Raw genomic sequence first — 72,089 nt, 5'->3', positions numbered from 1 at the left:
AAGATTAGTTAACATCCACTGTGTACCCATGGTATAGTCGGTACAGGGTAGACTTCCTGTCTGAACATGGTGGCAAGAGTCAGGCTTTCTCTCTTCTCATCATATGCCCACAACACCCTGAGGACTTCACTGTCATAATGAAAATGTGGTGCTTTAGTTCTGAATCATTTTGCTGGTTGAGAGGAAAAACAGTAGAGTAGAAAAAGCAGCATGGACTATGTTATCAAACAGACCTGAATGTCCACATCCTGTGTTCCTCCGGCAAGTTACTTCACCTCTCTAAGACATGCATTCCTCACCCTTAAGATGAAAACCATAACAAGAGTCTTATAGCCATTTTTGAGGTTGTGGTAAGAATGGAGCTTAGTACTCAGCATGAGCTCTGTAAGTAAACCTCATTATTATTTCTTCCTTCTCTGCTGGAAGGTCATTGAGGGCAGGGCAGTTCATATCTTAGCAAGAACCCCCAGTGTCTAATGCCACACTGGATGCCTAGGCAAGACTCATTTCAGCAAATACAAGGTCATCTGGCGGGCCTCCTCAGAGAGATCTAAAGACACCAGTGTGCAGGCCAGCTTTCACCTGTGCCCTGAAGATCGTTGGTCCACCTTATTACCCAGAGCCAGACGGGGAACAATAGGAACTAAAACTTTCTGGGGACAGTAAGTGCCATTGCAGAATTTTTCTTGTGGGACATTTGAAATTCTGAGACCCTAGACATCAAAGGAGTCCTGGTGGTAAAACGGCTTAGCTATTAACTGAAATGTTGGAGGTTTGAACCCGCCCAGCCGCTGTGCAGAGAAAGACTTGATGGTGTGCTCCCATAAAGATTAAAAAAAAATAGGAAACCTTATGGGGCAGTTCTACACTATCACATGGGGTTGCTATGAGCCAGAATGAACTTGATAGCGCCCAACAACAACTACAGGCACCTACCAACGGTTGTTTTTTTTTTTCTTTTTTCATGCTTTATAGTCAAATAAATACGTTTTACATTTTACAAGCTTCCTTTAGGTACACTGTGGCCAGAGTGCTTGTTTTAGATTGTTTCCTGGTATAGTCCCTTCCAGGACTGGATGTGGAGGTGCATTTACATAACTGGGCCTGCCTGGTCCCATTGTGTGCCCCCTCCTCCAGGGAGTCCACCTGGATCTAGTCACACTGCTCAGTGTCTTCCATGGGTGGTTGTGGTGTAAGAAGCACAAAGGCTGCTACAAAATCTCCTCAGACCATTTGATAATTCGCCCAAGTCAAATTTCTAAAGCCCAGGGCTTTCTGCTCTAATCTCTTTGGTTGCAAGGCTCTTCTGTTGCTCCTGCTCTTTTACTTTTCTCCTACCCTCGTCTCTTGACGTTTGCACATCGAAGCATCAAATTGCAGGGTGGAAAGGGAGATGATTCCTTTAGTGTGCTCCAGAAAACCGTGCGGTAGAAAACCGTGCACGCATCTGTGCTAAATGCACTCTCCTGTCCAGTTTTTATCTCAGGGTTACACAGAGCCAGTGGTGCTCCTCAGGCCAGGGGCCCAGGCAGACAAATCCGTCACCTAGGAGCCTTTTTTCATGGCTCATGCCTGAGCCTCACTCCTGGTATTATTGTTCCTGCACCATCCTGGACAGACACGGGCATTCTGAAAATGCTCTGCAGGTTATTATGTCCGGCTCCTCCCGGACACTCTCCTTGGGAAACACCCGTGTAACTTGTGCTCCCTTGTGGAGTGGCACTAGGCAATGGCTTCTAGAGAGCCTCTTTCTCATTGGCCATAGGCACCCAATCCTGGACGGAATTGCACTGTGATCACAGGCTCTGAATCATAATAATAGCAGCTAATATGTATGCTTAACGTATACCAGGCACTCTTCTAAGCTCTTTACTTGCATTACCCATTTAATCGTCATAATAGCTCTATGAGAAATGAGTGGTGTCTCCCTTTTACCAAAGAGGAAACTAATAAGTGGTAAGGCCCAGATTTAAACCCAGCCCACACGCCATATGGCCTCATGCAGTGAATTTCAGGAGACTTCAGGAGTCACATATTTTGTTACAGTCAAACTGACACCAGTCACCATGTAATCACCCCTACCATGATCCATTTGGTTTCACCACCAATCCCAACCCTCTTATCTCTTTGATCTGCTCAGTCATATAAATCCTGAAAATGATATTACAAATCTCAAATTTTTCTATGATCCCCTAAGCCTCAGCTCAGGTTCTAGTTCCGGAAAATTCCCCATCACACCCACCCTCCACATCAAGCTGGGTTAGGTGCCTTTATCTACACTTCCTTCCTACTTTGTGCATTTCTTGATCACCACACGTACCATGGGCATTTTGATGGCCTGCTTCTGCCTTTGTCACCCTCAACTGAGTGTTCTCTAAGGTCAAGACTATGTTTCAGTCATCTTTGATACATTGTGCCTCGTCTAAGAACTGGGGGAAGTGGTGGTTACCTGGTAGAATTTTCACCTTGCCTATAGGAGACTTGGAGCCCTGATGGCACAGTGGTTAAGAGCTGAGCTGCTAAACAAAAGGTTGGCTGTTCGAATCCACCAGCCGCTCCTTGGAAACCTCATAGGGCAGTTCTACTCTATTCTATAGGGCCACTATGAGTAGGAATTGTCTGAGTAGCAATAGGTCTGGTTTATGCAGGAGACTCGGGTTCAATGCCTGGCCAAGGCACCACACGTGCATGCACCACCTGACTGTCAGTGGAGGCTTGATTGCTGGTATGAGGCTGAACAGCTTTCAGCAGAAAATCAGCCAATGAAAACCCTAAGGATCACAATGGTCAGATCTGCAACTCATTATGGGGATGGTGCAAAACTGGGCAGCATTTCAGCTTGGTTGTGCATAGGGTTTCCATGAGTCAGGAGTTGACTCAACTGCAGCCAACAACAGTACAAGGGTTGGAGGAAAGGACACAGCAACTATTTGTTGGGTGGACAACATCAGCCTGAGGAAAGAACTCAATAACTGTTGAATGAGCAACATCAGCTTCAATGTTACCTCCACCACAAGAAGGACTTGTTTATCCAGCTCCTGGGATCTGGCTCAAAAGGTAACGTCTTCCAACAGCCCCTATTAAGGCTTTATCTCTAGAAACTACAGACCAACATTCTTTGCATCTTTTCCTATTTTTCTTTCCAAACCCCCATCCCAATATACTCATACTCTTTTCCCACAGCTGAGGAGTCAGCTCTGTGTTTAATATGCAAAAGATATGCTCAAATCCAAATTTTCTAGCAGGAAAGTCCTCTTTATAATCCTTAAATTCCCTCTTTCCCACCCTACCTTGTGTGGGCTAAAGGAGCCCTGGTGGCACAGTGGTTAAGCATTCGGCTGCTAACCGAAAGTTTGGCGGTTGAAACCCACTAGCAGATCCAAGAGAGAAAAGACCTGGCAATCTGCTTCTGTAAGGATTACAGCCTAGGAAACCCCATGGGGCAGCTCTACTCTGTCATATGGGGGTTGCTATGAGTCGGAGTTGACTCTACAGCACACAACAACAAGAAAAACATGTGCTGGCTGGGCTTATTAGTGGGCGACCTGCTACAAGCAGATGGGGTTGATCTGTGAAACAGGGTCCCTGGGGGCTCTGAATGGAGCACACCTCAAAAAAAAAAAGACATATGACATATTGAAATACTTCATAACCATATTTAATGCAAAGGTCACAGATAGAAACTCCCTTGCCTTTGCATTTTTATATTTGAAGTCTTTGGAAAAAGTTGCACCTTGTGAAGTGCAAGTAAATACAGAAAAAGGCGGTGAGCAGGAACTCTCAATGAAATCACAAATAAACCAAGATGCTCAGAATGGCATTTGCCTTTCATGATTTCTCCATAAGTCTTTATATTTTGCTTTATTAAAAAAAAACTAAACCCATTGCCGTCAAGATACCAAATATTCTCTTATAATTTCCATCAATAACTTTATTGATAATTTCTATTAATCCCCTAGACACTCATTATATTCTTCAAGATTAATAAATATATTATGAGCAAATCTCATTTGTCTTCACTCTCCCATTGCACACTCCCCCCACCCCAACCCACCCCATGTATGTAGCACAGTATCTATTTGTTTTCCCAGTCATTTTGGCACTGCTAAAATGTGTCACCATAAAGATTTAGATGACAAATATGAGATAAGGTCTTAAAAATATTCCCTAGTATAAAGCATTGCATTCTTTCACACAATATAAGCTGCATTGAGAAATAGATTTAAAGTGTTTAAGAGGAGAATGGAAATAGAATTCTGTAAAGCCTTTAACATACTAGCATACTTCAGTTTGACTTTCACCTTTGATACTGACTGCATAACACATTGTATAAACCGTAATGATTAAACATCACCCAGCAAGATCAAAGCCCCAAGTGAGAAAGTATCATTAATCATACCAAACACATATTTGCTTTTCTGTTGGCATCAAAATGTAATTGTTTCTCTATAAGTAAAACATACCAAATGGCACAATGCTGATCTAAATCTGTACACTTGGCAACATAAAAAGGAGACTTATAACCTTTTGTCCATTGTACGGACATGTTTTTCCCCAACCAAAGTGGTCTACTTAAAATTTATTCTGTCCTCCCCTATAAATGCTGCCAAGTCCAGTATTTTAAGTTTGAGTAAAAAGAATGATCTATGTTTGTCCACTAGGTTCCATTAAAGCATTAAAGCTTTTTTTTTTTTTTTTCTTCTCTCTTGAGGGAGATGGGGGAGGGGGTAAATGAGGGGACAATCACAAACCCATTTGGCAATCTAAAAACAAACAAAAAAAACCTCAGGCCTTTATCTCAAAATAATATAATGCACATTCACATGTCCTCAACAAATTGTGTATTTATTTTTCAGGGGGTTCTCGGCCACCCCAAAGTCCATTCATGGTTCACAGGTTAAGAATTCACACATTCAAATGTTCCATGCTCATAGATTGGAAGACTTAACATTTTGAAAATGTCAATACTTCCCAAAATGATCTATAGATATAACGCAATCCTGATTCAAATTTCAACATTTCATTTACTGAAGTGGAAAAACTAATCACCAACTTTATGTGCAAAGGAGAGAGGCCCAGAATAGCCAAAGCAATATTAAAGAAGAAGAACAAAGTAGGAGACCTCACACTCCCCAATCTCAAAACTTACTGTACAGCCACAGTACTCAAAACAGACAAGAAGACCAATGGAATAGAATTGAGAACTCAGAAATAAATCTATTCATCTATGGGCAGCTAATTTTTGATAAGGACTCAAGGTCCATTCAATGGGGAAGAAATAGTCTCTTTAATAGATGGTGCTGGCAAAACTGGATATCCATTTGCAGAAAAATGAAACAGGATCCATACCTCACACCATATACACAGACTAACCCAAAATGGATCAAAGACCTAAATGTAAAGGCAAAAACTGTACCGGTCCTAGAAGATAACATAGGGATAAAACTATAGGACCTAATTAAAAAAATAATAATAATAATCAAACACAAATGCACAAACAACAAAAGACAAATTGGATAACTGGGACCTCCTAAAAATTAAATACTCATCAAAAGACTATCCAAAGAGTAAAAAGACGTCCTACAGACTGGGAAAAAAAATCTTTGAAAATGACATATCTCATAAAGGTCTAATCTCTAAAATATACAGAAAACTTCAACAACTCAACAAAAAAGACAGACAATTCAATTCAAAAATGGGCAAAGGACATTCAAGCAGCCATCAAACACATGAAAAGGTGCTCTCAATCATTAGCCATTTCAGAGATGCAAATCAAAACTATAACGAGATACCATCTCACCCCTGCAAAAATGGCACTGATTAAAAATAAATAAATAAATACTGGTGAGGATGTTGGGAGATTGCAACACTTATCCACTGCTGGTAGGATTATCATATGGTACAATCACTATGGAAAATGGTATGGTACTTCCTCAAAAAGTTAAAAATAGAAATACCTTATGATCCAGCAATCCCACTCCTAGGTATACCCTAGAGATTTTGCAACAACAACCAAACAATATGCGTGTGGTTACACAAATATGTAAGTAGACATATATGTGCATGGGCATGAATATACGGGTACATATGTATGCATAAATAGATATATCTATAGGAATATATACATACAGGTATGTGTGTGCATGCATGTACGTTCATATACATAATAAACCACATAGGGGACACAGCTATGGATACTTCTTAGACATAACCAAACACCTCACAAGATTAGTTTTCTGGATTTGAAGGCTTAGGACCATAATCTTACAAACAATTCAGTTAATTGGCATAATATAATTCATAAAGTGTATGTTCTATATTCCAATGTGGTGAGGGGTGTCTGGGGTCTTAAAAGCTAAGATACAGCTATTGGTCTCTACTCATCTGGAACAAAAGAGAAAGAAGGAAATCAAAGATTCAGAGAATAAAGTAGTCCAACAGGACTAATTTTACAGGAATTCCGGCCTCATCTACCCTTAGACCTCAAGAACTAAATGGCACTTGGCTACCACTACCGACCATTGTGAACAGGGCCATGATAGACGGATCCTAATAGACTGGGGGAAAATGTGGACCAGAACTCAAATTCTTAGAAAGTCAAGACTTACTGGACCAGGTGAGATTAGAGGACTCCCTGAGACTATCACCCTGATACTCTGTAAACCTTTTGGCTACCACCACCAAAATTATCCCTTGAGGTCAGTTTTTATCTGAATAACATATTGGCTCATAAAATAAAAAATATCACCCATGAGTAATGTGCTCCTTTAAAAAATCATCTATATGAGACCATATGTTCAAAAATTACTCTAAAGCACACATGAGAAAGTAAAGGGACAGGGAAACTAAAGTACTGGAAATGGTACAACCAGAACAGAATGAATGAGAATGATGACACATTGTGAAAAATGAGACCAATATCACTGAATAATTTGTGCAGAAATTGTTAAATGTGAACCTAATTTGCTATCTAAACTTTCAGTTTAAACACAATAAAATATTATTTTTTTAAAAAAACTCACATATTCAAACAAAAGCTTCATACCTTTTCAATGAAAAAAATCACATCATTTGCATTTCTTAAGAACAGTACTTTAAGTTGATTGGCCCCTTAATTCTCACTTTCAATGGAATAATTTGTCTTCTTTATTACATTAGTATCATATGACCCGAGCAGGACTCAGTAATAAGTCAGTTTTTAGAAAGGAGCTTTGCGGATCCTTCCCTGACTGATCCCTCACAAAAACCTTAGCCGTAGCACTTCCTGTCAGATGTCTCACTCTGTGTACCGCTTGCTGGTTGGACTATGTGTCTTTCGAGGTCTGTTTCTTAACTTCCTAAATAGAGACTTTGACTCAAGCCTGTGTTTGACCATATTAGGTGCTTAAAGTGGCCATTTGTCATGGTTTTGCACTGCCTATGAGTGTGGAAACCCTGGTGGCCTAGTGGTTAAGTGCTACGGCTGCTAACCAAGAGGTTGCCAGTTGAAATCTGCCAGGCGCTCCTTGGAAACTCTAAGGGGCAGTTCTACTCTGTCCTATAGGGTCGCTATGAGTCGGAATCCACTCAATGGCAGTGGGTTTGGTTTTTGGTTATGAGTTGGAATTGACTGGACGGGAACGGTTTTGGTTTGGTTTTTGGTGTAAACTTTTGGAGGAGTTCCTTGGTGGCACAAGGATCCCTGGTGGCACAATGGAAAGGTCGAACCCGCCAGCCACTCCATGGGAGAAGAGACCTGGTGATATGCTCCCATAAAGATTACAGCCTAGGAAACGCTTTGGAGCAGTTCTACTCTGTCACATTGGGTTGATATGAGTCAGAGTCAACTCAACGGGACCTAACAACTGGGTGGCACGAATGGTTAAGCACTCAACTACTAACTGAAAGGTCGGCGGTTTAAACCCACCTGTAGGTACCTTGGAAGAAAGGTCTAGCGATCTGTTCCTGAAAAGCCGCACCCTTAAAAACCCTATGGAGTGCAGGTCTACTCCGCACACATGAGGTGGCCATTAGTCAGAACTGACTTGACGGCAACTGGTTTGGTTTTTTGTTTTATATCCTTTTGGACAAACTTTCTATGTCGGAAAATTTCTCACCGTTGAGTCCCCCTTCCTCAGCAGACATAAAAGTCAAACATTCAAACCAGCCCAGGAACAAGGACAAGAAATCTGGAGGGGAGAGGAAAGCTGGTAATGGGGAACCTAAGGTCGAGAAAGGGAGTAAACCTCACGTGTCGTGAGGTTGGCAACTAATGTCACAAAACAATATGTGTATTAATTGTTGTTTAATGAGAAACTAGTTTGCTTTGTAAAAGTACCATAAAAAAATTAATTAATAGAAAAATTAAAAAATAAAAGCCAAGCATTTACTTTCTCAATCTCCCTTGGGGCTGAACACAAGCTTGTGATCTAATTCTTCCAATCAGATGCACATACTTAAGGATTTAATTCCGAAAAGAATGGGGTAAAGAAGATAATGCCTTTTGGAATCCACTTTGACTAGGGCAATAAAGACACTGTGAGTACTCCCCGAGTTTTCAGGGGTGGCATTGGCAGAGTCCTAGTGCCTAGCATCCATGGTGCAGGCTGCAGGGCCTCTGCTCAGTGCTGGCAGCAGTGGGTCTTCCCCTGTGTGGTCCGGTAGCATAATCTGAGCATTGCTCCTGCTGGTAGCTTCCACGTCTGATTCTGTGGCCCCTCTAGAGTTCCTATGAGCCACTTTAATATCTTTTAAAATAGTCTCTCTTCCGTAATTAACTTACTTAATGTTTATTGAAGTGTTATTATGTGCCCAATATTAATTAATTAATATTAATAATTAATTGAAGATCTATACCTGTCATCTTGTCGTACCATGGTGGCTTGCATGGTGCTGGGATGCTGGAAGCTATGCCAACAGTATTTCAGGTGCCAGCAGGGTCTCAGTTGGTGGATGGGTTTCAGTGGAACTTCCAGACTAAGACAGACCAGGAAGAAAGGCCGAGTGATTGACTTCTGAAAATTAGCTAAAGAAAACCTTCTGGGTCACTACAGAACACTGTATAACTCACTTGCTTTGGACATGTCACTGTTGGAGGAGGACATCGTGTTTGGTGAGGTAGACGACCAATGAGGGTGAGGGAGACTTGCAGTGCGATAGATTGGCACAGTGGCCACGGCAATGGACTTAAAAATTCCAGGGATGAAGATGGCTCAGGGCTGGGAAATACTTCATTCTGCTGTACATAAGGTCTCTGCGAAATGACTCAGGCAGCTATTTATCTACCTACTCTGTGCCAGCACTGTTGTGAGTGCTGCAGATTCAGGAGTAACAGAACAAAATTCCTGTCCTGTTGAGCTTGCATTCTAGTGAAGAAAGACAAATGCTAAACAAATAAGTGAACTATACAGTATTTTACATTAGTAAGGAAAGAGTGGGGAATGCTAAGAGCCCTAGTGGCTCAGTGGTTAAGCGCTCGGCTGCTAACTGAAACTTCAGGGGTTCAAACCCACCAACTGCTCCAGAAAGATGGGACAGCCTGTGGTAGTATGCTTCCATAAAGAATATAGTCTTGGAAACCTATGGAGCAGTTATACTCTGCCATATAGGGTCACTGTAAGTCAGAATCAATTCCGTAGCACACAACAACAAGGGGTGCGATAGAGTTGCAACTTTAAATATGTTGGTCCAAGAAGGGCTCACTCAAATGAAAAGGTGATATTTGTGCTGAGCTGAATGAGGGAGCATGCCTGGTACACACCTGGGGGAACAGTGTTCCAAACAGCAGGAACAGCAAGGGCAAAGGTCATGAAGTAGACGCATGTCCTATAAATGTTTATTGTTTATCAATAAAGATCATCACAGTCATCTTCCAAAAGTCATCCACTTATTCTAAGAGAAACAGTATGTGGGAGAAACATCTCCCTCATCCTAACCTGATAGCTGGAGCTCAATTGATCTGAAAGGAACTTAAACTTCCCTGAAAATATTAAGTCTAATTTAGGCAGTATCAGTGACCTACAATCAAATCTACCCATCTTCTCCAAACACATAAGGCATATCTTTACTTATTAACAAAATACCTATTTAAAAAAAAAAGTAGGTAGAGCTTAAAGAGCTTATTTAATCTTAAATCTTCAAATAGGTTCATTCTCGGATTCTTGCCATATATATATTTGTTTACAGACAACTATGAAAATTGGCACCAGAGGAAGACATTTTCTTGGTCAAACATTCAGAGTTTAAAAAATAAAAACTTTAGGGCTATTAACCCTGGTGGAGGGTTTTTATGTTTAAGCCTCATCATGACTCAAAATCCAGGGGCAAAAAAAGAAAAAAGTCTATGAATTGAATGTATGAGTATAAAAAACTTCATGGCAAACAACACCATAAACAAAGTCAAAAGACAACTGACAAATTAGGAGAAAACATTCATGACGCCTACCACAGAAAAAAGGCTAATATACCTAACACATAAAGAACTCTCAAAATTTGAGGGACAAAAGACAAAAAAAAAAAGCCCTGATAACAAAATGGGAAAGAGACATGAACATATGATTCACAAAAAAGATCTAAAAATGGCCTTCAATCATATAAAACATGATAAGTACGTTTAGAGATATGAACAATGTTATTTAAAATTTCTGCTATAGTACTAATAACCCAGTGGGAATCTCTAACATCCTACTTCTGTGAATGAGTGGTTAATGTCCTATTTGTATGTATTACGAATCATACCATTTACTTTTGAAATGTTTATAAGCAGTCTGTCTCAACTCAGTTATACCCCCCATTATATTATGAAATTAATTTATTTGGAAAACTTTCTTTAAACAGTAATGTAGAAGAAAACTTACCGAAGTGATCCATATCACGTTAGTAATCAGGCTTCTCTCGGCTCCCAACTGGTGCAAAGTATGTAGACTCTCCATACTCACAACCACGTTAAAAGCATAATAAACACGTCAGGTAAGACACTTCATACATCATCACATTTATTCTCACAACAATCCTGCAAGGGAGGCAATATTAGCCCCATTTGACAGAAATGAAAGCTGAGGCCTAGAGCAGCTGGGACCTACCCAAGATCACAGAGCTCATGTTCTTTCCATTATTCTACATTGTTGAAAAGTTTAGTCTTTAACTCAAAAAGGGCCTTTATTAGATTTCATTTCCATATTTCTGGTTAAAACCCATTGTCATGGAAGGATTCCAACTCACACTGGCCCAACAGGACAGAGTAGATCTGGCCCATAGGGCTTCCAAGGCTGTAATCTTTACAGACTGCCACATCTTTCTCCAGAGGGGCCGGCTAGTGGGTTCAAACCATGAACTTTTCAGTTAGCAGCTGAGCACTTAACCACTGTGCCACTAGGGCTCCTGGTTTGTACTTAATAATAAAGGGGCTGTGGTGATGGCACAGTAGTTAAAATGCTTGGCTGCCAACCTAAAGGTCCATTGTTCGAACCAACTAGCTAGCCTCTCTTCCGCAGAAAAATATGGTAGTCTGCTCCTGTAAAGATTTACAGCCTTGGAAACCGTATGGGCAATTCTACTCTGTCCTATAAGGTAGCTATGAGTCGGAAGCCACTGATGGCAGTGTGTTTGGTTTGGGGCTGGGTGGTACAGTGGTTAAGGGCTTGGCTGCAAACCAAAAGGCCAGTGGTTCGAACCCACCAGCAGCTTCTCAGGACAAAGATGCGGCAGTGGGCTTCAGTGAAGGTTGTTGTTAGGTGCTGTCCAGTGGACACTGCCCGTTCCTGCACCATCCTCACAGTTATCACTATGTTTCAGCCCATTGTTGCAGCCATCTCATTGAAGATCCTCCTCTTTTTCACTGATTCTCTACTTAGAAACCTTGTGGGGCAATCCTACTCTATCCTACAGGGTAGCTATGAGTCAGAATGACTGAACAGCAACGGGTTAGGTTTTTGGTTCATAGAAGGCTTTTAAATCTACTTTATCAACGTAGCAATAATCATATAACTTGTTTTTGTTTTTTTGAGAGAGAGCGGTCCCAATACTAGAAATACCAATTTGATTCAGGGAAAGGACTGGACAAAAGCAGGCTTCTCATGGCTTTCAAAATAATACTGCCATCTTGTGGACTAATGGGGAACTAACGTAAATTGTCCTAACGCACGGTTCAGTCTGTTTGAAATTCTCAGTAGGCAGTAAATGCAGGCTCAGAAACATTTTGAGTTGTGTTTCATAGAAAAATGATAATATAACGATTTCATCTTGTACACAGTCTTCAATCAAACTGCTAGTGTCATGTAAATTTCCAAGCTGAATCCAGTAAGCATTCATTGTATTCACTCATTCCATATGTATTTACTAAGTGCCAGCTATATGTTGTGAGTAAAGTCAACAACACATGGTGAATAAGAACACAGTCCATGTTTCTAGGTTATAAGATGCTTTCCTATAGTGACTGAGTGTATGTTTTCTCGAACCAGACTGCCCTAGTTCAAATCCTAGATCTGCCGCTAACCAACTGTGTGACCTTGAACAGGTCCCCTAAACCTTCTGGGCCTCAGCATCACCATGTGTAGTATGGGAACAGCAATGGCACCTGCCTCATACAGTTATTAAGTGCTCTCTGGAACACGTAGGAGAAAGGACCACTTCTGGCTGTGGCGTTAAAGAACTACATCTAGAAAGTGATACTGGTGAGTGGGGCCTTGACTGGAAGGGTGGCACATGAGTTTCCCAGGGCTGCTGTAATAAATTACCACATACTGGATGAGTTTCCCAGGGCTGCTGTAACAAATTACCACATACTGGATGGTTTAAAACAACAGAAATGTATTCTCTCACGGTTCTGGAAGCCAGAAGTCTGAAATCAAGGTGTCAACAGAGTTGGTTCCTTATGGAAGCTCTGAGGAAGAATCTGTTCTAGGCCTCTCTCCTAGCTTCTGGTGGACACCACCAATCCTTGGTGTTCCTTGGTTTGTAACTCTGATCTCTGCCGCCATCTTGACATGACTTTCTCCGTGTCTCTATGACTGTGTATCTTAAATCTCTCTTTTCTCTTATAAGGCCTACCCTAAATCCAGGATGATCTCATCTAGATATCCTTAATTACATCTACAAAGACTCTATTTCCAAATAAGGTCACAGTCACTAGTATCAAGGGTTAGGACTTGGGCATATCTTTGGGGTGAGGGGGGAACAAAATTCAACCCACTACAGACAAATAGCATTCCCTCAAAAGAAGATGAGCAGCAAGGATGAAGCATTACCAAACAATGACTTCGGAGTGGGAAAATACGGCCTTGCTCTCCAGGATCAGAACAACCCATAAGGCTTTATCCTATTATAAAAAAAAACAAAACTAAACTGATAGCTATAGAGTCAATTCCCATAGAGATCCTATAGGACAGAGTAGGGTTTCCAAGGAGGGGCTGGTGGATTCAAACTGCCAACCTTTTCTTTAGCAGCCAAATGCTTAACCACTGACCCACCAGGGCTCCTTATTACACACATCAAATGCACAGAAACCTACCTAAAATCTTGCTCAGTGCAAGAATTGCTCGCCTAAGCGAAAGAGTGAAAACTACCTAAATACCCATCGATAGGGGATTGGTTAAATTGATTATGGTGCATCTGTACACCACAGAGGTTAAGAGTTCTGCTGCAACCAAAAGGTCAGCAGTTCAAATCCACCAGCTGCTCCTTGGAAACCCTACTCTGTCCTGTAGGGTTGCTATGAGTCAGTCAACATGACGGCAATGGTTTTTTTACATGCCATAAAAAAGAATGAAGGGAACTATGCACACTGAGAGGGAGCAATTTCTAATACACTGTAAGCGAAAAAACCAAAATGGAGAACAGCAAGCACAGTGTGTTCCCGTTTGGACTTCAAAGTGCAAATATTACAGTTTGTCCCCATGTGTATAAAAACCACTCCTCAACATAACACAAAAGTATTGGTGACAATAGGAATTGTTTCCTAGCCTTTTTGAAAATCTGTAATTGCTACATATTTCATTTGAGAACTACAGCCCTCGGTGAAGTTTTGTTAGCAGGAATGAGTAGTTTTGGTTGCAGGCAGGCAGTTCTGAGAGCTGGGTTGATGAAGCTCTATGCGCACGTACTTAAGTATGTAGAGAAAATCAAGGTAAAAATACTGTGTGGATTGGCTTGCTTAGCCTCTGTTCCACCCTCCTTCTAAGGTGCCTTCCAGAACTGCAGAGCTGAGAAACTAAAATCACATTTCCCAGACTCCTTTGCAGATAGTGCTGTGGATGCAAAATAAAATCAGTTGCCTCAGAGGTGAGTGTGACTTATGGCGACCCCGTGTATGTCAGGGTAGGATTGTGCTCCACAGGGTTTTCAACGGTTGATTTTTCAGATCGCCGGGGCTTCCTTCTGAGCTGCCTGTGGGTGGACTCAGACCTCCAACCCTTCAGTGAGCAGCCAAGCCTGTTATCTGTACCACCCAGGGACTCCAGGATGCAAAATCAGGCTCCTCCAATTAGATCTATCAAGGCTCCTCCAATTAGGTCTATCACCCATGACTCGGAAGGCAGGAGTTACCACCAAGCAAGTCAAGATGAGAGTTGAGAGGATGTGACCTTGATCTCCAGTGTCTATTCACCAGCTTCATGGTCCAGCAGTAGAGGTGTTTTGCTCTCTGGAGCTCAGTTACGCTGGGAGCTGTGCTCTTGAACTCTGTAGCTCTATTTGCACCCCTGATTCCCTCTTCCAGCCTAACAATGATTCTGAAAGGACCTAATTCCCCTTATTAAATTCTTGTCTGCTTATGCTTCCTAGAATGATTTCTGTTGTTAAACCTTGACTATTACAGATATGTAAGAAAATGATCATAGTGCTTATCTTTGGAGAAAGTGGGCTGAGATCCAGGAAAAAATGAAGATTTCCTTTTCATTATATATTCTTTTGTACTGTTTGAGAAACTTAACAATGTATGTGTATTTTACAGGAGGCAGCTCTATAAGTACTGATCCGGAACAAGAGCTTTTTTTTTTTTTTAAATCTAAAGAGCAGTGCATACAGTACACTTCAATTGTGTTGGGGGCTGGATATACATAAGTATGTTTGTAGATGACTCCAGATAAGTAGTTGGGTGGCTGAGGAATGAGAGACTTAACACGTCTACTTTGTACTTTCGAATTTTATGACCTATATATATTATCTAACAAAAACTATTTTGTTAATTAAAACTAGAATCTAATTAATTTTGAAAAGAATAATCTACCCTGATCAAAGCATAGATATCATGTTGGAGATTGCTAGGAGATAAGACTAAAACAACAATATAGATTGATTCGTAGGCAAGGCAAACCAAAAACCAAACCCGTTGCCTTCCAAATGATTCCGACTCATAGCCAGGCAAACGGCAGCTCCAAAGAGTTTGGTACGCTAGGATTTGCTTCATTCCATCCCTAGAAGCTACTGGAAACAGTCTTTCCACAGGCTCACTAGACCAGTCCCTGCTCAGCCTCCCCAAAGCTAACGTGTCTTTTAAGGAAAACCTCAGGCTTTTCATTCCAATCTCCCTTTTTACCCTCTGTGCCAAGGCTAGGGAAACTATCAAAGCCAGCTTTACATTCAGAGCCGGCCTTTTCTCAGCCACCCGCATTTCCCTAATCAAGAAATTTGATTATAAGTCCCAATTACAAATTGCTGTTTAGAGAAGAGTTGAATCGGGTGTCCCAGCCCTGGTCCAATCAACTATGGCCAGGGGAACAGGCATATAGTCTACCACTTATAAATGACAGAATTTTTAGTGTCCGGGAGGGCATTTTGCTCATAGAAAAGACTGTATTCATTAAAGCTAAACATTGTAAAACTTAACCTTCCTTAAGCTTTTAAATTGGACTTACAAATATTCCATTTAGAAATCTAGAACATTTTAATAATCACTTTCAAAGGGGGTCTTTAAGGTTTGATAAAGTTCATTTAAGTTGAACAGAGTAAATTTTTTTTAAGCAGTACCATTTACAATTCAAATTCCTTTAAACAATTTAACAGCATGTATACATTTAAGGTATTTGATTTTCTTTTAAGCAGCACTTCAAATGATTGACCCAACAAGCAAAACTTTCCCAAGTGCTTAACTCTTATAAATACAATAAATTAAACACACAGAAGACTTTCTAAGTTCTTTGAAACATTCCACTATTTCCGCAGGCTTATTAACATTTTAAAATACCTTTTAACTATAAACCATAAGTCTGAAAATGTCAAGCACTGTAAATTAGAATTTTAAGGCCAATGTTGCATACTGTAATACACCAACTGTTTAAATACTTCAAAGTGCAAATACTACACAGTTTGTCCCCATGTGTAAAAACCACTTCTCAACGTAACACAAAAGTATTGGTGACTATAGGAATTGTTTCCCAGCCTTTTTGAAAATTTGTAGTCATTACATACTTCATTTGACAACTGCCGCACTTGGTGAAGTTTTGTTAGTGGGAATAGGTAGGTTAGGTTGCAGGCAGGCAGTTCTGAGAGCTGGGATGATGTAGGCGCTCAGGCTTGGGGACCTGAAGGGTGAAGAGCTACTTTAGATAATGCAGCGTTAAATGAGAACATAAGAGCAACCTGGGACGGCTGTGGTGAGAATCAGACAAGATATGGTATTGGGAGACCCTCGTCGCATGGTACACAATCGATGGCAGCTAGTTTTAGATAGAATTTCGACTTCTAGGTTCTACTAGTATACAAGTTATCAGCATACCTATGAAGTTAAATGTTTTTTTTTTTTTAAAAAAAAAGCTTTTTAAATAGAAATCTTATTTAAATAAATTAACCTTTTCTTAACCTGAAGATACAGCTTCTGACCCTGACTAATCCCATACTCAGGGTAACAAGCTCCTGATTCCTTACAAACGCCATATGATTGCTTTCCGAGATCCCTCCTTCTGCTTAAATCAGTTCATGAAAGGCAAACCAGGCCCTGTCTTTGAAAATATGTCATTACTAGAACGCATGTATCCCACTTTTTCCCTTCTTAAGAAAAAAAATCTCAATTTACAGAATTTAATTCATGAGGAGATGCCCATTACAAAACCTTCCTCTAACGAAGGACTCTTTTAGCTTGAGACATATTTCCTTACAGATAATTACTTGTTACAGGGAAGAACTGGGGAAAGGTAGGAGCGGTAGCAACTGTGAAATAAACGTGTTAGGAGACACTAGCCTGTGAATATCCACCAGGAACTGATACATCTAAGACAGCCAAAAAGAAAATACAAATCTTTTTATAAAAGATGTGATTTACATTGAAATTTTAAAAAACACAACCATTTTTCAAAGTTACTCTGGTTTGGGGTTTTGAAACACAGGATGATTGCGAAGAATAGAGAAATATCTCAGAGGAGATCAGAGAAAATGGTTTTTAAAGAGGTAGAAGTTAGCTACAAGGTAAGCTCCAAGCGTATGTGTGAAAGGCTCATTACAGTAAAAGCTGCAAAAGCCAGAACCTGTATAAGGGGGAAACCTAACAGAGAAGGAAAACTCAAAATATTTTCCACTAATAGAGAGCAATAGAAAAGTGGTAAGACTGCGCGCTGTCAAAAGCAGAAAACTTTCGAGACCTGGAAAAACAAGGTACTTGCGTCAAGCTCCAGCTCTCTCAGGTTTCAGTGTATTATAAAGTGAAATGGTAAATTTTATTATTCCTCTGGCCTGAAGTTGAAAACCTGACAGAAATGCTGTATATTTAAGGAAAGAAGAAAAAACGTGGTCCAGTAAGTCCACAGAGCAAAAAAGAGTCAAGGTTCAAGAAACATCTGGGATGGAAAGCATCATTTTGAAATCTCAATCTTGCCTCATCACACTCTGCAAACACAGGTCCAGCTAGTGTCAATTATCCAAAGCTGGCCATTGATTTTCCGCACTTGGAAAAGGATACTGCTCTATTACCAGCTCAAAAAGAGCTTGTGACCTAGACAAGTGACTGACACCAAGAGGGGAGGAGAGACAGGCTCAAGGGGCCTGGAAGTTCCCAGTGCACTGATGAGAGTGAATAAAGGGATTTTTGTTGTTGCTGTTTGTTTTTGTTTTGCTTTTTTCCAGGACAGAAGTTAAAAAAAAAAAAAAACAGTAAAGCCCTATTTCTTTGGCAGAATTCCCAGTTGAAGCCTTCTCCAGAAAGCATTCATATTTGAACTCCCATCTGAATGCTTACCCAAATTTTGATACAGAACTTTAACTGTATTAAAATTAGTATCAACTCATCCAAGGTGAACATAAGTGATCAGAACCACTGAGATCTTCCAGCTGAAGATGTTATAAAATAACTCAAAATATTACATGGGACATCATGTCTTAAAACAGGTACTAATCTTCCAATCATAATCATCCCAGTCTCTTCCATAAAATTACTCTGTAAATAGTTTTTTTAATGTACCAAGGAGATCCTCTTTCCAATAGTTAATAGAGTTAAATCTACTTCAAGTCAGTTCTTATGGTATTCAGCAGGCACTATGATTCTATCTTCCTGTTTTCCAGAAATTCATCAGATTTATGTTCCAATGTAAAAGTGCTTTCTTTTGTTGTCGTAGTAGCAAAAAGCATTTCCATCATCCCCAAGGTTTCTAGCAGTTCTCTTTGGTAATCAATCTCTTTTTCTACAAGTCCCTGAAGTAACAAAAACTTTTTATCCACTACAGGTGACTGACCGATCACAGGCAAATATATATCTAGAAAAAGAGAAAATATATTAACTAGAAATATCATTCTATACAATAAGCGAAAAGTATTGTTTAGGAAAAGTATAAAAACCAAACCCACTGCTGTCGAGTCGATTCCAACTCATAGCGACCCTACAGGACAGAGTATAACTGCCTCATAGAGTTTCCAAGGAGCGCCTGGCGGATTCAAACTGCCAACCTGTTGGTTAGCAGCCGTGGCACTTAACCACTACACCACCAGGGTTTCCCGAAAAAGTATACAAATATTATATATAAAGACATTGAAAAGTCTACTCACAATTTATACGAAAGCATAACAATCCATCTGAATGAGTATTTCAAAAAACTAATTACAGAAAGTACAGAGTGGAGATTTTGACTTATTTTTATTTTTTCATTAAGAAAAAAATTGACATGATCATCATAAATGTTTATAAAACTTTAAAAAAATATGTAATATCCCTAGTCCCACTAATTTAAAGTGCCACCACTGGAAATGTTTTATGGTATTTTAAACTGCATCTATTTGTTGCTGTCATTGATTAGATTATTTTACATCTCTACTTTTACAAGCATGTTAGTATTTTCAAGTTTTAACTACTTACCGATAATCATTTCAGCAACATTTATCAAAATAGGAGCAAATCTTGGCTGAGACAGATTCCTACAAAGAAAAAATCCTGTTTATTGAAACTTGCAAATGCTTTTGAAATCCTTAAAATAGATTTATCTATTCCACCAGCTCTCTACAAAGATCAAACTAAAAAGTAAATGTTTCTCACTTGCTAATAAAGGACTTCAGATACAAAACCCAAGTGTTTCCCGGAACTTAAAACATACCTTATCAAAAAATTAAGAAGACGACTGAGTTCCTTTTCATCCCGACCGGCAAGAGCATTCGCAAGAACTCCTCTTCGATTTAGCTCCTTTATGATGGAAACTGTAACCTCAGGTGTCTTCATTGTAACTTCGGGCTACAAATTTTTGCAAAAATGTCAACACGAGCAAACAAGACAGCACGAGATGAAAATCAGCCTTGGAACTCACTACTAAAAATTATCAAGTTTGAAGAGGTTTTTGTCTTCACAGTCCCAAGGCATGGTTATGCATAAGGCAAGGAATAAAACAAGTCTTTTAAGAACATGCTCCTCACCCACCTCAAGGACTCTGTCCAGCGCCTTAGAAATCCGGAAATTTTTTAGATCTCTGTCATACAATTCCAGGTGTTTTTTTGATGGTCTACTGATCAAAACGTCATCCTATATTAAAAAGTAAATTTATAGAAGAGAAAAATCAAAATCTGTATAAAGTTTTATTCAATGGTCGCAGTTTTTTTTTTAATTAGAGTATCCCTGAACTATATCACAAATAATGTTCTTCTGTCCATAATGCAGATTAGATGAAAATGGAAAGAAGCAAACACATCAATGTTCTTACTTACCTATGATTTTAACTTACGACACACACACAGTAACTCAATTCTAGGCAAAAATTCCTCCTTTTAATTCTCTTTACATGGCAGGCAATGGGACTTAGTAAAAACAGAACTAAAGCTAATACAATCTAGTCTCTACAACTCTTGGCTACCGTAATGCAATCCTGGATGCATCTCAATCTTCTCAGATGCCAAATGGGGGCAATCTGGCTCTACTACTTTTCACAGTTGTTTAGAAGATGAAAAGTGTGTGAAAGATATCATTATGACTATGGTAAAGCACTATAACATTATATTACGATTCAGGATATTAATTAAAGGAGCCCTTGTTACTCATTATAATGGGCTCAGGCATAACAACAATTGTGAGGAGGGCGCAGGACCAGGCAGTGTTTCATTCTGCTGTACACAGGGTCACTATCAGTCGGAATCGACTCGATGGCACCTAAAAACAACATATAGCAATCTAGAGATATATCTGAGGTAGAAGAAAGCAAAATAAAGTTAAATACCATCTAAACTACACTTCTCAGTAATGTTCAAAGATGGAGTTGACTACTTTACTACTTTAACAAATTTCACCTCTTAAAAAAAAAAGAGAAATACACAAATACCCGTTGCTTCATGTAGTTTTTCCCTTTAATAAAGGTTCGATATGCAGGCCTTCGTCTCCTGGAAGAAGCATCCTTCTTTGCTTCAGATTTCCGATGTTTAACACTCAGTATTCCATTGGTCATTCCTACAACTATTGTCTCATCTTCATGCTAACAGCAATTAGAAAAATAAGTGAGTCTATCCCGAACTCATAACTTATAGTACTTTTTCTCTAAATAACAGTTATAACGTTTGCTGCTTATCCACACTTTCAGCAACAGTTCCACTCAGAAATAGGTACCCTGCCTAACAATTATCTGTGACAAAAAGTTAAAGCAAAATCATTTTTTTTGGTCACTAGGATACCATATGTTGACAGAACTTATTATACTTGAGGCAAAATATCATTGGCAAAGTTTGTATAATGACAACCCAGTTCATGATATCTCGGGACAGTTTCAAAATCATATTTTTCTGCACTCTCATTAGAAAAGGGATTACAGCATGGCACGACTTTCCACAATCTTGCTAAGTAAATGTTCTGGAAAAAGGTTTTCCTCTCCCAGTAGATTTCTACATAATGTATTCAAACTCCTCCTCCTCAAATACGGCTCCTCGTGAAACTTGCAAGTGGACATTCCAGAAAAAACAGTCAATCAAAAACAGGGGTATTTTATTTGTACTTATTTATTTACTTTTTGCTTATAGAGCCAACTTGCCTTTCTAAAGAATTGTAACACCCTTGATGAAATGTGTTAAAGAGAGATGTATCAATCTCCAAGCCCTTGAATCCAGCGTTAGCACTGTGCTTAGCTGGAAGCTACAGAGAGTGGGACCTACATCTGAATTCATGCTAAGTTATTAGCACAAGTCACAGATTCTAGCAATCGTGTTAATGCAAACATTCAATGCGGCAAGAAGAAAAAGACTTATTAAATTCCAAAAGATAAAACCTAAAATTCCACTTTATTTTTGTTTAATAGGCTAGCTTAGGGAATGTTTTACAAAGGGCTAAAAGTACTTACTGCAAGTGCAAGACTCAAAATTGAAGCTGCATAATCAAAACTGTGGACTACTTTGTAGGAAGCAGTGCTGTATACTTTCACCTTCCTAATAAAAAAGAAAGCTTTGTCACAAATAATCTTGGAAATAAATATAAAATACAAAGTTTCTATTTTTGAAAATTCAACATGTAAATATCAAAATTCACACAACAGTTAAGAACAATTAGTAATATTAGTTACAAACTGAATCCCTTAAAAAATGAACTATCAGCACTAGCCATAATGTTTATATAAAAACTTTTAAAATAATCCCTTATAAACAGAAGGCTAGATCATGAATCACTGCCATCTGAAGATAAAACCTGCAAGTAAAGAAAAAGTATCAGTGAAAGTACACCAGGAGTCAAAAGGGCAGGGTTTCCAAACACTGGCACTATTGACATTTTGGGCTGGGCAATTCCTTGTTGTGGTGGGTTGTTCGCTGTAGGATGGTTAGTAGTATGCTTGTCCTCTACCCACTAGGTGCCAATAGCACCCAGCCCCAAGTCGTGACAACCAAAAATGTCTCTACACATTGCCAAAAGTCCCCTGGGAGGCAAGGTTACTCCAGGCTGAGAACCACTGCCAACAGAGCCAACTTTCTAGGGACACTTCTAGAAATCAAACCCTAAATTGCCTAGTAATACTATTTCAGATAAATTGCCATATATTTATATAATAATTTCCTTTGTATTAAAAATATTCTCTATCCCGAGGTTTACCCTTCAGTCAAAGATTAGACAGGCCCATAAAACAAAATGAGACTAAATGGGTACATCAACCCAGGGGTAAGGACAAGAAGGCAGGAGGGAACAGAAAAGCCGGTAATGGGGAACCCAAGGATGAGAAGGGGAGAGTGCTGACAAGTCATGGGGTTGGCAACCAATGTCACAAAACAATATGTATTAATTGTTTAATGAGAAACTAGTCTGCTCTGTAAACCTTCATCTAAAGTACAAAGAATTTTTACAAAAATTTAAAAAATATATATTTTCTAGCTTTTAAAATACGTAAACATTTTAATAAGCATGCTGAAAACCAAGGCTTTTCCTAATAGTGAAAAAAGGAAATATGAAATAAGATGACCAACAACAGATGAATATAAGTAAATTCTAGAACTGCCTTGTATGATATGGCAGCCACTAGCCACATGTGGCTACTGAGCACTTGAAATGTAGCCAATGAAAATGAGGAACTAAGGTTTTTATTTTAATTAATTTAAATTTAATAACTGAGGCAGTGTAAAATACTGTTCTATTTAAACAGTTTTATTGCTTTGGTAGGACTATATTTCACTTTAATCGTCATATTATTGCATCATAGTGCATGTATTAGATGCTTGTTTGTAGTATCTTGCTAATAATTTTTATATTGATTACATGTTGAAATGATAACATTTAGATATAATGGGCTAAATAAGATGTTATTAAAGTAATTTGGCCTAGTTCTTTTTACCTTTTTTAATGTGGCTACTAAAACATTTAAAATGACATATGAGGGCTTGTATTATATTTCTACTAGACAGGGCTGTCATAGTATGTTAACTAATGGAATATTAAATACCTATTAAAATAGGAATGACTGGACCACATGAATGTACAGAAATTTTCACATAAAGTTTAAGATTTTAAAGACTATATACCAGAATATATGCATATACTCATATTTCAAAATATATGAATATACAATCACGATTTTAAAAGAAACTATATAGAATAATATAAATTAAGAGATTAATACTCATGTGGGCCAATAAAATTGCTTAACTATGTAAATTTAAGCAATAAACTGTCGAGAAAATAAGTTGGCTATAAGCAAATAAAAGATCAAAACTTTTTTTCAACTCAAAGATTTTTTTGTTCATAGACAGCATTTAGCAAAATATTCATCACAAATATTGCTGAGATAACTCATTTCCTCAAATAGTAAACACTTGTACACTAAAATGAACAAAGAAAATTAAAATACTAACCTATCCAGTGAGCCAGAGAGTAACCTCTGTCCAGAGCTGCTCAAACATAAACACGTCACAGTTTTGTGATGATTTTTCAGAGACACTAACAACTGTCCTCCTTTTAACATGTCCCAGACTTTAACATAACGACCACCTATAAGCAGAAGCAATCATTAGTTTGATATTCTGCCTATCGATTCAAATTTTCAATGATCTGAAAAGCCTTCTGCACTAGACACTCCCTAGTGAGGAGGTAAGTGAGGGAATCCAGAGCCTGGTGTAAATCGTGGCTCTACCACTCACTAGGTGTGTGACTGAACAGCACCATCTATCCCACACAGCTGTTAGGGTGATTAAACAATCTCATATTTGTAAAGAAAACCGAAGTGTCTAGCAAAATGGGAAGTATAACCAAAAATATTTTAAGAAAGGTATAATAAAATCATTCTTTAAAAGGAATTTTGTATAACCACGGAAATGAATAAAGTAGGTTTTATTTCCTAAAAATTTTGTGAATTTCAACAAAACTAAAAAAAACTTTCCTATAACTTTTAACCTAAGAGTTGGAAGGATTCTTAGAAGTAATTTAATCTAGTATTTTAAAAAGTTTTTAACGTAGTATCTTTTCTTTCAATAAAAGCTTAAACAAAAGCCTAGTAGGTAAACCAGGAAAAAGGGTGGAAAAAGTTAAGTTTGTTCTTATTCAAGTTGAAGATCTCTCCTGACTGGAGAATAGGGTCTGGACCTTATTTCACAGCCCCCAGTCACGTGTGGAGCTCAGGAGAGGCATCAGAGTGTGAAACCACAGACCTAGTCCAACCTCTCATTTTCAAGGTCCAGAGAAGTCAAGGGATTGCCCAGTTTAGGTAGCATAGGGGAGGTCAGCATACAGGTTTCTAGTCTCCCTGTTCGACTTGATCATATACCCCTTCTCAAAATGCGTATGTCTGACAAGGTGATCAACTTATTTTTAAATCAAATAAGTACTGGGAAGAGTATAAAACAGGATAATTTTTACTTGGATCTTAGAATTAAGCTTTAAAAAAAGAGCTATACATATATATATATGCTATCAAGTATACATACAAAAATCAAACCAAACCCACTGCCATCGAGTCGATTCTGACTCATAGCGACCCTACGGGACAGAGTAGAACTGCCCCAGAGTTTCCAAGGAGTGCCTGGTGGATTTGAACTGCCGAGCTTTTGGTTAGCAGCCGTAGCTCTTAACTACTATGCCACCAGAGTTTCCTCAAGTATACATATTACCCCCAAATTCTTCAAATGTCAACATATTAACTGTGGCTTTACTGACAAATTAAAAAGCGATTTATTTCTCCCACTATAATTATGAAAATGCACTAGGCCAGCATAACAGACAAAAAAAAAAAACCCAAAGTTTCAATGATACAAAAATGTATCAAAGCCCCTTCTTACTCCACATTATCTTTGTCTAGCAATATCAGCAATATGCGCATTAATGCTATTTCAGTCAAGAAAGCCACGTAAGAGACAAGCCTGATTCTAGGTCTGAAAGAGCCTAAATTGTAAAAGCTCCCAGAGATCTCTTAGATAGGAATAACTGAGGAATAAGACCTAGATTTCTAGGGTCAAACAAGATGGCACAGGCTTATATATGCAATCTAAGTTTTCAAGTTCTGGGGTTTCAGTCTGCCATCTATCAGCTTTGCCGTGGACAAGTTAGTTATAACTTTTATTTATTTCCTTAGCTATAAAATAGGGACCAAATTGTGCAAAATGATGTGGGACATTAGAATTAACATTTATATAATAACACAGTGTCTGGCTCACATTAGATACTCAGTAAATAACTACCTGCCTACCCCTTTTATCAACTGCCTGACGAAAACTTCAATATGCAATGTAATTATACACTGACAAATTATACACAGCAACTGATACAGAAATATATGATTCAAGCCCAACAATACTGGTGAAAGCAATTCTTAAAACAAATACCTGCTGACACCAGAAGACCTCCAGAGGGAAAAAGCAGGACACTCTCCACTGGCTGCCCATGTTCCACAGAGATAACACTCTCATTGGTTCGTGTATCAAACATCTTTACAGTATGATCATATGACCCTAAAATGTCAATTTTTGTATGACATGAGTTTCACCATTTAAAACTATATATATATTTATACATACACACACACATATATATATTCCAAACATAAACTTTAAAAGGAGAAAACCTTAGATGAAATTTTTAAAAGACACATGTATTTCATGAAAACACAGTATCTCCAAGCCCCCTGCTACACTAATTGGTTTTGAGGCAGCACTATACTATACCAACATACTATACCACACAGAATCTAACTTACTTCCATCGTAAATTATTTCTGTATTCATGCTACTGCCCACTACAGAATGGTCTGGGAATCCTTGCACAGGCACCCAAAGGCTGAACTACATTGTCTTTGCTTCTTGGCTGCTAGAGGCTCTGTGGAAACCAGGGTACTAAACCCATTATAACTCTGACATCAAGGCAGCCTGATATTTCCAAACACATTTGGAGGACACTAGGAACCACCACCAAAAGAAGAAAATGAAAACAAAACAATTGGATAAGTGAACAGGAACATATTGCTTTATAAACATTTTTTTACACCCCTTAATTCCAAAAGGCCCAAAACAATATTATAGTATATCATAGTAAGATTATCTATGTCAGGAGAGAAAAACAGAGTTCACTAACCTGTTACAAGGAGATCTGGGTTCAGTTTGCTAGCACATCCACACCTCACATAATCAGAATGTTCTTTAAATGTCAGAATTTCTTTGGAGTTTGGAATATCCCATAGCTTAACGGTATAATCATCAGCCCCAGACACCACATGGTATTTGTCAGCTGTAAAATCTACTGTGTGAACTGCTCTGAAAGATCAAGGATGAGTATATAAAAAGCAAGAAAAAATGTTCCTGGCACCTTCTAACATAAATAAAATACTCCTTTTCCCAGATAACAAAAAAAAGCAGTTAAATTTCAGGGAATAATTGTAGGTGGAAATCATGAAAGAAAAAGAAAACCTTTAAAACAGGTGTCTGCCCCCAGGCCAATTAAAAAGTTTAAATACCCCTGGCACTACGAAGGTAATAAGAATATGAAACAGTGGCCTAACAATTATATTTTTCTAATATTTAGCAATTTCACTTAGCTGCTTAATGAAAATTAAAGTTCTAAATGCTAGAGCAACGGCACTTTATTTTTAAAAATTTCAAAAAGGGTAGTTAAAAAAAAATTCTAAAAAGGCATGTCTAAGTAGGATCATGTTAGTGAATTTCTGTTATATTTTAAATACATCATTGATGGGGTAAGACCACCCTAATAATATACTGTAAGAGAGACTTTTGAGATTTTAAATTAATAGCAAATTTCAGCAAAGACATTAGTAATCCTGAAAACAGAGTTATAAGATAAAATTGCCCTCGCCATCCAGTTCATTAAGGGGTAAAAATACTACAAATCCAAGAAAAGAAATTCCACCTCCCAACCTGACTTCAAAAAGAGAATCTCTAAGATAGTCCAAGTCTACAGAGCTCTGGTTAACAGTTGTGAGAGAGCCTTTAGATCGATTGTTCATAACCTCAACTGCATCACAGGTGAAGAGTCCATGAAAGCTACAGAAAATCTCCCTAGATAAACTGACACTTCCTAAGATGTTACATCCAATTCCAATTCTAGGAAATTCATGAGATCCATAAAACTGGACCACAGGGCCCAGGTTAAGTCTTAGAAGAACTAGGAAATGAAGTATATAGGTACACAGAACTGCCCTCTATTTTTAGTCAAAGCTCAGACAAAGAATAGACCTTAAGACAAAACACAAGAACACATAAAAATCAATTGCCTCTTACTTTGTATGGCCTTCAAACTGTCTGAGGGGAGCCCTCCCACTTATATCAAAAAGCTGAACTCCACCGTCTTCACTGCCAGCCACAAGCAGTTTACCATCCTGTCGAAAAGTAGCACAGTACGCTGTGTCCTTAAATCGGGAAAAGGTTTTTATGGGTTCTTGGGAGTATCGGCCATAAATATGAATCTATCACAAGATAAAAAACACAGTATTTCACCAGATGGCTCAATTTATCAGTAGTAAATCTAAATCATACAAAAGAAAAATAAAGAAATTTCACATTAAGCTTACCCGTGAGGAAGCTGTGACTGCATAATTATATGGAGACTGTGGAGAAAAGTCGACTTTTGACACAGCACCGAATTCCTTAATCTGCACAGGGGTCTTAATGAAAGATAAAGCATAGTATTAACAGAATTACGATGGCAAGACATATTTACGCATTATATTATCTCTTACAGACCATTTCTTTTCATTCTTTCTAACATTTATTAGGTATTTAATATAGAAATACGAAGAAAAGCAAAAGGTCCATAATTCCATCACCCAGCCTATTCTTGTTGCCATTAGAGTAAATAAAAGTAAATAGAAAGCCACACCCCACTCTTTCTCTTCAGTTGTTCTGTGATTTTTTCCAGGAAAAAATAAAGTTACGGCTATAACAGCATGTATTTATCCATGTATCTTTTAATTGATACAAACATCATACAAGGCAGGCTGTTCTGCATCTTGTTGTTTTTTTTCACTTAATAACACATCTAATTAACTTTTCATACGAGCAACAGATTTACCATTCATTACAAGGCTGAGCCCTGGTGGTGCAGTGGTTAAAGCGCTGGACTGCTAACCAAAAGGTCAGTGGTTCGAAACCACCAGCAGCTGTGCAGGAGAAAGATGTGGCAGTCTGCTTCCTTGGAGATTTACAGCCTTGGAGACCCTATGGGGTCACAATGAGTCAGAGCTGACTCGATGGCAGTGAGTTTTTGGTTTTTATCGGTCCAATACTAATAAATACAGGGTTTTCAAGATTTGTGATATTACAAATAATACTTCAGTGAACATCTTTATGAATTAAAAAAAAAATTTTTTTTTTTCCCCCATGGTAGCATATTTGGGGGTATATTTATTGAGCAAGTTCCAAGCTGGGACGGCAGAGTCAAAGGGTATATGTATTTTTTTTTAATCATGATAAATGTTATGAAATCGCCTTCCAGAATGTTTATACCAATTTCCCTCCTTATAAATGGGTAGAAGAATTAATTTCATACCACTTCTTCCTTAGATTAAAAAAGACAAAAAAAAAAACTTCTTGCATGAGATTCAAATTCTAAGTCATAATTCATTTGGCCCTGATCGATCATCTACTTTGTGCTGGGCACTTGCATGGTTACACTGATTAAGCTGTGTAGATTTTCATATAAAAATCCCCCCCAAAAATCAGATACTAAATTTTCCATCCAAACTATGAACGGCTTATGGATTTTTTTTTTAGTTATTAGTTCTCTACTTTATTATCCAAAGTATAACATATGCTGGAGAAATTGGCATAAATGTAAATCCTCTGCTCCGCCGGTACTGCTCACGCTTACCTTATAGTTGTTCCAGTACAGGGTATCTTGAGTGATTTTTTCACCAAGTATAGGGTATGTCTGAATAACTACAGGCTTATAACCAGCCATGATTTCATATAATTGCACTGTTGTCCAAGGATCGATAGTTTGGAATTGATGTTAGAAATAATAGTAGAGATTCTGCCTTAATTCTGAAGAGAAAAAAAAATCATATACACATATTATTGATAACCAGGAACATATAGTTGTGATTTTTCACTCTACCTTCCTTCAAAAAGCTATGAGGCAGCATTTAGATTAGTGACCAATAAGCTATTTAACTGTAACCCAGAGGAGACAAGCTAAAGGAAGCAGGAAGAATACAAACCAGGCTGCCATTCTGCAGTCTCTGAGCTGGACACAGATGTTCTCATACCTGACCAGCCAGTTTACAACACTGGGAATAAATCTGGCTCAACCTCCCAGGAGTCAAAACAGAGAGACGCACACTGGCATGGAGCTTTCTTCCTTTTTTGGGGACAAAAAAAAAAAAAAAAAAACCTTGAGGTGAAGCTACAAGTGCAAAATTTTCCTGAAGTTAAACTGAAGATGAAAATTTAACCTGTAATATTATAGTCTACTCATACTCATATGAGTAGGGTCACTATGAGTCAGAATCGACTCGACGGCAGTGGGGTTTTGGTTTGGTTTAATTATAGTCTAGGGACCTGACTTTCTGAGAGCCTAAAAAGGCCAAGAAAGGAAAGCAGAGCTAATATCCAAAGGCAGAAGCTTGAAATAAAACTGAGTTAAAAGCTAAAAATCAAATGTAGAAGCTTAAGTTAAATTAATTAATTTAAAAGATAGGGGAAGAAACAGGAATAAAGCGATTCTGAAATTAAATTCTGTATTAAAGTAACAGAATAAGATAAAAATGAACTCAAACCTTTGTAATTAAGCCAAAGATTTTTCCAGAACTATTCAATTGCAAGAGACTCAATTTTAGGTACTATGATAAAGATGAATGATTCCAGTGGTGCTACTTATTAACTATTCCTAAAGGCCTGAAAACAGTGCATCAATAACACCAAAATAATTAGGTGTGACATATTCTAAAAGGCTGTTTTGATAAAACATGACAATCAATGATTAAAAGGGGATAAAACTCTTTTTTTTGCAATAAGTACTGTGAAAGAAACTAACAGAGCAATGAGAGCTGCAAAGGCCACTTTAGACAGAGTGGAAAGGAAAGGCCTTTCTGGGATGAGACGAAGCACAGGTCAAGGGGAGACTTGGAAGAAGAACAAGAGCACGGTCCTAGGGTCAAGGAAGGGATCTGGCTGGTTCCAAGAACAGGGAGGAGGTCAGTGCAGCTAGAACACATTGAGCCCAGGAGAGGTGATCCAGAGATTCAGCTGGAGAAATAGGAATCGGACCACAGAGATTCTTGTACAAGGATGAGAAGTTTAGATTTGATTCTAACATTTGGAAGCCAAGTCATTTTAAGCAAAGTAGGCAACACGATATGCTTTTATGTTTCCAAAAGATGTAAGGGGCTTTTCTATGAAGGGTAAATTATAAACACCAGTGAAGTGAACTGGTTTTTCCTTGAAGATAAATTTAAATTTTCATATTTCCTTTGGGAGCAGTGGTGGTTCAGTGGTAAGACTCTCACCTTCCATGTGGAGACCCTGGTTCAATTCCCAGCCAACGCACCTCAAGCACAGCCACCCTCTATCAGTGCAGGCTTGCGCGTTGCTATGATGTTGAACAGGCTTCAGAGGGGATTCCAGGCCAGGACAGGTAATAGACTTCTGAAAAATCATCCAGTGAAAACCCTACTGCATCCCAGTGATCTGATCCTTTGTGCATGGAGATGGAAATTCTAAAATGTCTTAATTTTCAACCTGATAAAGTGGTATCAAGTATCTTCACCTTACTATGCTGTCAGCATAAAAGCAGTCTTCAAAGGTTGAGGTATAAAAGGGCTAGAGCCCCCAAAGGTAGGATTCTAGTCTAGATGGGCAAATTAAATGTAACACAGCCCATATCTCTAACAAATCTAATAAATTTCACAACATGCTTCCAATCTAATTAATTCTTTACCACTTCTTCATTTACAAGAGTTGTAAATCACAATGGAAGAAGGGGAGAAGCACCCATAGGGAACCATCTGCCCCGAGGCTTCACATTCAAAAAGGAGGTTAGAGGTCATTCTGTGTGGGGTTAAAAGTATGAAATATAAAATTTTAAATATAACAAATGTTTTATAGACATGCTTTGGTATAGCTCTTTTTTTTTTTTTTAAATGTTTACAGAGACTTTTAAAAGAGGGGATGAGAGGAAAAAATCCAGCTCACCACTCACTGTGCACAGGGATTGTGATAGACACTAGTGTTATTGCAGAAAACCAAACTCACAAAATCCCTTGCTTTGTGTAGGTTTCATTCTTGAGGGGGTGAGAGGGAGATGAGAGAAAGAATAAATAACTATATATCATGTAGTACTTACAAGTCCTAAAATTAAAAAAAGCAGAAAAGGGGAACAGAAAATGACAAATGGGATGCCTTTTATACAGGGTGGCAGGGAAGTTCTCTCTGATAAGGTAACATTCGAGCAGAGAGACTCAAAGAAAGTGAGGCAGCAGTTAACTGAGAAAAAAGCACTCCAGGCAGAGAAAACAGTAAGTGCAAGGGCCCAAGAAACCCTAGACAACTCCAGGCCTTTACCATAGGTACAGGCTTCTCAATTCCACTCCCAGCATCCCACCCCTCTAACATCACTGGACATTACTTAGAAGCAGGAAAAGCAGAAGCTGTTTCAACAGAAAGCTATCCACTGATCACATGAGAACAAATAATACAATTTCAACATTTATAGAATGCATACTCCAGTACTCTCCCTTTCAGCTGGTGACCAGCACCAGCTAGAAATCTGGAATCAGCTTTGGCTTGTCCTTCCTCCTCAATTCTAACATCCAAATGGTTAATACCTGCTGGTTTTATTTCCCAACTCTTTCTCATCTTCATGTCCTCTCTACCCCTATTTTCACTGTCCTAATTCATGCCCTCACGTCTACTGAAATAGTACAACGTCATTCCAAGATCTGACTCCGCCAACCATCTTCCAAATAGCCACCAGAGTTATCTAACCACAGTGCAAAGCTGGCTTTGCTACAAAGCCCAACACTGCTCAGAAAATAGGTCCAAGCTCATTAACATTAAGATGTAAGGTCCTCTGAGATCTGGCCCTTGTCTACCTTTTCAGCCTCACCACTAGTCATTCCCAACCATTCATTGTTCCCTTAACACACCAAGCTCCTTCAGGCCTCAATGTTTTTGCTCATTTGTTCCCTCTGCTAGGAATGATCTTTCTCCACTTACTTCCTATTTATTTAAGGCTCAACTCAGGGATCATGTCCTCCAGGAAACCTTCTCTGAGTCCTTAAGCTAGGTCAGAGGTCAGTCTTCTATGGTCCTATTTGAATTGCATAATTCTGTCAGCACACAAAATCACACTGTATTGTAATGATTTCTTTAATCTTTTCTCCCACAGAACTGAACTACTTCATTTCAGGAAGATAAAAAGTGCCCACAAAATGTGGAAAGAAGGAAAGGAAGCATTGTGGTGTGTATACTGTCACAAACTTTTTCTGTAAAGGGCCAGATAGTAAATCTTTACACTTTATGGGCCAAAAGGCAAAATGAAGACTATTATGTAAGTACTTATACACTCACTGCCGTCTAGGCGATTCCGACTCAAAGGGACCCTATAGGATAGACTAGAGCCGCCCCACAGGGTTTACAAGGAGTGGCTGGTGGATTGGCACTGCTGACACTTTGGTTACCAGCCGAGCTCTTAACCACTGCGCCCCCGGGCTCCTGGTACTTATACAACAAGAAAGACATTTCCCCAAGTTTTTAATTGATGGAATTAAATAAAAATAAGCATAACAAGTACAATCTTTTGTTTATAAATGAGAAGAATAGAATTCTTTTGGGGGAGATAACATTTCGCTTAATTGGGATTAAAGATGTGTGTTTTCCATCTTCAGGTTGCAAATGTTCATCTGCAAAAAGAACTATTCTAAGCTCCCTGGCTACACAAAAACAAGTATTCAGTCGGATTTGTCCTCCAGGCCTTAGTTTGCCCCTTATTATACAGTATTAAGGTGAAGAAGTGCCTAACTGTGCCCGACAGAATAATGTCACGCTTTAGAGCGAAGAAGTGAGGCGCAGTGCCTTGCCAGATTAAAATGAACAGCGTGAGACGGGTGGAGCAGGAGCGGCACTGTGCAAAGGCATGCAGACAAGAAATCACGTGCAAATGAATAAGAAAATTACCGGGGAGAGAAAAGAGCCTGAAAAACTGGGAATAAATGAATAACATACTACTACAATACAAGGCAGAATACCAAATAAATGCTATGAGTAACGAACATAGTGCTGAGAGCTCAGATGAGGGAGATTTTTAATTCTAACTGGAAGGGTCCCGGAAAGATTAAAAGACCTGTACCATTTCAGAAGGAGCCCTGGTGGCGCAGCGGTTAAGAGCTCAGCTGCTAACCAAAAGGTAGCAGTTCTAAGCCACCAGCCGCTCCTTGGCAACCCTATGGGGCAGTTCTACTCTGTCCTATAAGGAATCGGCTCGGCCGCGAGGTCTTTTTTTTTTTTTTTGGTTTGGAGGATGTTCGACAGATTCACCACTTAAGATGGGCGCAAAACCGGAAGGGGAGGGCTGGGGAAGTGAGGCTCCAAGGGGGCGGCCATTTGAAACTGAGGGAGCCTCATAACCAAAGCCAGATGTGGAAATCTGTCGGTTTTATGTTATAAGGGCGCGGATTACAGTGGACAGTAGGAGAGATGTGATCGTAGAAAAGGAAAGTATAGATCAAGCTAAATTGCGGGAATTCCAAGAGGTCGGTTAAGGAGTTTAGCCATTATCCGGCAGGAGACTGGGAAGTCCCAAAAGAGCATGCCAGATACCACAGGAAGGACCTATGGAAGCTTCCTTCACTTACCTCCACTGGACTCCCCTGGACCGCTCTGGCTCACTCACGCGGACCCTCTAAGGAGCCGCCATGACACACCGCGTACGGAAAGGGCAGATTCGTCGCGCGAAGATGACGAGCGGCGCAGGCCGGATGACGCAGAAGCTGTCCGGTGGGCGGAGCGATGGGGAGAAGGAGGCGTAGGCAGAGGAAGAGACTTGGATCTTTCCGTAGAGATCCAGAGCCGTCAGCTAAGGCGACCTTACCTGTGTAGTACTCAGGCAGTATGTACCGCACAGCGTAGCGGCGGGAAAAACCTGGAAGTCTGCCCAGCTGCAAAGATGCGGAACGTCTTTTTGCCAGAAGGGGAAAGAAGAACTGGGAAGTGACGTCGCGGCCAAAACAAGCCAAGGCTTGGAGGCCTGTAGTGAAATCTCTGGCCGCAGATGGAAAGGCCCGACTCCCTCTCTTCTGCCGGAGGTGGTCGCGAGGCCCTGCGCTCTCACACGGTCCGACCGCCGCCTCTGCCCCTGGGATTCGTCCGCCGCGGATGAGCGAGCGTTTCCGCTTCCCAGTCGGTAGCTGAGCAGCGCTGGGACTTCCCGGCCAGCTGGTCGGGGGCGACTGCGCTGACTTGCCCTACGACAGTCTTCCCTCCGGCTGGCTTCTGTCCTGGGACGCCGGGACACCTGTCGCCTGTGAGGCATCCTTCATTTTTATATTATAGCACCTTGCAGTCCTTGTAGGACAATTCCAGGATTAGGAAGAACCGGGCAAGGGGGCGGAGGGGTGGGGGGAAGCTCTTGTAATTGGCATCCACTGTGGAGGGGACTAGCACAGTTACCGTCTTTCCCTTCATCCTTGGGCTCTGAGACGGATCGAGGTGAACTTGGCTATCCTTGACCTTAACTCCTTCTCAAGGCCCTCTTCAGTCATCTGTTTTTCCCGTTCTGGTGTTCAAAATTTATGCTTACCAGTCAACTTTGCATCTTATCGCTAGGGTAGTACCAAGATAAGTGGTCCATTTCCCCCCAAGCACATTTACTGTTCTCCCCTCAAGAGACTTTTCGGGCCAGTAATTCTATCTGTAATCCCTGATTAATAACATGGAAGATGTTTAGAGCTGAAAACAATATTAGAGAAGACTTTCAACACCATTTTATAGATGCATAAAATAAGTCACAGAAAACTTATCATTTGTCTGTCCCGGGTTGCATAGCTAGTTAGTAGTGTTGCAAATGAAAAGCCATATCTAATCAGCAAATGTTTGTTGAGCTTCGTGTGTGGAAATTTTCAAGAGAACAGTAAAATGCTAAAATAGAGATAAATGCAGGATGCACCTCGCCCACCCCTGGGTAGAGGGCTTATCTAGATAGTTCTTCCCTTGGGAAATAACAGTTCACGTTGTATAGCAACGGCTCTGGACCTCTACATTGCACCTCCATCGCAACTTGAATCGCTGAACTCGTTTTCTATTCTTGCTCTGCTGGTTTAGCTCTTTACTTTTGCTAATATGCGTTAGGGAAACCCTGGCGGCGTGGTGGTTAAGTGCTACAGCTGCTAACCAAAAGGTCAGCTTTTTGAGTCTACCAGGTGCTTCCTGGAAACTATGGGCAGATCCACTCTGTCCTGTAGGGTTGCTATGAGTCAGAATTGACTCCATGGCAACGGGTTTGGTTTTTTTTGTTGGTTGGTTGGTTTTAATATGCATTAACTTTGTACATGTTACTTTTTATTCTTTTTTCAACTTTTTCTCCCATGAACATTTTGGATTTGTTTAGCAGTGCTGCTTTTCTTTAATGGAGCTTCCTTTTCCACCTCTCTGGTGGACAGGAAACCCTGGTGGCGTAGTGGTTAAGTGCTACTGCTGCTAACCAAATGGTTGGCAGTTCAAATCCACCAGGCGCTCCCTGGAAACTATGGAGCAGTTCTACTCTGCCCTATAGGGTTGCTATGAGTCGGAATCGACTTGATGGCACTGGGTTTGGTTTGATTTGGTTTATGGTGGACATCGTGATAGCCTGCCCTGCCACCTTGAAAGGTTGTTATGGGGTCAACCTTTGAAAATGTTTTTAAAACTGAAAATGGTGCTCCGCTGTAATTCTAATGCATTGTTCTCTTTTAATTCCCATTAATTCCAATTATAAAACACTCTACACCCTCTCAGAATTTCTAACAGAAGCAATAAATCCTAACATGCATGGATTAACTGGATGTTAATTAATTTTCTCCCTGTCTTACATGATTTTATATCTTGGATTTCTTCATTTCTTTAAAAGCAGTATTAGGTAATGACACTTCTCTTGAAATTAGGTTAAGGTCCATAGGGAAGTGCCAGAGAACTTAACTAAAAATTCATTTAAAAACAATAATAAATGATTCAATAAAAGATGCACTTATTGTCTATGTTTTGAGAGTTTTTATTGAGTTCATGTCTTGACAATCCATATTTGGAAAAAGAAATTATACTTCTAAATTAATGTTCTAGAGATGCTAAGACCAAGGATGCCAGACCATAATCTATATACTTTATTTTCCATAAAAACCTATATTAAGTTGCTAATACTTGATCTGAATAAAAACTGATAAATTTATCTTTAGTTCACCAGAGCCAAAGCTTTGTAAAGCCATTCACTGTCTAGGAATCACAGATACTATAGAAACAATGTTAATAAATTTGAGTACATTGTGAACTATATGTTTTCTTAAATTCAAACTGAAAGCCACATATATAAATATGGCATGTTAAAAATGAATTCCAGGTAAGAGGTTAAAGTTTTACATGAAAGTTTATTTTCATTGTTAGCCTGATCTTTTGTCCACTTGGCAATATTCAGGTATATGAAAGAAGAGAAAAGGTTACTAAAATTTGTTAAAACCTAGTGATGGAGATGAGAATGTTACTGTATTTCATTTGATCCTTAAGGGATCCTGTGAGGTTAAAGGTGGTATCCACGCAAATATGACTTTTTTTTTTTTTTTTTCTTAACAAAAGGTTAAGTAACTTGTACAGGTTCACACAGCTGAGAAGTGGTGAAGCTTGGATCCCTACCCAGGTTTCTCTATCTCTGTGCTTTCTGTTATATATGGATGCCTGTAGGAGACAAGTGTTTGGATACTTGATAGAAAATAATCTTTGATACTTTTACCTAAGTTGATGCAGTACTTATAATTTTTTTAATTGTATTTCAGATTTTTAAAAAATACTCAAATTCCAAGAATACACTGGATATAAAACCAAGAGGAAATCATGAAGTAATAATGTTTTAATTATTGAAACTACAATCAAAATCATGGCTACATCAACAAACCTGGATATTGGAGCCCAGCTGATAGTGGAAGAGTGTCCCAGCAGTTATAGTCTAACTGGCATGCCCGACATTAAAATAGAACATCCGCTGGACTCAAATTCAGAAGAAGGGTCAGCTCAGGGTGTTGCCATGGGAATGAAATTCATATTGCCTAATCGATTTGATATGAACGTGTGTTCTCGGTTTGTGAAGTCCTTAAATGAAGAAGATAGTAAAAATATTCAAGATCAGGTTAACTCCGACCTGGAGGTGGCATCTGTCCTATTTAAAGGTTGAAAGTTATGGTATAACTATCTGCATTTGTTTTTGTTTATTTATTTGTGTTTGTTTTGTTTTTTCCTATCATTAGATTTTGAGTGTGGCAAAGCGTTTAGAAGTCTCATCTTTTAATATGAATTTCTAGAATCTCACGAAACCAAAATTAAATAATTTCAGGTTATATAGAAATGTCTATTTTAAAGGAAGTACGTGTTGGGTTTTTTTTTTTTTTTAATTTCTTGCCTAAGCTTTGTTTATTTAGAAACTCTCCAGTTTAGTACTTTATTGTTCCTTTTAAAATCAAAGGAGAAAAAAGTTCTTTGTGCCTTTTAGAAATAAATTGGCTTAATATTACCTGCATTACCTTCGTAATACAGTAAAATCTCTCATCATGATATAGGTTTACTTTTATAATGATCTGTTGATTAATAAATCGAATCAATAAAATTGCTCAAGATTGATACTTTTCTGAAATTTTCAATGGTAGTATAGACTTATGGCAAAAATAATCTAACATTTGGTAAACAGTTGAATTGAAGCTATTATAGTCGTATTTCTATTTAATGTAGACAGTAACAACTTTTCTTGAAATGCTTTGTCATGAAAGTATTTAAATGTGTTTAAATTTATTTTACTTAGCTGAATGCAACATTCATACATCTCCTTCTCCGGGAATTCAAGTAAGGCATGTCTACACTCCCTCTACAACAAAGCATTTCTCACCCATAAAACAGTCAACTACTTTAACCAACAAACATAGAGGAAATGAGGTCTCTACCACACCTCTATTAGCAAATTGTAAGTATTTGCCACTGATGTATTAAAATAAGTATTACTAATATAATTATTTCCGGAGTTTGGCTTTGAAACATTGTTTTCATTAAATGCATATTATCATTTTGAAGACTTAAGTGATACCCTAATAAAACCAAATCTGTTGCCATTGAGTCATTTTCGATTCATAGAGACCCTATATAGTTTAAAACTTTTTCTTATGCTATTATATACTTGGAAACCCTGGTGGTGTAGTGTTTAAGTGGTACAGCTGCTAACCAAAAGGTCGGCAGTTCGAATCCACCAGGCGCTCCTTGGAAACTCTAAGGGGCAGTTCTACTCTGTCCTATAGGGTCGCTATGAGTCAGAATCGACTCGACGGCAGTGGGTTTGGTTTGGGTGGTTTTATTGTATACTTGATATTTCTTGTTTAATGGTTCTCTGTTGAGGGCAAATACAAATGGAAAAATTAATTTTAAAAACCTCTATAGTTTTACTGTAAAAACAATGAGTTCTGAACTTTGTGAAAAGCAAGACGTCAGTGTTTTTGCGTTCTCGTATACGTGTTACATTTTATTTATAAAATAGATCACTAAGCAACAAATGATTTTATAGGGAAAGTTGAGTGATTTGTGCTATAATTTTGAATTGGAATATAATATGAATGTGCAACCATATTTTTTAAAACTCTGAATCCACGAGTTAAAAAGTAGACTCATTCTAGAAGAAATAAAATGAAGTTTTTTTATAAAGCTAGAAAATGTTCTGTAAGTATGGGTATGCTAATAAGAGAGAGATAATATAGCCAGTTAGTAGCAATTTGATGTTAGCAACCAAATTGAGAATATAATGTAAATATTTCTATATTCTAAAACATGGTAAAATATGTGTCTTTACTTTGGGAACACTGAATCTCCTGACACTTGAATTGTGTGCTACAGCAGTTGAGCCAGGAAGTCTTCCCTGTGACTCACTCCCACCACCTACTGGCCATTTATTACACAAGTTTGTATGTGCCTCCAGATTGCTTTCCTTTCTGTATTAAGGCTACCCAATCATATCACTGAAGTCAAGGATCAAGTGATAGAATAGAATAATACCTGTTAGGTGTTATTTTAAAGTAAAGAGATTATCTTAAAATATTCCAGCCATAGAATTTTTTAGCTGAAAAGAAACACCTAGAGATCATCTGGCTCACATCCTTCCTGTTACAGATAAAAACATTTAATCACTTGCCCAAGGTCACACAGCTAATTAGACACAAATAGGCCCAGACATGGGGGCCACTATGTTGAAGATCAAAGACCACAGCCTTCAATATGAATTATACCTTGTCTTGGTCATCTAGTGCTGCTAAATACCACAAGTGGATGGCATTCACAAAGAGAAGTCTGAATTCAGGGCACTGGCTCCACAGGAAGGCATCCTGTCTCTGTTAGCTCTGGAGGAAAGTCTTTGTCATCAGTCTTCTCTGAGTCTGGGAGCATCTTAGCACAGGTACCTCAGGTCCAAAGGATACACTCTGCCCCCGGGGCTGCTTTCTTGGTGGTATGAGGTCCCCCATCTCTCTGCTCACTTCTCTCTTTTATATCTCAAAAGAGATTGCCTTAAGACACTATCTAATCTTGTAGACCTCATCAGTTTAACTGTCGCTAATCTACCTTATTACATCACAGTGATAGGATTTACAACACATAGGGAAATCACATCAGATGATAAAATAGTAGACAGTCATACAAGGGAATCATGGCCTAGCCAAGTTGACAGATATTTTGGGGGGACACAATTTAATCTATGACATACCTCAGCAGAAAGAAAAAAATCCTCACAACTGGACCAATAAGCCACATTATGATAAGCCAAAAAAACCAAACCCATTGTCTTTGAGCCAATTCCAACTCATAATGGAGAAAATATTGAAATTGTTAAGGATTTCATTTTACTTGAATTCACAATCAACACCCATGGAAGCAGCAGTCAAGAAATCAAACAGTGTATTGCATTAGGCAAATCTGCTGCAAAAGACTATTTAAAGTGTTAAAGAGCAAAGATAACAGTTTGAGGACTAAGGTGTGCCTGACCCCCAAGCCATGGTATTTTCAGTTGCTTCATATGCGTGTGAAAGCTGGACAGTGAATAAGGAAGACCAAAGAAGAATTGATGCTTTTGAATTATGGCATTGGCGAAGAATATTAATTATACCATGGACTGCCAAAAGAATGAACAAATCTGTCTTGGAAGAAGTACAGCCAGACTGCTCCTTAGAAGTGAGGATGGCGAGACTTTGTCTCACATACTTTGGATATGTTACCAGGAGGGACCAGTCCCTGGAGAAGGACATCATGCCTGGTAAAGTAGAGGGTCAGTGAAAAAAAAGGAGGACCCTCAATGAGATGGATGGACACAGTGGCTGCAACAGTGGGCTCAAACACAGCAACAATTGTGAAGATGGCACAGCATCGGGCAGTGTTTTGTTCTTTTGTATATGGGGTTACTATGAGTTAGAACCGACTCCATTGCACCTAACAAAACAAGAGGCCTAGACTCAAGAATTTACCCTCAAGCCAGTTTTCTATTTACAACTTTACTCCTAATGTTAAGAAAAACCCATGGAATCTTGAAAATGAAGATACTTAGGACTTCAATCCATTCAAACAATAAAAAGACAAAGGAGTGTCTTTGTATCTTTTGAAATGTATTCCTCATATGTTTGGATACAGTGATAGCATTTTAAAAATTAAGTTACCTAAATAATTTTTTTGGAATAAAGTGAAAGTAGCAATTTGCAGATGTCACAATGAATGATCTTAAATGAACATATAAGAGCCAATTTTCAGATACAGAATGTTAGGGTACTCTTTAGGTTGTATTTTAAAACCGTAAAATGATAGCTTTTGTTTTGAAAAATAAAATTGCTCAGCACTATGAGCCATGGAATGATGAAAGTACACCCTCCAGAGGTACATGAAGTGTTTTACGGTATTTTTTCAGCCTTGTCTGTTCACCAGTTGGCTGCTCAGGGGGAGATGCTCTATCTGGCTACTCGTATTGAACAAGGTAATATCCTATTTTAAATATTTATGTAAAACAAATTTAACGGGAATTTATTGTTTATTGTTTTATCTTAATACAAGGAAGTGTAAAGGCAAAAGCAAATAGTTGCATAATCCTACCGGGCAGATAACCTAATAGAAGTATAATAGTTACAGCTTCTCTTACTCTCTTACCACCCTATCTTTCTCCCCAAAAGCAAACACTCATAAGTTTCTTACCTTTTCAGAACATCTTTCTAGAAAATACTTCTGTTTATATTTTGGGTTATACGTGAGAGTTTGTGTTTACTTCATTCTTTTTAATGGTTCCACGATACTGCGTTTTATTGCGTATACATGCATCATGTTGTTGTTCTAACTAGTCCTCTGGTGGTAGTTGATTCCATTTTGTTGCTGTTAAATGAGTGATGTTGGCATTCTTTTTAAGTATATCCATTGAGGGGTAAAGTAGGTTCGCTGGGTCAAACAGTTTATGAGTTTTTAGTTTTATATATGTATAGCCAGATACTTGTCCTCATAGAAAGGTAAGAGCTCCCACATCCTCACTAACACAGGGTATTATCAGACTCTAATTTTTGCTAACCTGATAGGTGAAAAATGTTATAGTCATTTCATTTATATTTTTAAAATTACGGTCTATTTGAATTTCTTTTTCTGTGAACTGCTAATGTTTTCAAATAGAAAGTTAAAATTTTTAAGTGGCAAATTTCTTTATTTTTTGTGATCTCTGTTTTATATACTATTTAGAAAGGATTTCTCTCTCCAGGATTATAAATGTTTTATTCTAGAACTTCTGTGGTTTTCTCTTTTACATTTCAGTCTTTGATCCATATGGAATTTGTTCTGGTGTAATGGGGTAAAGATTGATCATTATTTCTATTTTTTAAAAAGTTAGCCAGTTGTCTCAACATTGTTTACTGAGTACAGAGTATCATGTTAAAGGTTTTATTTTTTTTAATTATATTATTCTTTTATAAGAAAGCCTTACATAATTATTATATTTCTCTTTATAAATATTTGGAGCTCTAGTTCTCAATCTACTAAGTACATTTAGCGGAAAAACTATAAACCTTATAATTAGTAGGCTAAGTCTAGGGAATAAAATGTGGTTCGAGGTGGAATTGCATGGTACCGTGTTTCAGATTATTCCATCTTCGTTCACATTACATCGTGTTAGCAAACCACAACGAGAGACATCCAAAGGCAGCAATATTAGCTATAGAGGTACATTTAATAATATTTTGGAATTTTTTACGGTAACGTCATGAATTTATTTAATGCTAAGGGCTGTCATATAATCTTACTTGTATTGTCATCCTTTCATCTACACATTGAGGTAGGTAAGGTATTTATCTGTTTATTAGAGGAGTTAAATGACTTGCCCAGGGTCACACTACAAGAAAGTGACAGAGCCAGAATAATTCAAACTCTGGTTTCCTGATTCTGATTTCAGTGTTCTGTTGACTGCCTTCTACCCAGTATTATATCACGTGTGTTAATATATGAACCTAGCTATTTACATCGAGGCACATTTTAGTATATTCAGACTGCAAATTGAAATAATACTTAATAGAACTTCAGTGAGCAAAATTCGGCACAAAGTCAATTCATTAAGTGATATAATCAACTTTTTAGAGTGCAAGTATTTTCATAGTACTATTCGTATGTGGTTGTTAAATTAGATCACAAAAATTGCTTTTCTTTTAAATAGAAAATGTTATCAATCACACGGATGAAGAAGGATTTACTCCTCTGATGTGGGCTGCAGCACACGGGCAAATAGCTGTGGTAGAATTTCTACTTCAGAATGTAAGGAAAATGCCTCAGAAAATGTATATGTATAGTTATTTAAGTTCAGTCAAGTCTTTATTAAAATTTCTGTATCTCCAGCCAGCTAGATATAATGGTAGAGGATACAAAAAAATAGATAAAATGCTTTTCATGTTCTCATGAAACTTGGATTAGGTGGGGAAGCAAGACTAATCAGACAGGAGACAGTGAAAGAGAATTTAACGCCCAGCCCCTCTAAATGCAGTGGACATTAAAGCCCTGTCAGCCCTATAGAAGGCCTCAAGGAGGAGATGTGACTTGCCTTCAGAGTGAAAGGATGTTAGCATTCAGATAGAAGGCAGGAAGGAAGGCGTCCAGACAACCTTGAAAACAAGGTCATCCATGAATAAAAGTTTGCATTATTCTTTATTAACGCAGAAGATTATCTGACTTAAGTACTCTTGTTTAAATGAATTGCTAAGTCTTTTATCTCCACTCTTCACCCCAGGGGGCTGATCCTCAACTTTTAGGAAAAGGCCGAGAAAGTGCCCTGTCATTGGCCTGTAGTAAAGGTTACACAGATATTGTAAAAATGCTGCTCGATTGTGGAGTCGATGTAAATGAATATGATTGGGTGAGTCTGTACTGATTTTAAAATTACTGTAAAAAAAAAAAAAAAATTCTAGAATTAATTTGGTATTCAGGGAACATAATTAATTGTATTAACCACCTGGAAGAGAAATTAAAATTTAATGTCATAACCTCAATTTTTAGGATTTAAGTATCCTTTACAAATTATTAAAATTATCCTAAACTACTTTTAGGTGCCCAAGTCTTAGTAAAACTTGTCACAGCAGAATTAAATTTTAAAAATCTTGCTCACCCTAAACTCTAAATTGCCTTTTCCTTTTGCAGAATGGAGGGACACCTTTGCTTTATGCTGTGCATGGAAATCATGTGAAATGTGTAAAAATGCTCTTAGGTAAGCATATAAAAGTGAAATTTATTTAGAAAATGCCATGCAAGGACTTTATTTTTTTAAAACCTGGCTTCCGCTGGTATTACTAAGGAGAATCGTTGTTAGGTACCGTCAAGTCACTTCCAACTCATAGTGGCCCCATGTGACAGAGTAGAACTGCCCCGTTGGGTTTTCTTGGCTGGAGTCTATAGGGAAGCAGATTTCCAGGTCTTTCTCCCACGGAGCCTCTGGGTAAGTTGGAACCACCAACCTTTCAGTTAGCAGCTAAGTGCTTAACCATTGTACTTAACTGTGGTTAAATCCCTGCTGCTATTCACCCCAGGAGCACCCACTACCATAGATTGGCCCATGTGGGAAGCAGCTGCATCATCTACAAATGGGGTTTTTGTCATTGTTGCCTTCGTTTGGGGAGTCATATTTGAATCCACTGTTTGTTTTTTCTGTCCGCAGTGTCTTTATGTATGTTTTGTCCTCAGTTGTTTAATAGCTTCAGCTGCTCTAGACGGTGCCTTTTCATTTCAAGTGTCTTCCTTTCAACCTACCATAGTGAATTCTGTGCGCCCTGTGTACATTGAACTTTGTTAGGCCATCTTGAACATACCACATCTGCTAAAATCCTGTTCAGCTATTTGTGTATGAGCCAGTAATAAATAAACATATCCAAATTTTTGTTTTATTGATGTAGATTTTTCTATTTTGGTATAGAAAATGGAGCTGACCCAACAGTTGAAACAGACTCCGGATATAATTCTATGGATTTAGCTGTAGCCCTGGGCTACAGAAGTGGTAAGTATTTTAAAGCTCCAGGTTTTTATTTCAGTAAAGTTTTATAAGTGGTATAGTGGTCCAGTTTTCATCACTTGTAGTCATAAAACATTGCTTGCTAACTTAACTCCTGACATACACATTTAATTATGAGCAAAGCCCGCAAATTCCTGTAAAATCTAGAAATGAGCTTGTTATTGTTACTGTTTAACAATCCAAATAATCAGTCACTGGAGCTTAAGTGCATGCCTGTTTACAAGATAAGGAGCCGTGGTGGCGCAGTGGTTAAGGCACTCTCTCCTGCCCTACAGGAGAAAGATACGCCAGTCTGCCTCCGTAAAGATTTACTACAGCCTTGGAAACTATGGGGCAGTTCTACTGTGTCTTACAAGGTCTCTATGAGTTGGAATCAACTTGACAGCAGTGGGTTTTTATTTTCAAGATGTGTTTAAAATTTCGTAGCAATCTCACTGTCCCTTGGAACACCTTGTACTCTGGATTCTCTTTTTTTTTTCCACAAATACAGAAAGCAAGTCACAGAAGGTCCAGTCACTTGGACAAGGTTACAAAATCGGGAGCAGACTGAGTTTTAGCTTCTAGAAGTTTATTTAAGGGTTGCATTGCATTATTGCCCTCACACTATGAATGTATGCTACTTAGAAATAAGTTTATTTTGGGATAAAATTGGAAATGTTAAGTTAAACCTAATAGATTTTTAATTATTTTGTAAACAATATGCAGTGATCTTGATTACCTCTCTGTTCTAGTTCAACAGGTTATTGAGTCACATTTACTGAAGCTGCTTCAGAATATCAAGGAGTAGACATAATTGTTAGAAAATGCTGTCTGCCCTTTTGTTTACTTTTTGGCCCTGATAAATGATAGTTTCGTTTACTTATAATTTTTACCTCAGTTGTAATATTTACTGATTTTTAGTAAGTTTTAATAAATACTCCTCTGAGTAATTCAGTGGTTTTTAATAAAATTAATGTTGATGCTTTTTTTATAAATATGTTTTACTGCATATTTTAAATTATAAATTAATGTTTTGTGGCATGTAAATTTTTATGGTACAGATAGTTATGTCTTTGTATCAAGTGCTATGATTTTATATTTTTCAGAAATTATTCCACCCTCTTCATCGTCACTCTTGTATTAACTCATTGACTTTATATAGGGTTTGCTATAAATCCATATAAAATAAATTTTGTTATTGTTGAAATGAAAAATGCATAATGTGATTGTTTACAAAATGCTGTTATAAATAAAGTACTTTTCCTGTCAGTTTGCATGCTAGTCTTTTTTCCTAATTGTATAACATTATCAGGGATTTTATTTCAACCTTTCTGCCAGGGCACTTCATTAGATCAAACAGTATAAGTAAGATAAATTAAATGTATAAGTCAATCAACAAAGACTTACTAATTCTCATTTTATAGGTATATTTAGAATATGATTGTATTGTAAATAAGTTTTTTTTGTAGGAAAAGCCCTCCATGAATGAGAAGTTAATTTTTCAATAAATGTCAGATGCTCTTTAATTCCACTAAAGAAGCACTGTAAACTCATGTTACACCAAAATTGAAGTTGTTTTGACCACCGAGTGTGGGACTTGAATTAAATCACTTCATCTGAAAATAGAACTAATTGGAGCCCTGGTGGCACAATGGTTTAAGTGTTCCACCCATGTCAATAGGGCATACACTTTAAATTGATTTCCTAACTCTGTTGATGGATTTACCTAAAGTCATTCACCCTTCCATTTGGTTCCTTTATTACTGGCACATACCCATGAAGTGATAGTTCCTGTTCATATTATACAATAACAAAATCCAAAGATCCATTTAGGCACATCCTTCTGAGTATAGCTGGCAAGTGCTTTCCCCACTGAAGAGCAGCCAAACAGCCTATGCTGGTGTTCAGTGTAGAATAACTGCTTCACTCTCGGTCTGACTCTTAGCAGTTGACAAGCAACAGATCTCAACAAATACCTTGAAGAAAATTTCCCCCTTTCCAATTCTACCATATTTAGCTTTAGAGTCCCTAAAACAATCCCCTCTTCCCCCTGCCAAAAAATCTCTTAAATAGATACTAGTACAAGTTAATTAAAGCAACAGCAGTGATGCTTAAGGGCCAGTTATCAAAGTCCTCTTTTAAAAATGAGATGCCTTTTAGGAAGTGTTTATTGGTTGGACAAATATTTTTTCAGAACTTATGTTCCAATCACTGTGATTTACGCAAGGATAAATCAAGGTACTCATTGTGAAATGCACTAAGAAGGAATACGTTACAAAAGGCTAAAAAAATTGGTCTCCTGTAAATATGAAATGAATACCTGTTAAGTATTTTATTCAACTCATTAATTAATGAGAGAACCTATAAAATGTTAAAACTAGTTCCAAGCCTGGAGAAGATGTAAGGAGACTAGAACCCTTATCCATTGCTGATGGGATTCTAAAATGTTATAACCACTATGGAAAACACTATGAAACTTGCTCAAAAAAACTAGAAATAGAGCTACCTTATGAGCCAGCAATCCCACTCCTAGGTGTATACCCTAGAGATCTAATAGCAGTGACACAAACAGGCATATGCACACGTATATTCATTGCAGCACTATTCACAATAGCAAAAAGATGGAAACAACCTAAGTGCCCATCAACAGATGAATGGATAAACAAATTATGGTACATACATACAGTGGAATACTATGCAGCCATAAAAAATAATGAGTACTCAAAACATAACATGGATGAATCTAGAGGACATTATGCAGAGTGAAATAAGTCAATCACAAAAGGGAAGGTATTCTACGATCTCACTTTTATAAAAAGATAAGAATAGGTATAGATGCAAAGACTAATATTCATTGGCAGTTACCAGGGATGGTGGAGAGGAAGAGCAGGGGAGTCACTCTCTAGATAGTAGACAGTTGTTATTTTGGTGATGGGAAAGAACACTGTGTATGGGAGGGTGAGTGTGCACAGCCTGACCAAGGGAAAAGGCATCACTAAAATGTACACAAGAAAAAAAGGATGCTTTGGTAATTGCTATGGAATATATAATTTTGCAACAGCAACAACCAAAAAATATATGTATGGGTATATATGTATGCATATATGTATAAAGATATGTATATGGGAGTACATATGTGGGTTTATATAACCCCACTGCCATCGAGTCGATTCCGACTCATAGCCACCCTATGGGACTGAGTAGAACTGCCTTCATAGGGTTTCCAAGGAGCGCCTGGTGGATTCGAACTGCTGACCTTTTTGGTTAGCAGCCATAGCTCTTAACACTGCACCACTAGGGTTTCCATAGGTGTATGTATATACATATGCATGTATACATGTGCATGCTTATATATTCATAAATGTAATGGGAACAATTACGGATACCACCTGTTGTTATTAGGTGCTGTCGAGTCAGTTCTGATTCATAGCAACTATGAACAACAGATTAAAACATTTTTCAGTCCTGCGCCATCCTCATAATTGTTGCTATGTTTGAGCCCATTGTTGCAGCCACCGTGTCAATCCAGGCATAACCAAACACATCGTGGAATTGGTTGTCTGGTTTTGATGGCTTAGGATCATAGTCTCATGTGACAACTCAGTCAATTGGCATAACATAGTTCATAAAATTTATGTTCTACATCCTAATCTGGTGAATAGAGACTCGGATCTTAAATGCTTGCAAGTGGCTTGCAAGATACAATTATTGGTCTCTGCTCATTCCGGATCAAAAGAGGTAGAAGGAAATCCAAGACACAGAAGAAATTAGTCTACAGGACTAACTGTCTACACAACCACAGCCTTATCTACTCTGAGACCAGGAGAATTAGATGGTGCCCCACTACCACCAGTCATTCTGATTGGGGCCACAATAGGTGGATCCTGATAGAATGGGAGAAGAATGTGGAACAGAATCTCAAATTCTTAAAAAATCCAGAATTACTGGATCAGTTGAGACTAGAGGACTCCCTGAGACTATTGCCCTGAGAAAGTATTTAAACCTTGAACTGAAACTATCCCCTGATTTTAGCTATATAACAGATTGGCTCACAAAATAAAGAATATCACCCGTGAGTACTATGTTTACAAAATCATCTATATGAAACCAAAACGTCAACAATTACTTTAAAAAAAAAAAAAAAAAGATGAGAAGGTAAGTGGGCAGGGAAACTAGAGTACCGGGAGTGGAGCATCTGGAATGGGAACTGCACATTTTCATGCTCGGGGAAGAATGTAACCAATGTCACTGAACAATTTGTGTAGAAACTGTGAATGGGAACCTAATCTTCTGTGTAAACTTTCATCAAAAACACAAATATTTAAAAAAAAAAAAACCCTAGTTCCAACAGTATTTGAGAAACTGGGTATTTATAAGCAACATTAACATAAGATTACGGGGTTATATACAAATCTGGATAATGTCCAACATAAATTGTAACCTTTGGGATCTTTTTCACCAGACAGAAATTATTTGCTTTTCTCCTGGACAAAAATCGCCAAACATGTAACTTTACTAAATCTGGGACCTTTAGTAAATAGTAAACAGTGAATCAAATTATGTTTCCCTAGATAATCCTTGGGTGTCTTTTGTCCACATATGGCATTGAAAGGACACATCACCACATTTTTGCCTTTTTGGATAGTTTTGCCAAGTTTTGGATGATTTTTCTGACATCGATCACACTATAAGGGCTTGCCTAATGGTGTTTTTTGTTTGCTTTTTGATGGAATTGGGGGTTTAACTGTAGAGAAGTAGGGGAAATGAATTGCTGATGGAGAGGCAAGTCTCAAAGGGACAGAGACTTGAGATGAAGCAGGAAATAGGAGTGAGGTTTTTAAAGGGAATAAAAAGGAAAGGGAAAAAGAAACCTCTGCTTTGGAAGTATGCAGAGAAACATGATATGTCTATAGTCTCTAAGTATCTCTCCACGAGATATTTATTGATTACAAAAAGAAAAAAATCTGGCAGACGCTACTTTAACCAAGGGGTCAAAGATATCACCTGCAATGGAACAATTCCACACCACATGACCTCTAACATGATACACTGAGAAGGGCACAAACTTACTTCTGTGGCACGCTTATTAAAAAATAAAAACGCATAATCTGAATTTAATTATGAGGAAGCATCAGAAAAAAATTGAGAGACAGTCTAAAAAAATTGCTGGCCAGTACTTTTTAAAGCATTAAAGTCATGAAAGACAAAGAAAAATTGAGAAACTGTTCTAGATTAAAGGAGAGGAAAAACACAGGACTCCTAAAGGCAACATGTGATCCTAGATGTAACTAGGGCCAGAAAAAAAGGAAGTTAGTGAAAGAATTGGCTTAATTTGAGTGAAGTCTATAGGTTAGATAGTAATATTGTATTCATGTCCTGTTTGTGATGGTTAATGTCACGTGTCAACTTGGCTAGGCTATGATTCTCATTGGTTTAACCTACCTACCTAGTGCTGTAGATAGCATACAATCGCTTTCCATTTTGTGATCTGATGTGAGCAGCCAACGAATCCAAGGGGCAGTTTCCTTGAGGGCATGGCCTGCCACTAGTATACAGATAGATGTTCTGGCAAAGCTCACTCTTCTTTCTCAATCCTGCACTCCTCTCATCACTTGGGCTCCAGTTCTTGGGAGATAGTCTGCAGAAGTCTCTGGCCTGCTGCCTGACCGGCAGATTTTGGACTCGTCAGTCCCTGCAACCATGTGAGCCAGCAGACTCCTGCCACCTGACTCACGGATTTGGGATTTGCCAGCCCCCACAAGTGCGTTAGCCATTTCCTTGAAGTAAATTTCTCTCTAAATATATTTATATGTGCTTTACTGGTTTTGCTGTGCTTTTTTTTTTTTTTTAGAGAACCTAGACTAAAACACTGTTCTTGATAATTTTGCTGAGGTTATATATAATGCTAACATTTGGGGACTCTGGATGAAGGGTATATGGAAAATCTTTGTACTATTTTTGCAACTTTTTGCAAATCTGAAATCATTTCAAAACGAAAAGTTAAACAAGTAAAAAAAATTTTTTTTTATTTCTACCTTCTTGGACATCGTGCCTGGGGTCTCTAGCTTCCCAAAGCCTAAAAAGTAAATAAATTAATAACTAGAGCCAAGACCTTTGTACAGGTGAGTGAATCCAGGTACTCTAGTATAGTCTATTTCCCTAGTTGCTATCTTGAAGAGGAAGTAAAAAGAGAGAGAAAAGGTGAAAAAGTATATTTGGTCATTCCACCATGTCACAACATAATCACATTCCTGGGAAATTTCAAGGCCTGCAGTTTTGATAAACTCTCTTGACTGTAGGTTTCCCCCTCTCTACAGGACCAACAGCCCTTACTGGAGTCATCTTTCTGACTTATAGCTTCAAAAACTAATTGAGGAATTTCGAGGATTTTTAAACTTGCCTCCCAGATTTTCAAAGGTCTCCAATCTGCTTGTGAGGGTTCAGTTTCTTTCTCCATATGAGTGTGTGTGGAGCTCTGGTGGTGCAGTGGTTAAGAGCTACGGCTGCTAACCAAAAGGCCGGCAGTTGAATCTACCAGCCACTTCTTGGAAACTCTATGGGGAAGTTCTGCTCTGTCCTGTAGGGTTGCTATGAGTCGGAATGGCTCGACAGCAATGGTTTTTTTGTTTGTTTTATGAGTGTTTATAATGTTTTGTTTACTGTCTGAAATGTCTTGTTCACATACAGCACGCAGACTAAAAACTAAAAATCTATTTTACCAACACCTTAGGAGGTTTGATTTGACAAGATAATTGTGGTGGTGTTGTACTGTGATGTGGAGTCAATTCCGACAAATAGTGGCCCTACAAGACAAAGTAGAAAGCCCCATAGGGTTTCCTAGGCTGTAATCTTTCAGGAAGCAGAGCTGCCAGGCCTTTTCTCCAAGGAGCGGCTGGTGGCCTCAAACCACCAATTCTTTGGTTAGCAGTCCAGTGCTTAACCCGTGCACCACCAAGGGATCTTTGATTGGGCAGTTAGAGTAACACAAAAAAAGACATTCATCCAGCAACCAGATACACATTGTTTTCACTCTCCAATCCAATTCTTCCCCTTATTAGGTGGACCACAACTAAAAATGTTTGAACTAATTCTCATCGTGAGGAGCCCTGGTGGCGCAACACTTAAGTACTCTGCCACTAATGGAAAGGCTGATGATTTGAACCCACCCAACGGCTCCATAGTAGAAAGACCTGGAGATCTGCTCCCGCAAAGATTACAGCTTAGGAAACCTTATAGGGCAGTTCTCTGTCACATGGGGTCGCTATGAGTCAAAAATTCATTCGAACTCACCTAACAAGAACAACAATTCTCATTGTACTCAGAGTATCCGTTTAAGTCTTTGTAATTTAAAAAAAAAAAAAAAAAACTTGGCGATACTAGTACCCATAAGCCTCTTTAAACCTCAGAATAAACTATTAGAGGCCAATTGTGCTTGTCCAAGGCCTGGCAAGTATGATTAATGCACAGAAATAGAAAACAATGAAGACAGAATACTACATCAAGAGTAGCCAGTATATCACCCTTTGTTCAACTACTGCACAGTATTTAAAGTATTTGGTTGCTGGAGGGAATAAATCCTTTAGAGAAAAGAGAGGGTAGAATGACCTTTTTAGTCCTTCAGGGAAAGCCAGCCAGGATGAAGGAGAACTGCTACTTGTAACTGTTCTTTCATCAGCTGAGAGGTAAACTAACAGTGTCCTGAGGTGATGGTAGCAACACTTCACTCACATCACTCTCTAGACTTCATAATTCACCACCTAGTCGTCCTTGGTGAAAGAAGCTGGGAATTGGAGACCTGAATGAGAAAGGTGGATAATTTCAGTATTCTAGAACTTAAAAAAAATTGCCAGTAGTTTGAATAAATGTGTATGTTTTAAAGGAAAACGCAAGTGATGATTTTAACCATTAAACTATAGAGATTTTTAAATTAAGGTTTGTAGATTTGAAGTGTTCTTTAAAATACCAATTAGCCAACTGATTTTTTTTTAAAAACACTATGATTTTATTACTATACCTTTTTATTTTAAAATTTGTGAAAATTTAAAGCTTCAAATTCTTTTGTTAGAACAAACTGGGATGGATAGATAGATACGTAGATAAATAGATAAACGGACACATTATATATATTTAGGTATTTTATGCAAGCTATTTTTATACAATTGAAGCAGCGGTCAAGAAATCAAAAGACACATTGCATTGGGCAAATCTGCTGCAAAAGACCTCTTTAAAGTATTGAAAAGCAAAGATGTCACCTTTAAGACTAAGGTGCACCTGACCCAAGCCATGGTATTTTCAATTGCTTCATATGCATCTGAAAGCTGGACGATGAATAAGGAAGACCGAAGAAGAATTGATGCCTTTAAATTGGGGTGTTGGTGAAGAATATTGAATGTACCATGGAATGCCGAAAGAAAGAACAAATCTGTCTTGAAAGAGGTACAGCCAGAATGCTCCTTAGAAGCAAAGACGGAGAGACTACAGCTCACGTACTTTGGACTTGTCATCAGGGGAACCAGTCCCTGAAGAAGGACATCATGATTGGTAAAGCAGAGGGTCAGTGAAAAAGAGGAAGACCCACAATGAAATGACTTGACCCAGTGGCTGCACAGTAGGCTCAAGGATAAAAATGATTGTGAGGACGGCATGGGATCGGGCACCACGTAATTGAATACTCGTATTTCCTGTAGATGACTTTGAGTGTGGATTCACACTTTCCTAAAGCCTGGCTTTCCCTGAGGTACTAAAAAGATCATTCTACCCTCCCCCCGCAAACTGATTTGCTGAGTGATACATGTTTTACAAATCTGATATTACTTAGTTGAATAAAAAAGAAAAGAATGAAAGACAGGACAATCTCTGGCTATTATAAAATTCTTGTGTTATTTTCTCTTTAATATTTAAATTATTGTCTGCTTGGAATAGTTTATAAACAACAATTTATTAAGACAAAATAAGTATGAACTGTGGCTTAGAGAAAGCACACTAATAAAACACTCATGTTTTCTAAACATCATAAATATAAAAGAAGGGCCTTTTCTGATTCGTCCTTAGTCTGAATATTTATTCTGTGACAAGTCTTCTCATACTTACTTGAGAAAATTCACCATCTTACTCCTTTGGAATGAATACTATTGATGAAATTTAAAATGGTGACAGTAACTTTTCACATTTTTTATTGTTTATAAATTTTTATAGTATGTGTGTGTTGGTTTTATAATACAAAAATAGCAATAAAGGTATGTAACATGATTGAATTTTTTTGTTTGTTTTTTAGGTGTTCATTTAGCCATGACATACAACCACTTAAGACAGACGGTACAACCTGACGAGAATTGTGTAAATACTCTTTGATTAAAGTAAGCTTCAAAGATTTATTCTGTCTTTTGTGTAGGTTTTCCTCTTCAGGCAGTAAAACCCTTTCTGTTAGCATGAGAGCTGCGTGATGCTAGCTGTGTGCACAGGAACGCAATCTGTCTCCATTAATCCATGTCAGTGACGAGATGCAAGAAACTTCATTACTGGTGATTTTTTTCTCTAATGAATTGAGATTACAGTCAGATACATAATTATTAAGGGGCCCTAGTGGTCCAACGGTTAAGCACTCAGCTGCTAACTGAAAGGTTGGTGGTTCAAACCCACCCAGTGGCTCCATGGGAGAAAGACCTAGCCATCTGCTTGTAAAGATTACAGCCCAGGAAACCCTATGAGGAAGTTCTACTCTGTCACAGGGGGTCATTATGAGTCAGAATTGACTCGATGGCACCCGACAAACAAGCAAAAACAAATGTAATTTTTGCACTGGGAATAGATCCTTGCAAATGCATTGCCTGCTGAATTCTCATGTCTGTGAAGTGGAGTACAGGCCAGGCACGTGATGTATTTGCCCCAGGTTTTATTTTTTATTCATGAGTTCAGTGAAATTGTTCTCCAATCAGTCAGATTTGCTCACATTAGCTTTATAAGCCTAGGAGACATCTTAAATCTTTCAGATGTTTCCGTCATTTTCCCTCTTCAAATCCACTGAGAATGAGTTCTAGTCCAGCATATGCCATATCCCTGAATCAATATGTGGGAAGTGTCAAAAACCTTGATCTATTCGCCATCTCTTCTCCAAAAAGTTAAATATTTGAAATGGGACGTTTCCTATAAATGTCATTCTAACTCTCAACACAGATTTACTAAGCACAGAACCCAAACTGGGCCCTGAGTATCCAATGGAAGCAAACATAGACATGGCTTCCTCCCTGTGGAACTTACAGTCTAATAGTGAATCTGCCTCCCACTGGGGTGTGACTTTGCTCAAAATTATCTCCTTTGGCCCCATACATCCTAAAAAAAAAAAAAAACACATCCTAAGGACAAGTTAAAATGCCAGGCATTAACTGAGGTATGTTTGAGGCTCTAAAATGCCTATCGCTGGACCTCTCATATGGTAATTGTCCTGCTCTGTCACCAGCGTAAGTCCTCCTTATGGACACACCAGGAACCTCCATCTCCTGACTGGACTTAAAGAACTGAAGAGGCAACTGGGAGTGGTGGAAGAGATTTCAACCTAGGATTCACGATGGAATTCTGTGGGGTTTTAAATATAATACCAGTTACCATTGAGCCAACTCCTACTCGACCCCATGTGTGTCTCAGCAGTCACTGTGGTCCACAGGGTTTTCAATGGCTCATTTTTCAGAAGTAGGTCACCAGACTTTTCTTCCAAGGTGTCTCTGGGTAGACTTGAACTGTCAACCTTTTAATTAGCATCTGATGCATCAGCTGTGTGCACTACCCAGTGACTCCTTTAGAATAACACGTTGAGGTATTGAGGTTTCAACAACAAAATAAATAAATTAAAAAAAATAATAATATGGAGGTTTAAAAAAATACTGAAGCTTGGGTCTCACCCCCAGAGAACGTGATCTAATTAGTATGGGATGAGGACTTCCAATAGCTCCCCGGGGTCTTGTAATGGGCAGCCCAGGCTCAGAACCTCTGCTGTAGGGACAGTTAGCTCCTAGCAGGTGCCACCAGCATAGTCCAAACCACATTCTAACATTTGCCTCTTGGCATTACCTCCCTGTGTACAAAAGAACCTGATGATGAACCTAGTCATTTATCCTTTGTCTCTGGCCTGTTGGTACATGCTATGATTCTTTTGTAAAGCTAAACATATCCCCTTAAAGTCTATGTGACCAAATAAAGAATTTCAAAATGCTGATCTTACCTTTTGCATGTTGTCACTCAGTGAGTTGTTAGTTGTGATTGAATATCCTTTATTAGTCTGTAGGTCCGAAGGACAGATGCCACTTCTGACGACACACGTATGTTTACTCACCTGGTTTGCCTTTTGGATAAAAACGGCCCCTAAACATCCAGTACAATAGTTTGTACCAACAAAAGCTAAAGAGCTTCTGTTGTTATTTCTTTGCTCTAGGATTCTCTTTGAGACTCCGGTGTTGACTGAAGCACTGGCCCTCCAGAACACATGCCAGCTTGAAGGGTTCATCCTCAAAGCCAGGTACCCCCTTTTCCTCCATGATTCGTGTCCATTATGAAATCTTCTCTCCTTTTACCTGGAGTCCTGATGTTTACCCCTCTGCCAAGGAGACTGTCAACAAGGGTAAGGTCAACTGGCTTATGCTCCTGTCTCAATGAGGCCTTGTCTCAGAGGTCCTGCAGCTCTCTCAGGAACAGATTGTCAGTATTTAAGGAAGAGCCCACCCAAGTGATTGAGTCAGAGTTGGGCCTCACTGACTCTCCAGAAAATAACCGCTGGCTCTGTGCCAGTCTAGCTGATTCTTTGGAAGGTAGTATGCCCTGTCTATATTGATGACATACTCTAGGATCCTCCCACGGAGAGCATTGTGTACTTGGTCAGCTTTCACATAGGACCCTATTTGGAGAGAAATTAAATATATCAACCAGTGTTGTCTTATGGGAAAGAACCTAGCACAAATGTCAAGCTGTGTGCTAGATGCTGGAGTGATAGCCACTGTGCCTGAGGATCTAGCCAGGCAGAGAAGACAACACAAATTCACTAACCACAAAGCAATATGATGTAATATGTAACAAAACTTAACGTCATGAATTTAGGAAAGGACAAGAATATAAATAACAGGTTTATTCGTGATAACCCTAAATTGGAAGCAAACCAGCTAACCATTAATAGTAAAATGGATATCAAGAAAGAATTACTGCTACACTCAACAACATGGATGAATCGCAGACATTATGCTGAGCATGAGAAGCTAGTCACAAAAGATATGTACCACATGATTCCATTTACGTAAGGCCCAAGAACATGAGGCAAAACTAATACATGGTGACAGAAGTTAGAATGGTAGTTACCTCCGGAAGGAAGGGAGGTAGTACGTGACTGGAAGGGAATATGAGGGAGCTTTCTGGGTACTGGACATGTTCTTATTTCAACCTGGCTAATGGTTACATGGAAGTAAAAATACATCAAAATGTACACTTCAGATTTGTGCACTTTGCTGTAGGTATGTTGTATCTTAATTTTTAAAAAGAGAAAAAAGAAAAGCTAAGCAGTCATCCTCTGTAACAGCTAGGACTGAGGTATACAGAGGAGCATATTTACACTGCAGTTGTTCTGGTGTGGGTAACTCTTCGGAGCATGCTCTAATGGAGTGGTGCAAAAACATTTGATTAAGAATGGTTAATGATTTTCTCTCTGGCAGAGTCAAGGGAGAACAGCTGGTATCCAGAGCTTGTATTCTCATTGTTGCTCCAGGTGACTAATGGAATTGCGCTACGTGGATGTACCAGAATCTAGTAACCCAGTCTCCTACTGACAGACATTTAAATTGTTTCTATATTTTTCTGTTTCATACAATGCTATAATAACTCTCTTGTACATACCTGTTTCTGCACTTGTGGGAATTTGTCTGTGGTATAAATTCTTAGAAATGGGCTTGCTGGATCACAGGATATGTTCATAACTTTGATGGATATTGCCAAACCAAAAAAAAAAAAAAAAACCAAACCCAGTGCCGTCGAGTTGATTCTGACTCATAGCAACCCTATAGGACAGAGTAGAACTGCCCCATAGAGTTTCCAAGGAGCACCTGGAGGATTCGAACTGCCAACCCTTTGGTTAGCAGCTGTAGCACTTAACCACTACGCCACCAGGGTTTCTGGATATTGCCAATTGCCCTATAGTTCACTGTTCCCCACCTCTGCCTCTGCCTCTGCCAACACTCAGGGTACATGTTTGCTCATTGTTCACCAACACTCCATGGTTTCTAACTTTTTGATCTTCGTGATTCTAATAATTAAAAATGGTAGATCATTTCCATGTTAATTTACAATTCTTTAATTGCACACAGGGTTGAATATCTTTTCACATGTTTATAAGCCCTTGGTATTTCTTTTTAAGTGGACAGTTCATTTGTATTCTTTGCTCTCTTTTCTATTAAGTATTGTTCTTTTTGTTATTATAAATCAATACCCAGTACCCAGTGTCTTCGAATTGATTCCAACTCATAGCGACCCTATAGGACAGAGTAGAACTGCCCCATAGAGTTTCCACGGAGCACCTGGCGGATTCAAACTGCTGACCCTTTGGTTAGCAGCCGTAGCACTTAAGCACTATGCCACCAGGGTTTCCTTATAAATCAATAAATATATATAAATTCTTTATATACTAATAAAGTGTAGATACTAAAGAATACTTTATGTGCCAAAGAGTACCTTAATAGTATACACTAAGCAAAACTTTATTGCAAGTATTTTTCCTATTAGATAAAAATCATTGAGATGCGAAAGAGCGATCTCAACTCATTTAAATAATAAATGACATTTATTGGCTCACATAACCGAAAAGTTCATTAGTAGCCACAACTTTAGATGAAGACTGACCCAGCAGCTGAAACAATATCATCAATGATCTCGTTTCTTTATTTCTCTGTCTTCTACCTTAGTTGGCTTCATCCATGTTGCTGTTGTTGCTGGGTGTCATCGAGTCGGTTCTGACTCAGAGCGACCCCATGCGCTACAGAACAAAATGCCGCCCAGTCCTGCGCTATCCTCACACCTGTTGCTGTGCTTGAGCCCACTGTGGCAGCCACTGTGTCAAACCATCTCATTGAGGGTCTTCCTCTTTTTCACTGACCCTCTGCTCTACCAAGCACGATGTCCTCCTCCAGGGACCAGTCCCTCTTGATAACGTGTCCAAAGTATGTGAGACCAAGTCTCACAATCCTTGCTTCTAAGGAGCATTCTGGTTGTACTTCTTTCAAAACAGATCTGTTCATTCTTTTGGCTGCCCCTGGTACATTCAATATTCTTCACCAACACCACAGTTCAAAGGCTTCAATTCTTCTACAGTCTTTCTTATGCAGCTTTCACATGCATTGAAAACACTGTGGCTTGGGTCAGGCACACCTTAGTCCTCAAGGTGACATCTTTGCTTTTCAACACTTTAAAGAGATCTTTTGCAGCCGTTTGGCCCAATGCGATGCATCTTTTGATTTCTTGACTGCTGCTTCCATGGGTGTTGATTGTGGGCGGTGGCTTCATCCATAAAAAAATAGGCTCTAGCAATTCCCAGGCCTCACAGGATCTGGGAAGGGTTATTCTAAGTCAGATCCATCAGAGAAAAAGGGGGAAAGAATTTGGAAGTGACAAACCAACAAAGCAGTTTAAGGAAGCCTCTGCCCCCATCTGCCTTGGGCAGACCCAGGTTTGCTCCTCACAGAGACCCCAAGACATAAACTGCCTTTCCCCCTCAAAAGAACTCATCTTGGAAACCCCCAGTGGGTCTGAGGTTTGGGTGCTTAAAGTTCTGAGAGGGGTACCTGCTCCTGCTCGGAGATCCCCCCACACCTACCAGGTAAATGCACACATGGGAGACATTTGAGGCTGCTATTGGGTCCCCCTGGGGTTGAGTATCCTGCAGGCTGTACTCCAGACTTGTGTTCTCAGCCACTTATGAAGCAGGACTTTAAAGTTATCGCCAGTGGCCTGATGGCATATCTTAGGGTAACAGTTTGTCATCATTTTTAAACTCTAAAAATACGCTAAATTCTTTACACTGCACAGACTTTGATCTGCCCCCTTGATTATGTTCCTCATAATTTTAAAAGCCAAAAGATATTTTTTTTTAACTGAAAAGACCTGTTTCTGCTACCACTCACTTTTCAAAGTGCTCTCCAAATATTATTTCTGTTAGTTGCATTATACATTTTTATTGAGCTTTTAAAGTTACTAAAATGCTTTCCCCAATTACATCACTTGATTCCCCTAGGAGTCTCTCAGAGTTGGTAGGATTGGTTGTATACCCATTTGACAGGTGAGGAAACAGAGACTCAAGGGAATCGTTTAGACTTGCCCAGCTAGTAAATATTAAAGGACCCAAGTCTCCCAAGCTCGTGCTCTGCTCATGCTCAAAGCACAAAGAAATCTTGGAGTTTTCCAAGTCGAAATACTGAGGCACCAAAAAACATTAAGTCTATCTTCTGGGATTTGCTACCAATTTTTTATTTGGAAGAGAAGATGCTAACTTTAAACAATCTGTGATTTACATTTTCCAAAAGGAAAAGAAAGAATAAAAAAAGGAAAATCACCAAGACTAAATTCATTTGGATATTATTATGGTACTAAATTTATATACTCAGCAGGTTGAAGCAGGCAAAACATTCATCTCCTATGAGGCTGGTGCAGCACAATTGTCACCTGCTTTGATCAGCAGTGATATTTCATCAACATCGTGTGTCACCTACCCAAAAACCAAACCAAACCCCGTGCCATCGAGTCGATTCCGACTTATATCGATCCTATGAACAGAGTAGAACTGCCCCATAGAGTTTCCAAGGAGCACCTGGTGGATTCGAACTGCCGACCCTTTGGTTAGCAGTCATAGCACTTAACCACTGTGCCACCAGGGTTTCTGTGTGTCACTTTGGATTTAGTAAGTCAAATTATATCTTAAAGGATCAGGGTCATTAAGGCTACTGTAGAAAATTTTTTTAAGGTGAAGAATTAGTTCCTAATTTTTCTTTTGTGCAAATATACCCTATTTCACCAATTTTAAGCTGCATTTTCTCGCCCATTTTAATCTCTCAGAAATTGGATGCATTTCTGAAAGCCAAATTCAGTCAATGCTGTCATATAGTAACTGTCCGCCAGGTGGCAGTCATGATGTAGTAATGTGAAAACCTTCCATTGTCACCTGTTTAACCCGTTGCTGTCAAGTCGATTCCTACTCAGGGCGACCATAAAGGATACAGTAGAACTGCCCACAGGGTTCCCAAGGGGTGTCTGGTGGATTCAAAATGCCAACCTTTTGTTTAGCAGCCGTAGCTCTTAACCACTACGCCACCAGGGTTTCCTGTCACCTGTTACACGGATCCAGAAATTTCCAACCTCAAAGCACCTTAGATTTAGTGAAATACATAACGGTTTGCTTCAAGCAAGATACAAGTAAAACAAGAGTCGATTTTAAATGAGGATTATATAATATTCTTGGAGTCCTAGCTATTTTTTTTTTAACCCCAGCTTTGGAAGCTTCACTGAATATTTGATGATGACCCATAAAACCCACTGCCATCGAGTCGATTCCAACTCATAGCGACCCTATAGGACAGAGTAGAACTGCCCCATAGAGCTTCCAAGGAGCATCCCTAATTAGCGTTTTATCGACTATGCAAAGGCATTTGACTGTGTGGGTCATAATGAATTATGAATAACATTTCAAAGAATGGGAATTCCAGAGCACTTAACTGTGCTCATGAGGAACCTGTACATAGACCAAGAGGCAGTTGTTTGAACAAAGGAATACTGAGTGATTTAAAATCAGGGAAGGTGTGTGTCAGGGTTGTATCCTTTCACCATAGCTATTCAATCTGTATGCTGAGCAAATAATATGAGAAGCTGGACTATATGAAGAACAGGGCATCAGGATTGGAGGAAGACTCATTAACAACCTGCGTTATGCAGATGGTACAACCTTGCTTGCTGAAAGTGAAGAGGACTTGAAGCACTTACTAATGAAGATCAAAGACCACAGCCTTCAGTATGGATTGCACCTCAACTTAAAGAAAACAAAACTCCTCACAGCTGGACCAGTAAGAAACATCATGATGAATGGAGAAAAGATCGAAGTTGTCAAGGATTTTACTTTACTTGGATCCATAATCAATGTCCATGGAAGCAGCAGTCAAGAAATCAAACGGCATATTGTATTGGGAAATCTACTGCAAAGATATCACTTTAAGGACTGAGGTGCACCTGACCCAAACCATGGTGTTTTCAATTGCCTCATATGCATAGGAAAGCTGGACAATGAATAAGGAAGATCAAAGAAGAATTGATGCCTTTGAGTTATGGTGTTGGCAAAGAATATTGAATATACTGTTGACTCCCATAAGAATGAACAAATCTGTCTTGGGAGAAGTACAGCCACGATGCTCCTTAGAAGCAAGTATGGCAAGACTTCATCTCACGTGCTTTGGGCATGTTATCAGGAGGAACCAGTCCCTGGAGAAGGACATCATGCTTGGTAAAGCAGAGGGTCAGTGAAAAAGAGCAAGACTCTAAAAGAGATGGATTGACACGGTGGCTGCAACAATAGGCTCAAGCATAGCAAGGATTGTGAGGATGACACAGGACCAGGCAGTGTTGCACATAAGGTCGCTAAGCGTCGGAGTCAAGTTGACAACAGACACCTAACAACAATATTAGCTAACTGCACGTACGGTGTTTTTTCGAACCTTGCTGAAAGCAGAAGAATTGGGGAAAAGAGTACAGGGAAATTATCAACCAATGCAGAGAACCTGGGGTCCATGCTTACTGATGGCAACCTCAGTTATAACCTGAACATCTTAGCTGACTATTAGCTTATGGGGGATATCTCTACCAGAATGGGGGAGTGGGGTCAACATTACAAATTTATCACCATAGTCTCTGTATTAGCTTCCTATTGCTGCCATTACAAATTACTTCGAACTTAGTGACTTAAGACAACATAAATGTATTATAATTTTATGTGCCGGAAGTCCAACATGTGTCTCACAGTGCTAAAATCAAGGTATCCATAAAGCTATGTTCCTTTCTGAAGGCTCTGGGTGGGAATTCGCTTTCTTGCCTTTTCCAGCTTCTAGATGCCAAGTGCATACCTTGACTCATAGCCCCTTGTCCATCTTCAAAGCCATCAATATTGCATCTCTCTCACCTTGCTTCCATCACCACATCTCCCTCTGACTATCTCGCCTGCTGATTTCTCTTTTGCCCTCCTCTTTCACATCTAAAAACCCTTGTTATTACATTGGGTCCACCCAGATAATCCAGGATTAGTCCCTATTTTAAGGTCAGCTGATTATCAATCTTAATTCCATCTGCAACTTTAATTCCCCTTTGCTATTTTTTTTTATGTGTAATATAACACATTCATTCATAGATAGCTGCCATCAAGATGACTCCAACCCATGGTAACCTTCTGTACAATACGACAAAATGTTGCCCAGTTCTGGGTCATCCTCATGATCTCCAGTCACTTCCAACTCATGGTGACCCCCATATATGTAGAACTATACCCCATTATCATGTTTGGTAGAATAGAGGGTCAGCAAAAAAAGAGAAAGACCCTCAATGAGATGGATTGACACAGTGACTGAAACAATGGGTTCAAACATAGCAACGATTGTGAGGATGGTGCAGTACAAGACAGTGTTTCATTCTGTTGTACATGGGGTCGCTACGAGTACATGTATGTATGTATATACATATATATATATTTGCTTACTCTAAAGTTAATAATGGAAACCCTGGTGCCGTAGTGGTTAAGTGCTACAGCTGCTAACCAAAGGGTCGGCAGTTTGAATCCGCCAGGCACTCCTTGGAAACTCTATGGGGCAGTTAATTGACTTATTTTTCATTTACTTAACTAAATGCTATTGCTAAGTCTTCTTAGCCCCTTTAACAGTCGCTCAGTACAATTTTTCAGTCACCAACCTGTTGTCGTTGAGTCGATTTCTATTTATAGTGACCCTATAGGATGGAGTGAACTGCCCCATAGAGTTTCCAAGGAGTGGCTGGTGGATTTGAACTGCCAACCTTTTGGTTAGCAGACATAGCTCTTCACCACTGCTCCACCAGGACCCAATAATCAGTTTTATGCTTCTCTAGAGACCTTCTTCTCATAGCCCCATCTCCTATTACTCCAATACAGACTGCATTCTAGACCTGACACATAGGTGTCATTCTAAGAATTCCCTTCATATTTCTTTTGTATTTGAGTTCCTCTTTGCTGGCTTCCATATTATCCTTTTTCTTGGCTTTCTCACACATTTCAGTGGAACACATCATCCAGTATAAGATGAGAATGCATTGAGAAAGATGCAGGGAGGTCTTTTTTTTTTTTTTTTTCTTGGAATGCTGCATGTCTGAAAATGTCCTTATTCTACCCTTATGCTCAACTGATAGTTCGATTAGGTAAAGGATGCTAGATTGGAAGTAGTTTTCCTTTGTTATTTTGAAGACATTTCTCCACTTTTTGTCAGCTTCCAGTGTTGCTATGAAGAAGTCAGCTGCTGTTCTTATTCCTGACCTTTTGTATTTGAACTGTTATTCCTTTCTGCTCCCACCCCCAATACCAGAAAGTTTCAGTATCTTCTCTTTAGCATAGGTTTTCTGAAATTTCATAATGATTTACTTTTGTGGGGGGGTTTCTTTTCATACCTTGATTTAGCTTTCAGTGGGCCATTTTAAGCTGGAAACTTAGACCCTTAGTTGTGAGAAATCTTTTATTACTTCTTTGATATTTTCCTCTCCACAGTTTTCCATTTTCTCATTTTTACCAGTTTGTCAGAGGATATATCTTAATTCCTTAGTTTTCTCTCCTAAATTCTATTTTCTTGTCTCATTATTCTACTTTCTGGGAAAATTCATCGACTTTATCTTCCCATAGGTTAACTTTTTAATCCCAGCTTTCGTATTTTACATTCCATGAACTGTTTCTTGTTCTTTGAGAATCTCTCTTTTAGTAGAGTCCTGTTCTTATTCATGGCCACTTCTCTGATCTTGTCTCTCAGAGGCTATTAAACTATAGTTTACTTTCCATTTTTCCTGTAATTAACTCTGTCTCCTCTGAGTTCCTTTTTTTCTCTTGTCTCTCACATTGAATTCTCCTCAAATGTCTAGTAACCATTGGATGTCTATTCATATTTTAAACTGAAGCACTAAAACCGCTGGGAAGCTATATCTGCATGGATGGAGATTTCAATCCAGACCTCCAACTGTCAGAACGGTTTCTGCAGAGAAGGATTCTCTAATAATCTAACCATGAGGTAGAAGCCTGGCTGTTGCATTCTGTGACCCAGGTGGGGGGAGGTGCCTGGGGGGGGCCTCACTGTCCAAGAGATAGACTTTCACTTATGCTTGTTTTCAGCCTTTTGCCTCTCCTCTACATTCTGCTGTGCCTGGTATCCCTGAGTCCAGAGACCCTTGAGTTCCATTTCTCCAGAGCATAAACCTCCCTTTTATGTGGGATGGAGAGGGTCAGTTCCCTGGCTGCCCAGAGTAGGGTGAGGACCTCAAGTCTAATTGCTCGTTACAAAGACCTTCAATGGATGTCCTCTTTTCAGCCCCGCTCCTAACCCTTGCCTTCTACATCTCCTGATACTTCCAGTTCTCAAGGCTTTCCAAGGTTCTGAAGGATCATTGCTCGCTTCTCTGTGTATCCCCCCAAAGGCCCTTCATCTTCACCAAACTCCACTCTGCTAGGTCGGCTGTCACTCCTTCGTCCCCCTTCAGTCTTCAGATATTGTGATTAAGGTTTATTCGCATCACCCAATTTCATTAAAGATGGAGTCACGCTGCTGTTTCTCCTACTCTTTGTTGTTATTTAGGGTAATATCTGGAAGAGGGGGGCATAAAACTCTTCATTCTGCCTTTCAAAATCAGAATTGTGATTCAGAACTTTCCTGAAGTTGATTGCCAGACACTTTTTTCCATAACAAACACATGTGGAAATCCTTAAACTCATCTACTGTATTACCTGAAACAATTCACACCATTGTTTCTCAGCCATTTGTAGTCTGGGGCATACCTAGAAATTGCAAGTACATACTTTGGGTTATGAATATAATTATTTCCTTCTCCTCTACTCCAACCTTCTGCTCATCTGTCCTCACTGAGTATTTTATAAGCACACAAATTAGCATGATAAAAATGTTCCTAAGTAGGCAGCCAATCTTTGGAAGATGCTAATAAGACTTGACCTATTTCATGGAAAAAAAAATAAAGAGGTGGCTGGAAAGCAACTGAAAAGTCAACGAGGTTTGAAAGAGGCCAATTAGCAACAAGATGAAAGGTGCTATGCTTGTGATAAGCTTGATTAACAAAACAATAAAGCCTATTAGAAATTTTTAAATAGAACATTCTGGTGTTGAAAGTTTATCTTTGATGAGCTGGAAAAGCAAAAAAAAAAAAAAAAATCCTAAATCAGTTCCCAGTTTAGGAAGATTTTGTTTATCCTTCTTGGCTCGAGTTGGAGCCAACAGCTCTGATGGTTTGGATTAGCTCTTAATGTTTCTAGTTATTTTGGTGTTCAAATCAATGATGCATTTCTGGGAACAGACTGTATCACTACAAACAGGCTGAGGAATAAGACTTCTTCGTGCCTTAATCAAAGAGCTCTCTTCCCTTTCATCGCTGCTTTGACTGGTGGCCCTTAGTCAGAAACTGTCAGGACAGTTAGCACCCTCTGGATATCAACATGCCAAAGAAGTCTGTGCGAGACATCTGCCATCCTTCTTCAGTCCCCAGGGCTTTCCAAGTGCTCAGATGTTCACAAAGTCACCTGGCTTTCTTTGATGAGACCAGGTATCTAAAAGTCAAGTAGCCTTCCCTATTAAGCATCTCAGTCACAATTTTAGAAATCTACAGTATCGAAGTTGAGACGAGGAAACTATGACAAGAGAGAGGGGAAGTCTGTGTGGCTAAGAGGGTTATATAACCCTTGAGAATTATTAGGGCGGAAAAGAGGCCTTTATTAGAAAACCTATTTTAGACTTGAAATAAAGTTGAGTTGTTTACTTATTCCTTCACTTTACCAATTCACTCAAGTTATAAACTGCTATGCAGAAGACTCATGCCACAGTGAAAAGAATTGGAGTTTTGGAATCTAATGGGCATGGATTCAACTCCTGATTTTGACAAGGCTCTGAGCCTCAGTTTCTCTCATCTGTAAAATTAAAATAATAACTCCATCTTTGCAGGGTTGGAAACCCTAGTGGTGTAGTGGTGAAGTGCTCCCGCTGCTAACCAAAGGGCCGGCAGTTCAAATCCACCAGGCACTTCTTGGAAACTCTGTCAGGCAGTTCTACTCTGTCCTATAGGGTCACTGTGAGTTGGAATTGACTCAGTGGCAACGGGTTTGGAGGGTTGTTCAAAGGATTTGAAATAATGTATATAAAGTATATGAGCTGGCACATGTAAGTGCTTAATAAATGAAAGCTACAATTATTACTATTTTATTATTATTACATTAAAAAAAAACACTGTCAAAAAAGCCACCAATTCAATCCTCCATATTTACCTCAGGATGTTTCTTCCTTTCAGTCAGCTTCTTTAGCCTGAGAGAAAGAAATTCACATCCCTGCTGGCTTTTTACTACCTCATCTCAACCTTGGGCAGTCTCAGCCCCCTCCTCAGCCCGTCATCTCTGCATGTCTGCTTCTGAGTGGATGGAGTCATTGCCCATAAAGACAGAAAATGGAACTTGGCCTCTTGTAGTGTTAGGACATCTCAGCAGGCAAGCCTGGCACCAGGTGACTTGCATGAAGCCATCACCCCTAATCTCCTACATGCCGGCACACTGGGCAAATACTGGTCCCCTGAAACAGAACAATGCAGCTGTCTCCTCCCAGAACCTTGAAGGAATTGATATGGCTGTCTCCACTCCAGGAGCCCTGATGGCACAACTCTTAAGTGCTCAGCTGCTAACTGAAAGCTTGGCAGTTTAAACCCACCCAGAGGCTCCACAGGAGAAAGACATAGCGACCTGCTTGCACAAAGATTACAGCCAAGAAAACCCTATGGAACAGTTCTACTTTGTCATGTGGGGTTGCTGTGAGTCAGAATCCACTCGGCAGCACCCAACAACAACAACCTGCACTCAAGGCTGAGCCCTCCTCCGCATCCCTAACCCCATCCACCTCCTTCTAGGCCTCCCCTTCCCCTCAGGGTGCCCCACACTCCTGTCCTTTCTCAATTAATTTCTCTGACTAAAACTCACCCATCTTGTTTCCCCAGTCCCTCAGAGCATGGCTGGGTGCCTGGCAACACAGCTTAGAGCTCAGTTGTCAGGTGTGAATGGCGGGTGCTGTTCCCAGCCTCCCCTCTCGTGTTCACATTGCCAGGGTAGCAGGAGCTTTCACTGGATTAGAAACTCAGCAGGCAGAGGCAGCAGGGCACATCTAGTGTCTTCCTGGTGAGAACAATGAGTTGGGGCATTTGTTAAATATAGATTTCCTGAGTATTCCAAATCTGGGTCGGGTCCCAGAAATGTGGGTTTTTAAATAAATACTTCAAGAGATTCTTATCTGAAGAATTAGGAAAGACTGGAAGGCCCAGAAATTTTGCCGTAGTCCCAGTCATTTTACAGAAAAGTGAAGTGTAAAGAGGGAAATGACTTGCCCAAGGTCACCAGGTCCTCCTTGGCAGTTTGCTGACTCCTGCAGTGACTTGCCCTTCATCCCGATGCCTGTGCTCAGGGAAGAGAACAGCTCTGATACTGGACTGTGGCCTTCCATGAGGAGAACCCTGTGCAAGTAACCACACTGCTGACGCCTACGTTCATGCCTAGAGTCTAGTCTTCCTCCCTTCTTTTTTTTTTTTTATGAAAATATACACTACAAAGCACACACTTGTTCAACAATGTGTACATGTGCAGTTCAATGACGAAAGTTACATACTTCACATTTTTTCACCAGCATTAACTTAGACTCTCTGCCCCTTAAAGTCTCCTCTGTGCTTTAGGGTTACTGCTGTCAATTTGATCTCATTAGGTAATTCTCTAAAAAAGAGTAATGCTCAAGGCAAATATTCTTTATTAAGTGGGCTAAACTTGTTTGGTTTAAAAATGACTTCATGGGATAGTTTTGGCTCAAATTTAAATACTATTTCCAGGCAATAGATACGGGGATTTGCCCAGTCTCAATCGATCTAGTAAGCCTGGTTTCCAGGAGAGTTTGAAGTTCTGTTTGACATTTTTCCTCCTTTTGAATGGTGTTATTGTTGTGTGCCTTCAACTTGATTCCTTGATCAAAACGTTCAGTAATGGTAGCCGGGCACCATCCATTTCTTCTGGTCTCCTGATAAAGGAGACAATAGTTCATGGATGCAATTAGACCTGCAGCCCATTTCCTTCTCTGATTCCTAGGTCTCCTTCTTCCTCTGTTGCTCCAGGCAAATAGTGAGCTATTGTTACATTGTCCTCCCATTTTGGAAACAGGAAATTAGCAGACCCCTGGGAAATAAGGACTGTTACTGCTGCTTCCCTGTATTCTTTCTGTGGATTTGTGCACTGGACTAAGAATGAGGAGACCTGGCTCCTGTCTCTAGTGACCTTGAACTAAAAAACACCAGTTTCTGTTGTGTCAATCCTGCTTCATGGGGATCCCATATGTGTCAGAGTAGAAGTATGCTCTCTAGGGTTTTCAGTGGTTAGTTTTTTGGAAGCAGGTCACCAGGTCTTTTTTCCAAGGCACCTCTGGGTAGACTGGAACCTCCAACCTTTCAGTTAGCAGCCAAGGATGTTAACCGTTTGCACCACCCAAAGACTCCGATCTTGAACTAAAAAAAAAAAAAAACACAGTGCCATCGAGTCAATTCCAACTCATAGCAACCCTATAGGACAGAGTAGAACTGCCCCATAGAGTTTCCAAGGAGCACCTGGTGGATTCGAAGTGCCAACCCTTTGGTTAGCAGCCCTAGCACTTAACCACTGCGCCACCAAGGTTGCTGACCTTGAACTAGGGTCACTTTATTCATCTCGGACTCTGTTTCTTCATGTATAAGATAAGGCAACTGGACTAAACTGGGGTCTCAAAACTTTTCTTAAGAGGAGAATCCCCTGAGGGGTCCCAGGAGCTGAGAATGGAGTTACAGAAAGAGAAAAGTCGGGGCCGATATTGCCGAAGACGAAAGAGGAGGGCGAGGAATCTGAGCTCCTCTCCTAGTGAGATTTTGTGGAGCAGGAAGGGAGGGCAGTGACGTTGCAGAGAGAGGGAATAAGGCAGTACCCTCTGGTGGGGGATTCTCAGACCCAAGTCCTGAATGGACCCTTTTGTATTCTGGGAAAATTATTACAAGCCCCAGACTCTCGCCATGTTGCAATAATTTTAATTTTTATTATAATATTATTTCAATATGTGCAACCAAAAAACAATATTTAAACTCCACACTTACTGACTACTATGGTGAAACCTGTGAGAACCGGAACTCGACAGGATTGTCTTGTTTTTCTGGGTCTTGCAAGTTTTCCATTTTTGACAGGGTGCAGTCTTATGGCTTTTCTATCGTTCACTTTAGTGGGAAATATTTGAGTTTTCCTTCTCAGACAGGTTTCTGCCTTACACAGGCTCTGGCTTTCTCAGATTTTATGTATATAACTACAGGAGAAAATTAAAATCAAATACTGTGAGACTAATAAAATTCAAATTTGCATCATTAATTTGAGGTAATGAAGAGGTGGATGATATTGCTTTGCAGAAACTAAATTGCTAATTTGGGGGTTAATGGAAGAAGAATGTAAACTACTCTGGTCTGGTCTTACATTGAGTCTGTTTTTATATTGTCAGTTTCAAAACTGACAGAGAACTCCTGTTTGCATACAAAACCAGAGTGTAACACATCCCAGCCTTTGTTTACTAGCTCAAGAGAAGCAAGCTTTTCACTTACTCCATACTCTGCAAGTGAGTAATGGAGTTATCACTTGATGCAAAGCTCTGTAAAGTTCTCTCTTAATGGAAGACATTAGCATCACCAACCAAAACCAAATCCGTTGCCATCGAATGGATTCCGACTCATAGCGACCCTGTAGGACAGAGTAGAACTACCCCACAGAGTTTCCAAGGAGCACCTGGTGGATTTGAACTGCCGATCTTTTGGTTAGCAGAGGTAGTTCTTAACCACTAAGCACCAGGGTTTCCATTAACATCACAGCATTACCGAAATCTGCATTCAGCGGGTAACTAATCCAATTACTGGAACAGAACCGTACTTCAAGGCACACATACTACTAACATTATTGCGAATTGTTTAACAGTTGGAAGTTGTTGCGTTCAAAGGCCTCAGGGCACACCTACTGGAAATGTGAACGTGGATGTTATAGGGAAGGTTAATTTTTAGTCTGACATGCCTATATTTTGTATTTTTGTGTGTGTGTGTATATACATAAGGAACCCTGGTGGCACAGTGGTTAAAGCAATCAACCGCTAATCGTTGGCAGTTCTAAACCACCAGCTGCTTTGTGAGAGAAAGATGTGGCAGTCTGTTTCTGTAGAGATTTACAGCCTTGGAAACCCTATGGGGTTGCTATGAGTCAGAATCAACTGGATGGCAGTGGGTTTGGGTTTCTTTTTTTATATATATGTACTTTGAGATGACTATTCTCCCACCACTGTTCTCTCTTCAGCCTGCTGTGAAGAGACCTCAGCCGACCTCACTTGGTATAAACTCGAAGATAAACACAAAATAAACAAAGCTTCCAAGGCTGCATGCCATTCTCAGTTGTGGCCATCCAGATGATTTGGAATATGCTAGAATAACTTGGAAACCCTGGTGATGTAGTGGTTAAGGGCTACGGCTGCTAACCAAAAGGTCGGCAGTTTGAATCCACGAGATGCTCCTTGGAAACTCTATGGGGCAGTTCTACTCTGTCCTCTAGGGTCGCTATGAGTCACAATTGACTCGATGGCAGTGGGTTTTGGTTTTAGAATAACTCTACGTATCATCATCACAATGAAAGCAAAAATTTAAATTCTTATAGAGAATTTGTGGATCCTCGAGAAATTGTTCAAGAACCCGTTTTGAAAAATGTGAGTTTAGCAGGAAA

The 72,089-nt window shown here is 39.1% G+C and overlaps 2 protein-coding genes across 8 annotated transcripts; one reads left to right on the top strand and one right to left on the bottom strand.

Annotated features, from left to right (window-relative positions):
* Positions 1 to 15,840: 15,840 nt before the first annotated feature.
* Positions 15,841 to 34,242, bottom strand: UTP15 (UTP15 small subunit processome component). 4 transcript variants are annotated; one of them, XM_023545537.2, is made up of 14 exons: positions 34,128 to 34,240; positions 29,496 to 29,635; positions 29,147 to 29,319; positions 27,849 to 27,941; positions 27,559 to 27,743; positions 26,399 to 26,577; positions 25,654 to 25,779; positions 23,692 to 23,827; positions 21,702 to 21,786; positions 20,697 to 20,846; positions 19,805 to 19,906; positions 19,488 to 19,621; positions 19,253 to 19,311; positions 15,841 to 18,656 (listed from the first exon to the last, which is right to left on the bottom strand). In XM_023545537.2, the coding sequence occupies exons 3-14, from the start codon at positions 29,234 to 29,236 to the stop codon at positions 18,439 to 18,441; spliced, it is 1,557 nt and encodes a 518-aa protein (XP_023401305.1). In that variant the 5' UTR covers positions 29,237 to 29,319; positions 29,496 to 29,635; positions 34,128 to 34,240; the 3' UTR covers positions 15,841 to 18,438. The 4 variants fall into 4 exon arrangements, with proteins under 4 accessions (XP_023401305.1, XP_023401306.1, XP_003408145.1 ...); XM_023545538.2 differs by having other exon boundaries at positions 29,544 to 29,635; XM_003408097.4 differs by lacking the exon at positions 29,496 to 29,635 and having other exon boundaries at positions 34,128 to 34,242.
* Positions 34,243 to 34,684: 442 nt separating this feature from the next.
* Positions 34,685 to 48,053, top strand: ANKRA2 (ankyrin repeat family A member 2). Of its 4 annotated transcripts, none has more exons than XM_003408096.4 (9): positions 34,685 to 34,795; positions 37,290 to 37,679; positions 38,306 to 38,464; positions 41,432 to 41,497; positions 43,205 to 43,302; positions 43,772 to 43,897; positions 44,179 to 44,245; positions 44,948 to 45,028; positions 45,775 to 48,053. In XM_003408096.4, the coding sequence occupies exons 2-9, from the start codon at positions 37,391 to 37,393 to the stop codon at positions 45,828 to 45,830; spliced, it is 942 nt and encodes a 313-aa protein (XP_003408144.1). In that variant the 5' UTR covers positions 34,685 to 34,795; positions 37,290 to 37,390; the 3' UTR covers positions 45,831 to 48,053. The 4 variants fall into 4 exon arrangements, with proteins under 4 accessions (XP_003408144.1, XP_010586512.1, XP_023401308.1 ...); XM_010588210.3 differs by lacking the exon at positions 45,775 to 48,053 and adding an exon at positions 45,534 to 45,768; XM_023545540.2 differs by lacking the exon at positions 45,775 to 48,053 and adding an exon at positions 45,319 to 45,527.
* Positions 48,054 to 72,089: the final 24,036 nt, after the last annotated feature.

The sequence above is a fragment of the Loxodonta africana genome, chromosome 2 (genome assembly GCF_030014295.1).
Source record: "Loxodonta africana isolate mLoxAfr1 chromosome 2, mLoxAfr1.hap2, whole genome shotgun sequence".
In the NCBI taxonomy this organism is placed as follows: domain Eukaryota; kingdom Metazoa; phylum Chordata; class Mammalia; order Proboscidea; family Elephantidae; genus Loxodonta; species Loxodonta africana.
Note: the sequence above shows the minus strand (reverse complement) of the source record. Positions and strands in the feature narration are given on the sequence as shown.

What these genes read in the sequence shown, in the direction of transcription:
- UTP15 (XM_003408097.4), bottom strand. Translation starts at nt 29,236, where the DNA reads ATGGCTGGTTATAAGCCTGTAGTTATTCAGACATACCCTATACTTGGT. An exon ending in CAGTTTGAAGGCCATACAAA is followed by an intron (nt 26,578 to 27,558) that starts GTAAGAGGCAAT and finishes TTGATCTTTCAG; the next exon opens with AGCAGTTCACACAGTAGATT. An exon ending in TTTTGAGTCTTGCACTTGCA is followed by an intron (nt 20,847 to 21,701) that starts GTAAGTACTTTT and finishes AATTGCTGTTAG; the next exon opens with CATGAAGATGAGACAATAGT.
- ANKRA2 (XM_010588210.3), top strand. Translation starts at nt 37,391, where the DNA reads ATGGCTACATCAACAAACCTGGATATTGGAGCCCAGCTGATAGTGGAA. An exon ending in TAGAATTTCTACTTCAGAAT is followed by an intron (nt 43,303 to 43,771) that starts GTAAGGAAAATG and finishes TCTTCACCCCAG; the next exon opens with GGGGCTGATCCTCAACTTTT. An exon ending in ATGTGTAAAAATGCTCTTAG is followed by an intron (nt 44,246 to 44,947) that starts GTAAGCATATAA and finishes ATTTTGGTATAG; the next exon opens with AAAATGGAGCTGACCCAACA.